Raw genomic sequence first — 72,089 nt, 5'->3', positions numbered from 1 at the left:
ATTTAGCACATTTAATATATAGAATACAGTACAAAATTAATAAATTATACAGAAGAAAACAAGACACTGCCAGGTCAGTGAAGGGTAAATAGTAAGAGGACTGAAAAAGAGGCAAAAGAGAACTAAAAATAAAAATCCCAAAGAAATCAGTCTCTATCCATGCCTCTCTAGTAATCCTCTATAGCATTTTAATCAAAAAGGGCTAAGTTCAAAATACATTTGAGGTAGTGTTAGAGATGCTATGGAAGCTAAGGCTGCGCAGAAAGACAACACATATCTGGGCAATTATTAATTCTTATAGAAGTAGTGTTTTATCCTTTAGTACTGTGAAACCTCACACAAAAGATACATAACCCACCTTTCCTTATCCAGCTCCATAAATGCACACCGTATTTTTGTTGCAAATCCTCAGCTGTATCCACTTGGGACAAGCAACTGCCTTGTGGTAAACAGTTCAGAGAAACAGCACTGAGGAACTGGATCTGATAATTGCTCCAAATTCATTGTTACCCACTTGATTTTATACAGTCATGGCCAAGTCTTCCATCTGTCTCTGTACTTCAACAATGATTTCAGGACACTTTGAGCTGAAACCAAACTGTGTTGGGGTTTTTGTGGTTTTTTTTTTGTGGTGGTGGATTTTTTTTTTTTTTTTTAGTGTCTGGGCTCTTACCATCACAGCCCTTGATTAAATGACAGCTTTTTGTTTTCATTGTCTTACCTTCTTTTCCCATTCAGTTCTTGACAGCTTTCCCTTTCAGCTGAAAACTGTTATCACTTCTTTATTCTAATCCTCTCCCTAGCTGCTTATATTATCACCCCTCTGTTTCAGAACTTGGATACTTACCCTTTAATCCATTAATTGGCTTTTTACCCTCAGATCTCTTTGCCTCCTCTGAGTGCAACCTGACTCTCTCAGTCACCACACACCCACTTTGTTCTCTGTCTGTCCCACCCTTGCACCTCCTGCCTCTGACTACATTTTGGTGCTACTTTCTCTTCTTTCCAGATAATCTTGTTCTTTATTTCCTTTCACAAAGGAGGGCTCTCTAGTTCAGTATCACTTTCAGTATTCCCTCTGTTTCCTCCCTGTGTTTATGTATTGCCTTTCTACGTTGCATTTAAACAAGGCTAGATGTATATAACAGGAATAATCTCTGCAGCAAATATCTATGCTGCCCTCAGAATAGGTCCATTTTCTTATCAGGGTTCAAAAGTGTTGGGCAACTTAATAAAATATGGGTTGTTACACAGCAAACATATTCACTTAAACAAGATTATCTTTTGATTGTGTTGGGTTTCTATTACTGTTTGTGTGCAGTGGAAGTGTACATTTCTTAACTTTTTTTTAAACCATGTACTCTTTGTGTGTAAAATCTGTTCGTATTAAAAGGAAATACTTTGTCTGGTGGCACTGTTTAGTCCATGAATAATATTGCTTTATTTTAAGAAGCCCTGCCTACTTTTTTCTTTAGTCAACATTTGAAAATATAGACTATATTGCAAAGAGGCTGGCTAGTCTTTTTGTTTTGTTCTCTTTGATGTTTTCTTTAAATAGTGTGTATGAATACACACATTTGATATTTAGAAAAATAGGGAAAATTATCCTGGTGCTAATGTACACAAAGCTATTACACCCAGTCATGGTTAATAGCACTAAATGGATTTAGAGTGAGGAGTCTAGACTGCAATCCTGTCAGCATCTGCCCCTTCCCCGGTAATTTATTTGGGGTATGCACCTGCAGGTGCTGAATTGGGACTGAATTCATACAGAATTTTTTACTTGGATAGCAGGCACTGAAATAGTAACATTTAAGAAGAGCATTAAATAAAAACGACTGTGTTACTATTAACTTTCCCTCCTTCATTGTCAATATTAAAACAATAGAATCCTGATTATCCAGGCTCTTCCCAAGAGGATCTCCTTCTCTAATTAACTCCCTAATCTATTGGCACCCTGATTACTAGACGTATCTTGTGCTGCCTGGTGTGTTTCATTGTTAGAAAGCTTTCATAAAATATTTCAGTTTTAGCTCATTCACTGGCTACCGTACCTTTAATATTTCATGCAAACATAGTGACACGCCTTGCCTTGCCTTGCCTTGCCTTGCCTCCAGGCTCTGGAGCACTAAAGCCTTTCTGAAAAGGCAGTAGATATGCAAAGTCTGTGAGAACAGCAGAACTATAAAGGTAACTGTGCAGAGATGAGAAGAATTCCCCTATTTGCCTGCTTTTCTGTTCCTATGTCCCATGCATGCAGTAAGTTGCAGCTGGAAATTACCTTTTCCTTCAGTTTTAAGGATATGCATATGTGTCTACAGGAATCTCCAAAGGTGAAAGGTTCTAACCCATTGTAGCACACAGCCAATGGAAATGGGAGTTTGGTTAGGACTAGTAAAGCAAAAATGTTTTCTTCAGAGTCTTGTATATTCAAGCTTGTTTATGTGAGACAGAGGTGTGTGTCTTAAATTCTTCCATCTCTAATAAAAGGAAAATATATCACCCTTCTCCCGTAATAACTTTTTTTCAAAGTCAGAATTCACTTGACTCAGGGAATCAAACTAGCATACCCAGGCAGATCTTTTGTTTCTTTTCACTTGGAAGAGCTCAAATCCTGTGGGAAACAGGGAAAAAAACCCAAACAGTTTGAAGACTTTTTATCAAAAATTCTGTACCTAAGTCTTGGCTATATACATTTTAAGTCTCCAACACCCGCCACTGTTTATTTGAGTAATGTTTTAATTTTGTTAAATGACAGATCCCTTATTCTTTGGGGTTTTTTTTCCAAATACTTTAGCATTGGGCTAAATTCCCTTCTTTCCATGGAGTATCAGCACATGCTGTTCTCTTATGAGAAGATGCTTTTTAGTTGTTCAAATTGAAGTCTGTCATCAATACATAGTCATGTAAAGACCTATGATGTGCCTCTTGTCCTACATCTAGAAATGTGTCTTGGTGTGGTAGCTTTCAAGCAGATGCACATCAGTGTGTAGACCCCTTTCAACATGTTCAGCCTGGATCTGTCATTCATGTGTCTGCAGTTCACAGATGGATGTGATGGCCTTTTTTTGGTCTGTAAAGTCTGTGTTTTGTATGCATAGAGCCTTGCACTAGCCCTGCTCATGTGTGGAGATAAAGGCATGGAAGGTGTTGTCACAAATCTCTTCAGGATCTCCCTCCAGTATTAACAGCAGCATATGCATTTTTAACATTAGCAGGAAGAGCACCCTAAGAACTGTGTACCAATCATGTAGTGCGAAAGAGACAAAAAAGATAGAAGGGTAAGAGAGATCACAGCAGTAAACATCCCCAGTAGGAAACCTTTATCCACTGCATGCAATGTATTAATTCAATTCATACTAACCTTAACATACCATCGGGGATGCTAAAAAGCGTTGTAAAGACACAAGTGTTTTTCATTAAATGAATTGATAATCTTTGCAATATGTAACCCTCCCCCCCACCAACCTCTGGCTGATCTCCATAACAGCCTGTATAATTCAAGACTGATTTGTAACTTAGTTATTCATAATGCTATTTATTTCTTGTTCACTCTTTCCTTCTTTTATAAATATTTCTGAATTTCATAGACTTCTCATAAAACACTGTAATGCTAATGCTAAGGGTAATTTTTAAAGGTGCTTCAACAATATCGATGTTTAATATGCAGCTGCTCTCCTAAGGGGCAAAAGGTTTCTTCTTGCCACTTCTTTCAGATTCTGTATTAAAAAAATCTTTTCTTTTTCCCTCAACTGTCAATATTTCAGAAAGTACCCTTTCATGTTTTCTATCATCCTGTTAAAAATAGTTGGCATCTTCTGTATCAGTGGCTAGGCATACAGCATGGTGCAAAATAATCTAAACACTCAAGGGTTTGTTTGCAGATTTTCTCTAATGAAAAAGGCTCAAGATATATAATGAGACAGCCCCTCTGATACAGTTAATCAGTATCCACACAAGTTGATCCCTCGAATGCATTGCACGATTCATAAGAAATTGCTTACTACATAAGAAATTAAGATTGAGTAATATTTGCTGATGTCTAATTTTTCAGCTAAGAAATCTAACACTTTCAAGGAAGAAGAGGGGTAAGAGGTCCTCACTTATGTTCCTCTGCTCTCTGCAAAATAGGATCATTTAAGACACAGCTGTATTGCAAAAAGATTTCTGAATGCCAAGTAGAAAGGGTTCTTTCATTCAGTCGGACGTCAGAGGATTATGGCACCATGCCTAATTTGTAAAAATATTTTGATTTCAAAACGTGTTTTATAGGTCATACTTTTACAATCACAGCTTAATTACTATGTCTAGTCTCAAAACAGGTCTATGGTAATAAGTGCCTCACTAAATCATTGTCTTCACTGTGTCTAAACTGTCAGGGTGGGGATTTTTACAGGTGCCTAATCAATATATAAATACAAATCCTGTTAAACCTCTCCATGGTGCTGGTGAGCACCTCTCCATGTGCTTTAGAAATCAGCCCAGGTCCTGATTTATTATGCATGGGAGTAGTTGAAAGGAAAGAAAGAACACCACATCCACAAGCGGACTTACAGAACACTAGGTCAGGACACCCAGCTAATGGGGAGGAAAGGTGCTCAGACCTGCAGGGAACAGCACAGGAATATCCTTTCTCAAGAGTAGTGGGTTTTGTCATACAGGATGTGCTGCCTTTAGCACCTATCCTGACAGGGTGGCTGTGGCAAGAGTGTTCAGCCAGAAATCATTGCATCACTCCATCATTGTGGCAAAGGTATAAAGCAAAAGAAAATTGGAGGTGTGGGGGAAGGCACCGCTAAACTTGGTTTTTTGAAGGAATGAAGTTTGGAAAAGGAAGAGTTAAAGTTACTGCTGCTGTAATATACATACCAGCCTCTTTTGGTCTTTTAAATCTTCACAGCTCTCTTACAACAGGTTCTCTTCATGTCTGGAAAAAGCAAATCTCTGGGCTCCTATGAGCAACTGAATTGGGATATGTATTTCATCTTAAAACAAAGAGCGAAGAGGAAGAAAAAAAAACCAAAGAAAAAGTTATTCAAAGGATTTTGGAAACAGGTGTTCTAAATCAACATTAATTGGATTTCAGTTAATTATTCCTTATACTTTAGGGATTATAGGAAAGGAATATAGGGGGAAAAAAGCAAGAACAACTTCTCTGACACACTAATTGCTCTAACATTATTTAAGCCAAGCAGTCCATCATTCCTTTCACACACAGTCCACAAAAACTGGTCTCCAGATGACTCTTAGAGAGGCTAGGGAATAGGGGTGAAGGAAAAAGGAAAGACACAATCTTTGGAAACCATCTTTACTTGGGAGAGTGGTTACAATTTTTTTTTGTCTGTTATGCATACCATCCTCTACCTGTAGTTACTAGGGTAGAGACAACAGCTCAAAAGCTGCGGGATCCTAACCTTGGACACCCCATTTCTAGTATGAATATCATGTGATTATCCTGATACTTTATCTCTGGCAGTATATGATCTATGCACACAATTTAGAAGGGCTGACAGAGAAAGACTGGGTGGAAGACAGGATTTTGGCTTTTGACTTTCTGTTCTTATTTTTCATGGGAATGAGGGGTCTACTTTTTGCCCAGCATTGACAGTGGTATAACAGCTGACATGAAAAATTGTATATGAAAAGTTTTAGTTCACCTCTGAGAACCAACTAATTACAAATTTAAAAGAAATGAGAGACAAGATAAAATGGGATTTTCAAAAGAATTTGAAAAAAAAATTGAGCAGTCTAAAGAAATTTTAAAATTTAACTGCAAGTAAGGTGCAGGTAGTTTTATTTTTTGGTTTTGTTTTTTTTGTTGGCGTTTGTTGTTTGTTTTGGTTTATTTGTCTGATTTTATTTGGGTTTAAACTTTATCTTTTCTCAAAATTTTGGCTGATCCCTCTTAGTTTTGAATTGATGAGGGTGGGAGCAGGTGTGACTCCTGCTAGCCTCCTCTCCCTGTCCTGCCTGATATTTGTGATAAAAGTAACAGATTTTCAAAGTTATTTTTAAACTTTAATATGAAATAATAATCAGAGCTTCTAGTAACAGCTAAGATAATGTTTTACATGTTTTTTGCCTTTAATATAAATCTTTGAAGAACTCCCCACCCCATATATTTGAAGTATACATGAAACTTGTCACTTTTGAACAGGAGATATAGTCAAATTATATGTGAAATTATTTACACAGCAAATTTTGGAAAGATTTTGGAAAGCCTAATGAAACTTGCTTGAAGGCAGTTAGAATTTGCATTCCAGCTTCCTGCATGTGTGACAAGTTGCTAAGTATCTCAGTTTAAAAAAAAATGGAAGGGGATTCCCTACCTTCAGTAGTTCTTATCCATAACTGAGGTATATTATTAAGGAGATATACCAATGCCCACTGTATGTGTCAGCATATTTCCCACCCCTACAAACAGATGGGAACATAATTACATCTACAGTAACTCATTTACTTGTCTTCTGTACATGTTTGCATAACGTCCTGACAGGAACTTTAAAGATCTGAGATTTTTAAAGAGCTTATGAAAATATTATTCTTAAATTAAAATGATCTGTTATCACCCAAATTTCTACCACACCAACATGAAATTTGTAAGAACAGATGCTTTTGTTGCTGCTATGAAAGCACAGCAGAAAGCAGTAGAGAAAAGAGTAATTTCATGTGTTGGTAGCTTTCAGAGAATTGGCCAGGTATGTGTATTGTGCTAGCTGCTCTTACTTATCTCCTTAACCCACAGCATTTAGATGGTATCATTTCTCAAACTGTGCAGATGATGGTACTACATTCTGTGGAAAGTATTTCTCTATCAAATGTCACTATTTTTAACAAAAAACAAAGTGCAAAAAAAGAAATAAATCTTTAAAGTTTTGTTTAATATCTTTAAAAAGACAGAATTAAACATATGAGGAGAAATTATGAAAATGTCTGTAAGCTATATATGCATCAGTACTTAATCATTGCTTTGTCAAATGTGGCAGTTTATAGTTTTAATCTTGGTCACCAATGTTTGAGTTTTGGTGAGGGGTTTTTTTGTTGTTGTTGTTTTTAATCTACCACATGCAAGCTTTATTCATACAGAATGAGCTTTTACTTTGCAAATGAATATGCAAACTTTTCCATCTTGTTAAGGGGAAAAAAAAAAAAAAAGACACTCTAAATTTCTGATTCAGGTTGTATTTTTTTCCCCAAATCAATTCCTTCAGTATCAGGTTGCAGGAAAGTATTTCTCAAATTAAATATTCAATTTGTAGTCCAGATGTGTTTTATGCACTTTTACACTGTACATGTCTCAGCACTAGTGGCATTTTAATGCTCAGAGTTCTGCAGGGTTGTTTTTTTTTTCCTACCTCGCTTTTTCCCTTTGCTCCCTCATGTGACCCTTCTGACCTTTGCTAAAATCTTCACCATGCTGTATAGGTGATAATTGACTGCTTTCTAAAAGACACTTTTTGTATCAGCTGAGACCTGCTTGTTTGAGATGTGAACACATTTTATGGACAGACTCAAAGCCTGGTTGTGCTCAGTCATATGTGCAAAAAAAAATACATTGTTAGTGGTCTGTAATCCCCTGCCCATGGTGGTTCTCTCCAGTTTATATGTGAGAAGAGATGTGCTTATTTAATCACAGAGCATATGCGGGGCCTAAGGGCCTGACCCAAAGCCCATTGAAATCAACTGGAATCCTACCGGAGGTTTTAATGGCCCTACATGTTTAGATAAAACGCCTGACTCATTTTTATGAAAACTAAACAAACAAACAAATAAAAAGCAACTTATTTTTTCTTTCCTCGCTCCTTTCCCATTTGTCTCAGGAGGAAAATCCCGACCTGTACTCTAAATACAATGTAAACAATTTAATAACCCCCACCTGACAACTATTCTGTTGAGAGAGCGTTGTAATAGAAAGCTGGAGCATGGCTTTATAGCACTGGGGTGGCTACAGTACCTTTTAGCACTATGAACATTTTCTAATAATACTTTGCAGGGAAAGGTTGATGTGTTTGCACAGAAAACAGTTTGTACACAGTATGGTCTTAGGACTACATGCTAAAAATATCTGTGTAGTCAGTGTAGTCTATTTGTGAAATATAGCAGGAGAAAATATTTATGAGCACCACAGGACACGAAGCTCAAAGTGCAGTCATTTCTAAATGAAAATTATGTGACAGTTCATCAGTATTTAATGCTAACATTGCTTGATCTAGACATAAAGAATTTAGCAGCCATTTATCATAACATACAGTACTGTTCATTTCCTGATTTGCTTAGAATACATTGATATTTTAATCTCAACAGGAGCCACAGGTCTAATTTTAGCTATTTAATGAAAGGAAAATCCAGCGAGAGAGGGATTTTTCACATGGCTATTAGAAGCCTACTCTCACAACTTGAATTGGTTGGTCTTTTTAATGCATGCTCCCAGCAGCCACTGCTTGGTCCCTGCGCCAGATGCAGGTGTTCCCTTGTGCTGTCAGCCAGGAATGATTAATGAGGATTTGCCCCTACTGAAAGCAGTCTTTGGAGCATTGTTCAGGGCATCTGTGGAACTGTCGGGGGAGACAAGGACACAAGTGAACAACCAATTATTTGGCCATCACTGAGGCAGCATGAAAAAGACATCAAATTGGACAGAGGACCAAAGCTTTTGTTTCATGATCATATTTTTAGGTGTTAATCGTAACAGAAGAATTCTACCTGTTTTGTTTTGCTTTTTTTTTTTTTTTTTTTTTTTTTTTTTTTTTTTTTTTTTTTTTGGAGGGAAGAGGAGAAGGGCTCAAGCACTGCTTTAAAGCTACGAAAGGATGTGCAAAAGAAACAGAGAAAAAACCAGATCACAGTCTTTTAAGAATGTTGAAGGGAGGAAAATACATAGAATGTCCCAGGTGTATAAAAAACCACCATTTTGCTTGGCTAACATTAGGGAATGAGGGCTAAGAATTCTGTGAGGAGAAGGAGGAGGATTTCTTATGCAGGGAGCTTCTTAATACCTGTCCAAATACTACGGTTCAGGAGCCAAGGCTTTAACATGTGGTAGTGCAGGGCTGTGTTACATTGGGATTCTGAAAAAGAAAATGTGAGGAAACAAAACTAGAAAACATTTGCAAGATTGGGTTCAGCATTCATCCTGCATCCCTCTTTCTGTCTCAAGGAAAACACACTTAGGTACAGAAGAGTGAAGGAAAAAAAGAGCAACAGAACTGAAAGTGCTCTGCCTAGGCTTAGACTTCAGCATTTTTATATTTACCAAGATTTGTGATTATAAGTACTCATTTTAAACTAGAGGGAAAGGATTTTCAGAACAATCCAATTACTGAATGAATTATTTGCAAAATACATATTATGTTCCATCCTGTCAAGCCTCTTCTTACCACAGTATTAAGAATAAAAAAGTTACTTACACAGCTTAATTCTAATGAGGAATATAATGTTTTAGTGACTAATAATAAATATAAAACAATTTCTACTGAGATATTGTAATTAATATTTACAGTGGCTAATTCCTAACCTCAGAAGTTTCTCTGTCCCCACACATTCATGCAAGAAAAGGAGTTTGGATTGTGAAACAATTGCCAATCATAATTTTAAACTGTTCCTTAATGAAGAAGAAATTTATATTTCTAAATTAGCAGTTTAGTTATATTTGAGTACCTGGATTTAAGTTTATTTCTGGGGACATTTTTGATTATTTATGGCTGTAATTTATCAAGGAGGACTCATGCCATTCATAAAATTATTTGAATCTCCATACATGAAGTCTAGTTTCCTTACCTAGCTGGTTTTTAGGAAGTTTTAGTAAGCAAAAAGCTTTTGCCTGCCTCACATTTAGAATGAGTTACCACAGGTAAAATTTTGACCTATGATACTCAGATTTTCAAAATTTGCCATCTCAGTGTCAAATGGCTGGGTCTGAAACCTGAACATTCAAATGCTGTTTCTATTTACTATAGGATAATAATTTCATTAGAAAATAAAAGTTTAAAATAATAATTAAAACTAAAGTATTTAATAGCCACTTAAAAAACCAGTGTAATACACATGCAAATAGAGCCTTTGTATTTAAAGGCTATCACAAATTTCTTTATACACCCAGATGAGAGTCTTGATCAGGAGGAAATCACTAAACAACCTAAGAATCCTTAGGATATTCCAGCATTTCTGATAATTGTGCAAAGTGTAGTCTATAATTTTATGTTGAGAATGGCCTCCATACAGCCCTTGAACTGCAGTACTGGTTTGTCTTTTTCCAGGAGTACAGCATCTGTTACTCTCTGCAAAGAGCACTGACACTGGAAACAGAGCTTTGTCCCCTCCTTCTTTTGGTGTACATGCGTTTGAAACATGTGCTGGAACATACAGTGACTTTATGAGTAGCTATAATTTCAGTGTGCAGACACACTCACCTCTCTTTCCTTCTCGTTGAAGAGACAATGGCATCAGCAACGTGCCCCCGTGTCTGACATCACTCATTGGAAGAACTGTCTCTTAGACTCTTCCAGGGCATGGTGGAAGTGATGGAAGTAAAGTATTTCCAGGAACTAAAGGAATGATTATAGCATCTCTAGAGAGGATATTTGCTTGTGACTGTCAAAGTGCTCAACTGAGAACTTTCCTAATCCTAGGTAAGTAAATAGGAAACTTCCTGCTGCTGTAGACCGTGCTAAAGACTGCCCCTTATCCTACCAGGTATAAACTTTGCCACAGGTGTTCAAGGGTTGCTCTGTTGGATTACTTCAGACTCTTCTACTTGGAGTTGTCAGTTGCAGAGAATAGAAACACCTGATAAATCTTGAAGATGAAATTTCTGAGTAACATAAAGCAGAGCACAGCCAGCAGCGTACAGGATTGGAATGTCCTCCAGGATGTGGGCATTCTCTCCAAATCTCCCAGTGGGTGAGCACCTTTGGGATGGGGCTCCTGTGAGCCCCCATGGGTGCTCCCACGGGTAAAAAAGTCAGGACAATACTTTAAAGACAGGACTGAATTCTTTTAGTGGAAGTTCTTTGGCCTGAAAATAGGGATAGGATTTTCCAGGGAGTGCATGGGAACACCCCTTTTTACATACCATTTCCTCCAGTACAGTGAAATCTCTTCCATCCATTACATTCCCCTGCAATCTGCATGCTTTTCAAAAATAATTATGTTTCTTCCAGTGCTTGTGCTCAGGTCGATACATGGTGTATTTTGATGTTTTCCCAGTAAACTCCTATGTATGTATTTTCATGATACTTCAATAAAAACATTAAAATTTAAATTCAAAGCAAACCAAAAACAATGGGCAAGAACATATGGAAAGAGATAAACTTATTAACATCTTTATTATGAGTATTGTTTGTTAAAAAATAAGCTTTAATTTGGCTTTTTTACTTCAGATTTATTTCACAAAACTATAAAAAAATTCTGAAGCTGTCATTCATGTTTTTTACAAGGATCTCTACTACTCTGCAGACTTCATAAGACTATGAAGTACTGGATTAGTATGAGGTTAGTACCAGTGAGATGATTTTCTTCCATGTTCTCATGGATCTCTGCAGTTCTTTTGATGAAAAAAAAATATATTTTTCTCTAAACACCATAGCTACTGTAATAAACTCTTAGGGAAAAAACAAGCAGAGAAAAATCATTAAAGCTCAAATAAGTATTTTTTAAACTTTCCCATCCAATATTTAGCTTCCATTTCATGCTGGAAAGAATGAGGATTGTTAGAAACATGATTGTGAGTGAGTGTTCTTTTCTTTTATTTATGCTAAGTAAAATCTAACAGCAACATGCTCAATGATTCAGGAGTGATAGGAGTTGTCTTTTGTAGAGCTTTTGACCATCAGGATTTCTCCCTTTGTCTGTCCCTTCTCTTGCTAGCTTAACACAGCCTGATGAATCTGGTCACCACGGCCAGTGTGTCTCTGCTGGTGGTGAGCGTGATGAAACTCCTAAGACTTTTGTGACTGTTTTTGCCTCCAGACCTGAAATGAAGGGAGGCTGCAGACAACTGGGGCAATGTCATTAGAAACTCATCAGCACTGGTTGTTAATGAACCATTTGATAAAGCAGAAGGAATTCTCTCTGCTGTTTGCACTAACCAGAACAACAAAAACTACAACGAAAGGGACAATGGTAAAGGTTTGGATGCAAAAATGCTCCCCCTTGCAGGAGCAGTGTGAATCAGCTGGAGTTTCGTTTGTTATCAGGCACATGACCTGGTATAGGGATAGGCAGGGTGGGCAGGGATTTTGCAGATGACATTTCTATATTGATTTTATAAAATAGTGCTGGTCTGTGCTTAGTTTGGGCTGCAAAAACTGCAGTGTGAACTACTTAAGTTCTGGCTCTTTGGCAACAGAGAATTGTGAGGCTAAATAAGACTTCAGTTCCTTTACCCTCAATAGCTGATTTTTGCAGCTGAAATCCCAGAGCTAACAGTTCAGTAAGTTTGTGCTCACACACAGGTATGTATTCACTTATAAAATCTATTTTGTCCAAAAAGCCATCTTATATCCATAGAAAACTTACTATGGATTTTATAAACATCGTTGGTTTGTTCAGCTTTTATTTCTCTTCTGTGCTAAGAGCAGGTTACACTTAGGCGATGTGTGAGGGCTTTTCTTCTCTTATAGTCCCCAAATGGTTTTTTCACCAGCATACTTCCCCACCATTTCTTGATTTGACTTTCTTCTTTCTAGTCCCTCATGTCATGCAGGGTTTTTTTAACTCTTAATACTACCTTGTGCACATATTCTTTTCCCTTTTCCTCCCTCCACCTCTTCACATCCTTCATTTGTGCATTCCCCTTGCATCCTATTTCAACCCATAGACTTTTTCCTGTCTTTTTTTCCCCTACACCTTTTTTTTGTCTTCCATTCAACTGGGGAAATAATATTCTTCACACCTAAGGAAGCAGTTCTTCACTAATGATGATGAAGTTTCAGCATGTATATTCACATGTAAGCTGGAAATAACAACATGGTTAAGGGCCACTAACTATTTTTCTAGAGAGAGGATTTCCAAATTAAGAGGCTTTCCTAAACATTCTTTGTAATGTAAAATAATTTAGCTTAAAATTACTCAGTATCAGAATATGAATTACGCAAAATATTTTTCAGTATTTGAATGACTTATGAAGCCTCACCTTATATAAATCTTGTTACCATTTTTTTTTGCATTTGTATGAACTGCCAAGGTTTACAACTTGTGTGTATTCTTTTCAGTATTAAGTTCTTGACTGCTTCAGCCTATTTTATTGTCCTTTGCAGTCCTATGTTAATGGTAAGCTTAGCAACACCAGTTGCAAATATTTGTTTGAATGCTACCCATCATATGATCCTTGCTTGAACCACATTTTAGTCTAGTCTTGAAAGCTTTAAAAATGCAGACAATGCTCCAAATTGATATTAGAAGTAAAAAATAGATTATCAGATTATTTTGACCAAATAAAAGATGCAATCCTTTGCTGGAAAGGCAGAGAAACAGCATCTAAGCTGGGATGTAGATGAATAAAAGAAGTGGTGCTCTGTAAGAATAAACAGCAAAAAAATAGTGCAGAAAGAATATTTCTTATGAACTACCAGAGCCTAGCATTTTCATAAACTATAGTCTTTATGGAAAATCTTGAATATTAATGAAAAGATGATTGTAAGAATACCAATATAAAAATATTCGAGATAATTTCTGAGGTTTGTATTACCACATTCCTCCTGTCAACCAATAGGAAGTCAAAGGATATTTTAAAAGAAGTTTATTAAAATCAATTGCATTTGAAAAGACTATCTACATTTCAGGGGTTGCTTCAGGTTCTTCCCCTATGGATATAGCTTATCTTTGTTTTCAGAATTGCTGAAGCCAAAAGTACAGTCTGTAAGTTTGAATGAACTTTCTTCACCTAATTTCAAATCTGCTTGAACTTAGTGACTTTGTATATTTGATTTAAGCTTCTTGGAGATTGCATTCAATAAAGGAGAAGAGTACAGGTGAAGGGAGAAGAGACAGAAATATCCAAGGAAAAAAGAAAAAGCTTGATATATGCCACATGTGAATTACTTGCTTCTTTTTTAGTATCTTCTGTGTTTTGCAGCATAGAAGTTTTCTGTGCAGAAAAAAAACCCCATAAATCAAGTGCCCATTTTTTCTCTTAATAGAATCATGCACAATCTGTTTTTTTTTCCTTCATCAGCTGCAGCCTTAGCAGACAACTAGATCTTATGATTTATTTTTCCAGCCTTGCAAGATATTCTTCCAAAAGTGAATCATGGTATGCCAGAAGACACATGAAATGGAGTGATCTATGTTGTTCTTCTCTTATTGTCTACTAGAAAGTCTGTCCATTCCTGATTTTAATCACACCCACTTAGTGGTCAAGCTAATTCACCCTGCCAACCAGATGATCTAGTTTGGTGTCCACTGCTGTTATTAGAGACTGGAGGTCAAACCTTTTATCTCTTTTTGCCAAACTCAGTGGGACACAGTTTCTTGCTGGGAGTCTTTCGAATGAAGCGATAAATCTTATTCCTAATATCCCAATAGGTAGTAACATGTCTTTCTACAGGCATATCTTCAGAAATTTCCCAGGCTCTGTGAATAAATAACAACTTTTGAAAATCCTGTGGGGATTTTGTTTATTTTTATAACTGTCATAAAATTATCTCCACTTACTCAAAGCCTAATTGTGGATTGTCAGCAGAGAGTCTTCCAAGATTTTGTCTTCATTTTCATGTTCATAAAAAAAGAATGTAATTGAACCATGCTAACAATTTTATGCCTGCTTCTGTGTACAGGTAGTTTTTTGTGGCATAATCAGTCTACATTGCTCATAATAGCTTGGTAATATGCCAGAACCCACTAAAATACAATGCATATGGATTTGGAGAATGCCGCACTATGGAGAGCTTGCTTTGCCTAACAATTCTTGGATGGTAAAGAGCAGTGATTTTCTACCTAGGTTCTGAATCAATGGACACAGACAGAGATTTGTGGTCAATGACTCTGTCCAGATGCAGCCTGGTAATGAGTGGTGTCACTCAGGTCTCTGTCTTGGGACTGATGCTCTTTAATATCTTCATCAGTGACAGAGAGAATGAGATCAAGTGCACCCTCAGCAAATCTGCAGATGACGCAAATCTGAGTGGTGCAGTTGACACCTGAAGAATGGGATGCCATCCAGGGGGACCTGGACAAACTCGAGAAGTGGGCCCATGAGAACCTTGTGAGGTTCAACAAGTCCAAGTGCAAGATGCTGCACCTATGTTGGGGCAATACCAGACATGGGCACAGACTGGGAGAGGAGCTTATGGAGAGCAGCCCTGCAGAGAAGGCCTTGAGGGTTCTGGTGGACATGAACCAGCAATGTGCACTCATGGGCAGGGAGCCAACTTGGGCTGTATCTTGGGCTGTATCAAAAGAGGGGTGTCCAGCAGGGTGAAGGAGGTGATTCTCTCCCTCTGCGTTGCCCTCATGAGACCCCACATGAAATGCTGCATCCAGCTCTGGTGTCCCCTCATAAGAAACACATGGACCTATTAGAGCAGGTCCAGAGGAAGCCACAAAGATGATGAGAGGTGAGGAGTACCTCTCCTGTGAGGACAGGCTGAGACAGCTGGGGTTGTTCAGCATTGAGAAGAGAATCTTCTCTCTCTTCCAGGGACACCTCACTGGAACCTTTCAGTACTTAAAGGGGGCTTATAAAAAGAGAGAGAGAGGGACTTTTAACATGGGCAGATAGTGATAGGAGAAGGGGGAAGAGTTTTAAATGGAAAGAGAGATTTAGGTTCAGTGTTAGGAAGAAATTCTTTACTCTGAGTGTTGCGAGGCACTGAAAGAGATTACACAGAGAACTGTGAATGCCCTATCCCTGGAAGTGTTCAAGGCCATGTTAGACAGGACTTTGAGCAACCTGATCTAGTGGGTGGCATCACTGCCCATGCAGGGAGTTTTGCACTAGATGATCTTTCAGGTCCGTTCCAATCCAAACCACTCTATGATTCCAGGATTTGAAATCCTGTAGAGAACAGTACATGACTTCTGAAATGGCTGCAAAAGGTGACTTGAAGGAAGCTTTTATGTTACACCACAGTTTATGTGAAATCTGGCATTTATGGGTCAAAACCAATAAATCTGTGTACAACTGTAAAATGGCTTATGCTTTGCTTTGTCTCTAAGCATTAATTTAAGATCCAAGGTTTACACTGCCTAGAGCCTATGTGGATACCGTGAAAACTTGCTTCATTTTTTTTTTCTGTTATTGAGCTGACAGCCAGATTAAATGTTGATTGTAAAGTTCTTTCCCTCTCCTTACTGCTGCACTTACTGCATCATGGCCAAATAACGGTTATACATGGTTGTATAACAGAGGTACCTTTATAACATAACTTATTAGAATATATTCATGTTATATAAAAAATTGAAAACTTATAATGTAAATTTATTATACTAAAAAGGCATTGCAAAAGTAAAGATGTTTTAAAAGAATGGATTAATTGTGAAATTGTCATAGCATTAGAAATCTTGTAATCCCCATGCAGGGCCCAGTCGGGCTTGTCTACCCACATAATGCTTATTGTACCCTGCAGACTTCATACAATCTAATTAATTGCTTTAAATTTTAGTTGTTTTAGCAGTCCTCAGCTTTGGTTTTTCTGACGCACTGGTTACTGTGCAGTTAGTACTAAGGATCATCCCTCAGTTTTTGAGGGATTTTTTGGTTGTTTTGTTTTTTTGTTAGTTGATTGGTTTGGGGTTTTGTGGGTTTTTTATTTTTGTTTTTATTTGGGTTGTTTTTTGGGTTTTTGTGGTTTTTTTTTCTTTGTTTGTTTGGTTGGGGTTTTTTTGCTAAAAGTGTCTCATCTCCCATAGGTCTCTATAACTACCTGGAAGTGTCACCTTCCCATTCTCCACACAGATCTGTACCTTGATCTAGTTCATTTACCCTTTCCAGGGTCTCCACTGCTTCCACCAACACTACAAGAGAAGAACCAGTTCAGGAATTACATTTCACTGCTCTGTCCACATTGACTAATCAATGAAGATGAGTCTTTCACATTCAGAGCAAGATCCTTGGAATATCTTTTGAAGAATAAAGAAGCAATGAACTTGGGTTGCTATCACAATTCTTGTAGCTCAAACTGGCCATTGAGTTTGCCTGTACTCCCTGAAAAGGAGGAATTTTTTAATGCTTTTTCTTTCAGCAAAGTTAGTGGTGGATTAGTTGGTGACATATCCTTTCCAAATATAAGAAGGTAGCTCAGATTCTGTTTCTCCTCTGATAGGGAACCAGCCAGCCTGGTGGACAACAAGAAACACATTGCAGCTGTTGCAGCTCTAGTACCACATTTTTTGAACTGAGTCCAGAAAGATTTTTTTTTTTTGCCTCAACTCTGTTCCATAATTGAAAAGTAAACCCAAAAATTTTTATCTCTCCTTCTTTTCTATAAGTCTTCAAAAGAGTCTGCAGTGCAATGTGTAGAACACCCACAGCACTGTATCCTAAACAGCAATTAGCTCTGAGAAAGAACTGTAACCATGAAGTACACATTTTAGAGCATCAAGGAATACAAATGCTTTTTTCCTAAATTACTCTTTATAATGATGTAATTGCTTAATTTTGATTTTGCCATAGCATGTGCTGAAAACATCCAACTACGCTGCTGTATTGTGCATTGATTTTCTTATTTGAATTCCTGTTGAGACAAATATTAGAACATATTTAATAAAAATACACATTTATTCAAAGTATATGTTCATATAAATACTAAAAGCAAGTGTCCTCAAACTTCTATATTATAGACTGTAAAGGACTTAAAAGAATGCTTTGTGGAATATATACTTTCTTTTTCCCCATCATCTAAACGAATTTGCTTTAATTATTTTTTAAATTAAGTTCATAGAGGTATGTAATGACTTTTAAAGGTGACTTTTTGACAATGGAAGTGCAGGATAGAGTGTAATTCCTTGGGTACATTTTTCCTGCATTGGTTTATAGTGAGAAAGGAGAAATGTCCCAGCTGTGTTGCAGACATATTTTCTGACCTTGGTCAAACTGCTTAAATTGTCTGAGTGAAGTCCTACCCCTACTAAAGTCAAGAGGATTTTTGCCATTTATTTGAATGGGGCAAAGACATCACATTTGAATTCTGAATTGTTAATAAGATTGGGATAACATGTATCTAACTCTCAAAGCTCTTGTGAAGCTAATTAATCAGCAGAGTACTTTGGGATCCTCAGAAGTATAATAGAAGCTGCAAGTACTATTATTTATTTGTCATGTAATTGGAAACCAGCAAGGTAAAAAGTCATTGATAAAAATCCATATCACAAGGTCATTTCTTTCAATGTTGCAAATCTCTTCTTCAATCAAGAGCTTTGTAACTGATGAAAAGTACTGCCTAATCATAACATTATCAAGTCAATTTAATTGGTGCTCTGGCAGCACATGAGATCATAATGAAATCATTTTTGCTAGTTACAGGCTTAAAAATATTTTTATAGCAGCCTTCATCCTAGTGCAAACTTTAAAGGCCTTGCAGACAGGATTAAGGTTTTCTGCCTCTGTTATACAACTGCCTTTGTGTGGTAGATACCAGCTGTTTTAATCATGTCTAAAAAATTACTGGTAAGCATGATATTACTGTGTTTATTCTTATCCTTTATACCTTTATACCGTAGTTTGTGCCTTTAAAATTAATGTTCAGACATGTCAAGGTAAAGAAATAGCACTTTTGGATTATAAGGGTTCTGATTTTTTCACGGTGGAACACTGGGTAGCTGTTGCTGAACCACAGGTTTTTAATATGCCCCGTGTCTTTGAAACTCCCATTTTTGGGAAAAGAAAGGTCTACATGATTTTGCACAATACTCTGTTTCACTTTGTCAGAAACTTAAAGCCCCAAAACTGATACTGCCTTCACCAGATTAAGGTTTGGAGTAAGAATGGTTGGTTAGGTTTCTATCAGCATGCCCTGTTATATCAAGTGGATTGCTTAGTTTACTGTGGCATAAGCTTCTGTATTGCAACAGATGGAAATAATGTCATTTGTCTTTTCTTTGCCCCATCTCCGTCATAGCTGGAGTGACTGAGAGCTGGTTTGCCAGTACCAGGGTCCTCCTGTCTGCCATCACTCTCCTCCTTGAAGAGCTGGATGCCGTGGCCACGAGTCCCTGCAGTGAGCTCCTGCCACTGACCACATGCCACCTGCCACGGCTTGTGGCCAGTGAAGGGCAGGCTGGGAGTTTGAGCTCTCTTGCCACTTGCTGCTTTAGCAAGCATCTGACTTAAAAGCTCATTTTAAAATGCATCCTTCAGAAAAAGCAGCAAATGCAAAGTGGCCAAAAGGTTAAATGTTGTGACTCAATAAGTGATGGTGTTTATTAGGAAGAGAGTTTAAATCAGCACCTTTCCTGCCTAGTTTCTCATTTCCATCTCCTTCCCTCCCTCCCTTCTCTCTGGACTCCTCTTCCTCTTTGATATTGACCAAGCTGCACAGCCCATTTTTAATTCGGTTGTGCCTGAATGCGTCTTGGGTACAGAAAAGCTGAAATTTCTTTCCCTCTCTGATGGAAAGCAAGGAATTTTGGCCTCCCTCAACCCAGCTGTGGCACTGAGCACTGGCTAAGAAAGACTGTTTTCCACTGCGGTTTATCCAGGGAAAGGTGAGAAAGAATGACTGGTAAAAGAGACAAACTCCTGTGGGAGTTTTACAGGTCCAGATGTTTTGTCTTTATAGGCAATTTCTCATATGTTAAGCGGGAAAAAATGTTACAAGAACCAAGAACCCTGATAGATAAGGCCAAGGACTATAGGAAGTAAAACAATGAAAGACAGCATTTTCTTCCATTTTCCCTTGTTTAGCATCTCAGCCACATCCTTACTCATACTGAAGTGTATTCTGTATGGACACCACTCTGACAGTGGGGAAAAAATACTAAAGTGAGTGTAAAAAGTAGCTTTTCAGATGCAATGGTTTAAAGGATTCTACCCGGTAACCTTTGTAAAGCAATGGGTATGGTGCTTAGTTTAATTGCCTTGTTCCCTAAGCACCAGCAACATTTCAGTCTTACCACAGAGGTCCGCTACTGCCTTTAGACTCTAAGTTTAGCACAGCCAGTGCCTCAGTTTGCTCATAAATACAAATAAAACCAAGAATTCCATCCCCTCTCTCCCCAAAATGTGCCAGGTTTTCAGGAAGCAGAGAACAAATCACCCCTACAACTGGGGCAGATCTTTGCTTTAGATGTTCTGGATAATCTGAGAAAGGTTATATACTTACAGAACTAGTGTCAACATTTATTTTTTGAATATTATGAAGAAAATATTATTACCAGTACTTATGAACTTCACCTGAAGGCACTCTAAACGACCTTCATGTGTTTGCAGGGGACTGCATTTCCATATCTCCCAAAGTACCTCAGCTGCCTTTCTGAGTGCCTGCAACTGCTGTGTGCACTTCTGACAAGCCTTTCTGCTTCTCTCATTCTTTGCATTGATAAATTTAGCATAATTTTAGTCTGAAGCTTATTTAAAGTAGAGCTCATTGTCCCATAATACGTATTACCTGGGATAAAGTCAGATTCCATCTCAAGTTTAGGCTTTAGATTTGCAAGTTCTTAACTTCAAATCTCAATGTACGTCTGTTAAAAGTTTAGATTTGATGACACTCTACCCCAGTTAATATTGTGATGAGTTTGGATTTTCTGTTTACCTCAATCCACCTCAAAGGTAAGAGGTTTATCTTGTTAGTACTCTTTCTGGTTAACCCTGCAAACGAAGTACCAAGTTCATTGTAGATGCAGCTTGAGAAGCTATGATTCTTGCTGGGTGATCTGGTGGAGATGAGATGTGGTGCTGTGCTTGCAAGTGTATTTGGAAATGAAGTGAAAGTCTGATTATTTTAACAGAGGAAAAATAATAAAAGAAGACAAATTTAAATCTTAGGTGTAGATAGAACAACTAAGTGTATTTTGTTTCTCCACATTTTTGGTTTTTCAGATGTATTTCTTTTTAAACTTTGTTTGCTGCAGGATTTAATTAGAACAGCTCAAAAATCAAATTTTGATGGGTCTAGTAGGCACCTAATTTTTTTGGTGTGCTTGGAAAAGGAATGCAGAAAAACTCTATGTGCACATATTGCACTTAATTTGCTGGCTTAATATTTGCACTAGTCAACAGGGTTCTTCAAGTTTCTGCAGGTTTCTAATCACAACAGGATGGGAAGAATGATTTAAGTTGTCTGCCTTACAAATTTGAGGAAATAGCATGAAAATATTTTAACAGTATTCCATTTCAGCTTACTACCCATGTACAGACCTTTATAGAGGATGACAATATTAGCCAACAGTAAAGACAACGGTCTGAGAAAAACCCTTTTTATTTCAGACAAAGAGAGGGAGAGAGCATTGTGTAGAGGAGTGAAATTTCAGGGCAGCAGCTCCACTGAGGGCTTGTTAAATCTTTCATTTGGGCCATTCACCTGCTGCTTATAAGCAATGAAAATGGTAGACAGCAGATGTGAAGGCTAGGAGGGGCTATAATGATGTGAAAAACAAGTTCGGTGACTATGTAAAATCAAGAGAAGGACTGAGACTTACTTTTTGTATTTGAACTCCACCCTTCCCATGTTATTATGATCCCAAACACTTTAAAAACTTCCATTCAAAACACAATTTATAAAATTATGAAAAATAAAATTAATAATTAAGAATTCCCCGGTTTTTTGAAAAAAAGGTGGTCTTGAACATGACGATTCTTGATCCCTGCATAATTCTCATTAACATTCACCAAGACTGGAATATGACCCTCTGATTATGTGAGGTTTAGAATACATAAAATTTCCCTAATACAGATGAAGAAAAAGTCTGTTTTGACCACCAGGATGTAGGTTGGATTTTCCTATATTTCCTCACCCCCAAATCATACACCTTGCTGATGTTGTCTCCCATAGAAATGTTTGTGTTTTAATCAGACAATAAAAGAGTTTGAGATCTGCTAAATTAGGAACAAAAGAAAAGGCTTTGTGCTCTGCTGCCTATAGTCTAACCATTGTGGTTGTAGTAATGTGCTGTGAGAAGCCATTGGCATGCTAAAAATACACTACTTTAACAATAATCCATGCATAAAAGAGCCTGAAAGGAGATATGACATATACCTAATGAATTCTGAACTTTTTCCATGCTTAATTTATAGGATTTGAAAATTGCCAACCCATCTTAATATGTCATAATGTTTAAAGTTTAACAAACAAACAAACACAACCCCCCTAAATTAATTCAGCAATAGTAGCAGGAATTGAACGTTCTATGCACTAAATGACTGGGGGTTTGTTTCTTTTTTATTAAAAAAAAACCCCAAAACAAAAAAAAACAAACTAGATTTTATACATACATATATATATATATTTAAAACAGATGCATGGTTGTAAATACAGGGTAGTTGTAATATTCCAAGCACATATTTAAGGGCTTCCTCCCTTTTCCAAATCTCACTCAAGTGGAACATACACTCATTTCTGTAACAAAAATTCTTTCTACTCTATTGGCAAAATGAATAGCATCAACTCAAAATATTTAAAAATTTAGTCACATCCACATCTCGCAGCCTATAAGGAGCTTTCACGCTTTTGGGCTCGCTTTAGATCTTTAATACCCTTTCCTTTTGTGTCAAGGAGCTCACGAGGCGTAAAGAAGCACTGATAAACCCACTTAGATCCCTTCCTGGGCCGTCACCTCTCCCTGCCAAGCGGCTTTAGGTGGTAACTGATCTGTGACAGGCTGCCAGTCAAACAGAGCATTTCTGAAAGCTGACACAAAAGACTGAGCGCCGGAGAAAGGAGAGGGAAATAAGAAAAGAAACCAAACTGTATCAGCGGCTCTCCGCTGGCCGGCCCCCTCCCGCAGCCAGGTTCATGGCAGGGGCAGCCGCAGCCCCGCGATAGCGATCGGCGGCCGCGCCGGGCGGGGCTGCGCCGCTGCGGGCCCTCAATAGCGGCCCGAGGCAGAGTGACAGCCGGACCCGGAGTGACACCGGCACGCTGTCAGCGCCGCCGCTTCCCGTGGGAGCGGGGGGGAGAGGGAGACGGGGGGGAGAGGGAGACGGGGGGGCAGTGGCAGGGGCAGGGGAAGGAGGGAGAGAGGGAGGGAGGAAGGGGCCGCCCGGAGACTCCCTCTGGCCGCGCTCCCGGGGGCGCTGGGGAGAGGCCCAGGCCCGCCGCCTTCTCCTGGCCGTCTGTCCCGGCAGCGCAGGGACAGACATCTCCAGCCGTGCATTATGGGGTGCTGCCGGAATGGGGGCTACTCTCTGCCTCCGGGGCGTCGGCTCTGAGACACCTTCCAGCACCGTCCAGAACCTCAAGGGGGGATACAAGGGGGGAACTACAAGGGAGCTGGAGAGGGCATGTAGAAAAGGCATGGGGTAAAGGCTTTAAACTGAAAAAAAAGGGAGTTAAATATTAGGAAGAAATTCTTTACTGTGAGGGTGATGAACAGGTTGCCCAGAGAAGCTGTGGATGCCCCATCCCTGGGAGTGTTCCAGGCCACTTGGATGGAACTCTGAGCAACCTGGTGTAAGTAGAAGATTTACATGACAGGGGTCTTGGTGGTAGGTGATCTTTAAGATCCCTTCCAAACCAAACAGTTCTGTGGCTCTATGATTGTATAATTCTGTGATTAGAGAAGGGCAGTGTAACGCAATAGCAGACAGAGTGTGACCCCTGGAAAATGTGCCTTTCAAATTCTCTTCTGTGTTTTTGTACACTTACTGCATGTGTCTTGTAGTGATACGAATGAAAAAAAAATTGACCAGACAAAACCCCACCCTTAATGTGGACCTTAAAGTTTTATTGCTTGTTTCATCAGGGAGAAATTTCTTTTTTCTTTTGAAAAGTGTTACTGACTTGGTGTAACTTGCTCAAAATTGTACTGCTGGCTCTCTTACAACAATGATTGGAAAAACTTGGAAAGCCTTCAGGTCTCTGGAGCAACTCCCTCCAGCATTTCTTATGTAATAGCTCCTGTACTGGGGGTCTGCTAGTTGCAGCAGAAAAGTCACAAACTCTGGGTTATTCTTGGGTTTGAGGGTCTGTGATGACCATCTAAACCAAACAGAATGGAGTGCTGCTTTGTAGGAGAAGGGAGTAACAGGTGACCTTTTCCCTGATAAGTAACAGCTATATCCAGTAAAGATAAGTGTGATAAAAGGAGTGGGTTAGCTGGTGAGGGGATCATCATGGAGGATCATGAATGAGAGGATCATGAAGAAGAAGGATCCTGGGGAGAGAAAATCAGTGCTGTGAGGTCAGTCTGGGCCTGCAGTCAGAGCCTGTTGTTGGAACCTGTAGCCATAGTCCGGCAAGGTAAAAGCCTGCAGTCGGAGTCTGCGAACTAATACCTGCAGTCATAGTTTAGCCGGAAATAACCAGCAGTCAGAGGCTGCAAGGGAAACCTACAGCAGGAGCTTGCTGCAGCCAGAGTCAGTGAATAGTTGGAGCCAGTATGGCTGAGCTGTAAAGAGGAATAAACCAGGACCCTTTTCATGCTGTGAAAAACAAGAAGTCTGTGTCTCAGCTCATCCCTACCCTCTAACAAGAGGACTGCTGCAACACTGCTTGCCTTGGATTAGTTCCCACAACTTGAATGTGCCAGCATGGCCACAGGAGTGGTTGGTGAAGCAGAGAGGGTTCCTTGCTGCCCTGGTGCCCCACCTGGGTTAAGTTAATGCAAGTTAATGAGCTGCTGTACTGGTGAGTTCCGACCTCACATCACCCATTAGTCCAGAGAGCAGGATCAGGCATTTCTGGACACAAGATCTCCTGTATTTTTTCCCCATCCCTGGAATGTTTCTTTCCACATTTTTATGAGGTGGAGAGTCTGGTGGAGGAAAAAATTAAATCAAATTGCAGCATTACACCATCCAAGATCCCAGAGTATTTTAAGATCATGTGCTGGAAATGTAAGAAGTGACTTTACACTGCCTATCACTCCATTTAGTATCCAGTTTATCATCCAACTTAGTAACTTCTTTGAGCAAATCATCTATTAGCAACAAGAAATATATGCTTTTTTCTAATTTAAGATCCTTCAACTTGGACTAAGTTGTGCAAACATGTACCAAGAACAGATTCAACAAATTTTGATTCTTTTTAATCTAAAGTAATTTCTCTTAGTCTGTCATGAATGGAGAATTATTGTAATTATTCTACACTCAAGAGGAATTTAGTCCTTAGAGAAGCACAAAGTCTCAGCACACTAAGCCTTGCTTTATGCTGATGCCTTTATAAGAGGGGGATAGTCCCACTGGCAGCAGTTTTCCAGTGTAGCTGAGGTAGATGAGAGCAGAGGAAGCATTCAACAGCCTCTGCAATGAGAAGACATGTGGAAAGCCCTCTTCAGCTCATCTCCCATTTTGAACTGTTCTCTCGAGGTGGTCCCATCAAACCACAATCCTTCCTTTTTCAAAATTCTGTTGTTATCTCGTGGGGGGATCTGGTAAGGAGGGGAATACATTCTCCACTTAGAACGGAAAACAATTTTCATTGCTTATGTCTTAATGGCTATTTATTTGGGGGGGGGGGGGGGCAGGAGAGCAACTCATCTAATTGATTAATTGTAAAGGTCTGCAGCCTTATTTTAGTTTTTTTCACTCTTTACAAACATTCTCTCTTTTTTTTTTTTTCTTGTCTCAAACATGAAGACAAAAAATTAATGCTTAAAAAAATGCAGCAAAAGCAAATGAGAGCTGCTGGTTTTGACTGGGAAAACCATTCTTTGTTCAAAATCTTCTCAAATTAGTATTGAAAATGGTATTTAAAAATTTTGTTATCACATTTTTAAACTTAGCACATTAGGCAGATTGATTTTTAAAACATATTAAGAGGTTGAGGTGAATCCTAAAGGGAAATCTATGAAGTTATTTGTGGAGCTTATTGAGCTTATACACTTTTTCTGACATTATTTACCTTTTTCTCCTCCTGGCCTGAGGCTTTTGGAAAGGCTGAAGGCAGCTGATTTCAGATAGTTTCTGTGTGCATAAAGGGAATTCTTAATTACCAGATTAAACTGCTCAAAGCACAAAAATAATCTTCAACACTGAGGAGGCTGAAATATTATCTGCAGATAAAAAGTTCCAGATTTTTGTCATGTCATGGATGTTTTGAGATTTTGGCTCAAAAATTATAGGAGTAATCTTGCTACTACACAAAATAGTTGTAGTATCATTAACTACTTTTCTCTTTTATTTGAGCAACCTTGTCTTACAGAGCAGGCCTGAGCAACAGCTTCATGGAAGGTAGGAAAACATTTCTCTCCCATTTAGTTTATTTCAATAGATAAGCATCAAAGTTAAATTCTAAATGTAAGCTAAAAAAGGTTTTTTTTCCTGAAATAAATTATATACATTAAATAGGCTTAAATGTCATTTAAAACTGCAGTTAAAAATATGAAGAATTTAGGCATTGGAAAATATTTGCTTACTGGCAACGTCTTATTTTTTTCTGACTGCATCTACATTTAATAGTGAGCATGTAGATAGACTACAATTCTTCTACAATTTCCAAAACAGGTTTATTTTTGAACTTTGCACACAGCATATGTAGGGGAGAAAAGTCAAATCTGGTAGAAAATAATTAAGGTGCATCTGAAACATACAATTTTGTGTCCAACAGTTGTGGTTTGGTTCTCAAGCTTTGTCACATGTTTGTCCAGTTACAGATAATTCAGGTTTCATTATTTGAAAGATTCTGGAGAGGTTAAATGTACTTTTCTGTTTTTGAGAAAAGAGAGTGCTTTCTTTAAAATGCATTCACTACTAGCTCCTGTCAGTCTGCACCACAAGGAGCTAAATTAATTTTTTAAGCCTGAGAATATTATGATGGATATTTGTAAGCAATTTTGCTGTTTGACAGTGAACCTGGCATAGTCTGAGGTAGAAACCTACTAATACCTTTTTTTTTAATGTGAGATTTTGTGAGGGTTTATAGACATCATAGTCTCCACTAAATTCACATTAAGTCACACATCCTCTAAGTCTTGAGGCTAAGCTGTAGCCCATGGGGAACAGAACAGAATTCTTATCGCAGATCACATGAACTCTAGTAGAACTAAAAACATTCAAGGACACCTGCATTAGTTTATATCACATTAATATTTCATATATACGTTCTACCCCTGGAAACAGGCCTGACTATCAATGTCTCAGGTAGAAAACTTAAAAATTCCTAATTTTAGAATACTGTAATTTAAAAGAAGAAGAACATAAAGAAGTATTAGTGATTTATAAAACTACATCCTTGGAGATATTCAGATCTTGACAATACAAAATCCTGAGCAACCTGATCTCTGGTTCTGTGTTGAATTAGGGGTTGAACCAGTTGACTTCCTATTCCTTCCCAAATAAAAGTATTTTAGTGTGCTGTACTTTGGAGAAGCTACTTGTGGGGGGTAAAATCTAAAATAATGGCGGCAAGTCTTATCCATTTGTGACAAAAGTTGATTATGCTGTCTGGGGCTTTTTCATCCATCACAACATCACCTGCATGAAACCAAAACAATTTCTGTGTGCTTTTAAAGCGTGGGGGAGACATTTGGGGTCACCTAATCTGATTGATCCCCTTCACCTACTTGTTTCTGGTATACCAGTTGTCCCCAGCATTACCAAGCATTATCCATCAAACTTATGTTGATGTCTTTCTAGTACCTGGTTAGAGCTGAATAGAGTATTTTCATAACTGAATGTCAAAACCTCATCTTACCTGAAATATCACTGGTTGTCTCATATACGTCTTACACCACCCTGCTTTTGTGTCCATACAGTTTCTATAGACTGTAGCTCTTATGTGACCACCCACAAGGAAGGGTTTCTGGTTTGGCTGGTATGATTGGAAAGGCGGTTGCATGCTATGCAAATCTGAGAGGCATCACCAGTTTGCTGGTGACAGGAGTCTGTTTTACATAGCAGGACAACTTGCATGGAAGCAATGGATCTGGCTGGGTCAACACAATACCTGTCTTGTGCAGGGGAGTTTCCATGATTTTTTTTTCCTTGTGTAGTTGAGATGTAAATTTGAAAATTTAGACTTAATTTTATTTTCCTCTTCTGTCAATATTGTTTCAGAACTCAGTATGCTCTGCATTTCCCTTAAGAACATCTATTTGCAAACCTAAGCTATTTGCAAGCCTAAGCTCAGCTAAATTATATATATATATATATATATATATATATATGTGTGTTTATATATATAATTTGCAAATGTAAACTCATCATAATTAAAGTTTTGGTTGGGAAGATATTACATCTTTGATTCGGCTTAAACATTGTCTTCTGTTTTTAATTTAAAATATTTAAAACTGTTTAAAACTAGCATTTACACCTTGAAAATCAGGTTGCAAACTAAGGCTGTCCAGAAGTTTACTGAGTTTTGGAGAATAGTCATAGATAATTAGAAGGCAAAGATAAAAAGGAGAAAAAAACCCCCACTCATCTCTAATGTTTTCAGCAACTCTTCATGCCAGAAAATCTAACATGGGGGAAATAGCATCTAGGCTGAATTGGAAAGGCTAGAATGCTGTTCTGTCGGGGGTGGGCCCTTCATACTTCTGAAGTTATGTTTTTATTTAAAACCTGAATTGGATTTCTAGGCATGTACAGTACACGCCAATTTAAAATTATTGAAGTTCTTCATAGTGTTAAGAGTGCTTCAGTTTGAAAGAGTGAGGCTTTCCTGCAAATGCCAAGTAAATTGCTCTGCAAGTCCAGAATCTTTGATCACCTCTGAACTGAAGTGCTTACAAACGATGTTGCTGTGTTCTAATAATTTTACAACTCTGTCTGATTCGTATGCCTAGAACCCCAATCATTTCCAAATTGAAGAGATCTCATTATTTTGACGTTCTATGTGCAGTATAAAATGATTTAAGATTATTCTGCAGCTTTTCATTTTTTATTGTAGAAAATGAAACTTTTTTTTTTTTTCATTTTTAAAGACCATCTCTTTCCTCTGCAAGCTGGGAGACATTATGAGCTAATTCAAACATTTCATGTTTAAAATGGAAATTGAACCAAATTCTCTCCAAATAGCAATGATGATGGCTGGGGGAAAAAGAAGGAAAAAAAAATCCCTGCCTGAAAAGCCGAGAAAATACAAAGTAAGAGGCTGTCAGTGATCCTTGCTGGGAAAAGTGTGAAGAACAAGAAACATATTGTCACTGTTCAGATGCGGTCAAGGTGAAGTGGGGAGACTGAATGAAAGTTACAACAATGTGACAAAAGAGAGACACAGATCCATTTAGTTTTGGAAGGAAGAGAGCAGGAGGCACAGAAGGCTAGTTCACGTGTTGCTTCTAAGCTGATTTTTGCTGTCATTTTATCATACAATTTCAGAGGGAAATGATGTATGCCCTTTTGTATCTCCTGACTTTGTCTTTTAAGAATAACACTTTGTTTCTTTCTCACTAGAGACCTTGTTCCTCTTTAGCACATGGCAGTCATATATTGTTTATAAGTCACATAGCTTTCTTAAGAAAAGTCTCATCACTATTTCTTGGTAGCAGTAGAGATTTTTTTTTTGTTTGTTTAATTATTTTTCCCAAGCATATGCACTGGATGGTCTTTGTTCCCAGTGTCTCCTAATTGATGAAAAAACAAGCACAAAAAGGAGGTGTTCTGGGGGAGGAAGCATACCAACCTGTTGGAGATCTCTATGACTGCAGCCTACCTTGCTATTAGTTGCACACAAAAATCACCCTGCTTACTTTCCACCTGGAAACCTTTACCTGTTCCTCTGATCCTGCTCTGGGAGCTAGAATGGGAGCTCTCCAAAGAAAAGGGAAGAAAATAAATCTAAAAAACATTCTGATCTAGATGGAGTGGAGTTATACTAACATACAAAAAGGGGATTAGGGAGCCCACCTGCCATTGCAGATACTTCAGCAGCAAGGCAGAAATTGGTGTGGAGGCAGGATGAAAAACTGGCACGTAAGAGCAGAGGGTTTTTAGGAGTTTCACAGTTGTTTTAGTAAGGAGGTAGCCTATAAATATCTGGAAAATCCGGGGATTTGCAAAACAGATGTTGAAACAGAAAAAGAGGCATGGTCCATCACAACATCATCACTTCCAATCATTAGAGAGAAACAAAATGTAATCTTTGGTGTCATACCTTCCACTAATAAAACAAGTCCACGTTTTTTGTAGTTGTCCTTGTTAAGAGCTCTGAGGCACCTCAGGAGATGAATACAGCTGCTGTGGGTTTGGGTCCTGGTTTAGAACCCTCTGTTCCTGACAGTATTGTGATGGGGCTTGTGAGCCTTTTCTGCTGCACCTCTTTTCTATAGAGCACATGTTTGTGTCTGTGTAGTGAAGAGTTTATATGACCTCAAAAAGCACGGTGTGTTTACAGCAGGAGGGACAGGAAGATGAGCTCCCCTCAGACATCTGTGCTTTTGGAGGCGTAGCTTCAAGCAGAGGGAAAGTGTGATTTCATAGCATTCTGAAGCCAGTATCATCAGTTAAAACCTGTCTTACCTGTGTGGAAACCAAGTCTAGAAAAGCTGTGGTTATTTAGGACATTGTGCTCTCCAACGTTTCCAGTGAATTATTCATCTTAAATATATTTATAAATAAAGCTTGCAAAGCTAAAAATGTAATTTGGAAATCTGTTAAAAATAATCAGGCTCAAAAACTCCTCCTGGACTTTTTGTGGCAGGTACCTGAACCTATAGGGAGAGTGATTTGTTTCTTTGCTGCTGTACTAGGAAACACTTAGTGAAACTGGTATTTCCCTTGTTCCTCTCTGTTTAAGGTTTTCCATTTTTTATTTTTTTGCAGTTTTCTTTCTTTATCAACACTCCTCGTATATCTAGCTTTTTTAATCCCCTTTTTCTTAGCTTTTCCCTGAACTCATGTTCCTTTTCACCTTCTTATTACCTGTATTTTTACTGGTTTTCCATTTCTTGTTGAATACTTTCCATCTTTCCTGCAGAGACTCCCTACTGAAATCCCTTCACAAACCCATGTTATCCTTCTTGCAGTGTCTCACTTCTGGCTGAAATCTAGAGATGTTGCAGAAGTTCCTCTGTGCACAAGAAAAGTTGCCAGGATTTATCTACCTGTGGTTCAAGTGTAGGGTCTTTGCATTTCAGCTTTCTGATTACCTGAGATTTTGGTGAACAATCTCTCTGTCTACCAAGCAATGCTCAAACTACAGGGTATATAAATAGTATTAATGTAATTTTCATATTTGCACAATCAGTAGTCTCACTCAGCAATTAGTATTTCACTAATAATATCCTAACAAGCATAATTTCCCAAATTATAGAAAACTCAATCAGAAATTATGCTTTATGGTATGTAGTGGTCTGCTGGAGGATATCAAATACTTAAGAGAATAAACATTATTTTGGTTAATTTGAGGATTAGTACTTCTACCAAGTTTCAATTTACCTGGGTACAAAAAAAAGTAAGTCAAAAATAATTAGGTGATTTTTTGTTGTTGTAGTAGATTTGTTTTGGTTTTGTTTTTTGGGGGGGTTTTGGGGTGTTTTTTGTATTTTGTGGGTGTTTTTTTGTTTGTTTGTTTTTTTTTTTTTTTTTAACAGGATGTTTTTGTGTTTCTTACTGTTATGCAGCTTGGTGCTACATAACTCCAAAAGTTTAATTAATATTTTTGGTTGATTTTTAAGGTAATATTTATTGATGTCCTTCTAGCATATTCTGAATTTTGAGATATACTCTTCTAAAAGTTAATAGGTAAATTGCTCTATTAGAAGCATTGGTGCATTAGGACCAATACAAGCTGGTGCATTTGGTCCTTCAGCTCCCAGGAATCTGAAAGACAAGGGCACCAGACCATGCTGTTTTGGGCTGGTTCCTCCAACCTGCAGTCCTTCAGCTTCAAAAGCAAATGAGACACCAATTACCATTAATCACTGTTGAGTACTCACATACTGAAACATACTATTTCCAGATATTACACACCAGCAAAAACCCCATTATATGTGTTATGTTGCCCAGAGAGGAACTCTTAGTCCTGGTTTACTGTCCAGAGTTGTTACAGATACACTTATAAGAAGTCTTCGTACAGGATCTATAAATCAAAAATTACCTTTTACCTAAGCCAAATTTTAAAGCAATGTAAACACCTTAAAGTAAAGGTCTGTGTATTGTTGGTAATGCACATCACTGCTTGCTGTGTTATGTACAGAATGTTCCATATACCACCCATGCTGAAACTGGTTATTAAATATGCTGGCTCAGTTTACTGGCAGCTCTAATACACTTCTGTAACGAGGCACTACTTGTAACATCAAAGCAGGGGAGACATTAGCTCTTTTCCCCTATAGCCTCTGACCTGAAAGCTTTGCTTTTTATCTCTGTATAAAAGGAAAATATTCTTTTCAAAGAAGCCTGGCTAGAATGTGGATATTTTTTCCATTGTAGAATAAGAGCCTGTGAAAGTAATCTACAATTTTTCATCTTTTTTCTGAGTATTGTTTCTTTTTGGACATCATGCCTCTTTGAGAGTTAAAACTCCTGCTTTCAAGTAATAGTGACTGGGAAGTGCTTTCAAAATCCTAAGGTACTTCTGTTTTCTGTAACCCTGTCAGCCTGAAGAAAGGTGATGGAACATTTCTATTTTTGAAAGAGCGATATATTGTATAAGAGAAAAAAAATAAACTTTGAAAAATAGTTTATACTCAAAATAATGGGTAAGATTCAAATCCAATTAATTGTACACAGAGTTTGTAAGGGAGCCAACATTTGGCGAATCAAAACTACATTTTACCTTGCAGATGTTTCCACTTATTTTTTAAAAATTAAAAAAAATATAGCAAGTGACTTCCTCAAGTGTATGTGAACTTTTAAATGGATTGGATCATCTTCTCTTCTGACCTTTATGTATCAGGGTTTTTTTGTGTAATCTAGCTTGTCTTATTTCAATTCAACATTTTAGGATTCTTGACCTTTTGGCTTTTAGATTCTTGAGTTGTCTGAGAGAGGGGGTGGTCTTCAGAAACAGCTAAGTATACAACGCCAAGATTTTTTTCTGGTGTGTGTCCTGCCCAATTACTTTTGAGTATCTGATCATTGTTCAGAGGCAATCTCAAGGAAAGGAGTTCTGACTTAAACAAATATAGATGCTGTAAACAGAAAAAGGAAGACCAAGCATAAATTAACATACCATATCATAAATTGTCGGTATTTTACTGCTTATAAAGATATTTCAATCCTGAATTTTAGATTATCTTCCAAATAATTTCCTAAACTTATGAGCACTGATTGTATTACATGTACTATGGAGTGCCATACTAGCATGATCTGGACTCCAAGGTTTCTAATATAGTCTGAAAATTCTTTTTCTACCTGTGTTTATTGCAATGACTTTTTCTTTGAATTCGAATGGGAAAAAGAAGAATCATCTTTGTTCTTTTCCACAATTCCTGGGTTCTGAGATGGCATGAAGCATTGTTCAGTCTATGACACTTAACTCACAGTGATATTAAGTCAGTGATTAATTCAATGAAAACTCATTGATTTTTGGATGCTTTAAGTGGGCCTTATAAATATGAATATTTCTTGAGGTGAGTGTTTTAAAATTTAGCCTAAGATTAACTGCTTTTCCACACACTTCCTAAAAATTGCTTAGACAGAGGAAGGGTGACACAGTCCAATTCTGATGTAATGGCATAATAAAAAAATAATCTTCTCAATTTTCTCTTTTTTCATATGAATAAATAAATTTCAATCTTTCTTCTGCTGGAAAAAAAAAGATGATTCACTTGTTTGGATTTTTAATAAAGGTACATAATTTTATGATACTCACAGAAGTGCAGACTAGTATATACTTTTAGGCATAAGTACTTTTATTTACAAAATAAGACAAAACAGCATTAGTGTAGATTTAAAAAATGTCTAATTAATTTTTGGTTTTAATATATTGTTTTTCTTCTTTGGTTTTTGATTGTAGTAGAGAAAAGTTTTTCCTGCAAAGTTAATTTTCCTAATAAGAAGCACATATGTGTTCTTGAGGTATAATATTTTATCATGTGCTAATAGGAATTGTGTCCCTAAAATAGGAATTTTGTAAGCAGAAATGTAAGAAAGAGAAGAGAACAGAGTTTATGGGTTGTTTTTGTTTTTGTTTTTGTTTTTCCCAGATTGTAATATTTAATAATTTGGAAATATCAAAATGTAAATATAAGTAAATTGTGTATTAAACTTGTATAGCTAGTTAGAATAATCTGAAACCATCTGCCAAAAATGAGTATCTTAGCTTGCATTCAACTAATATACCAGCTTATGGTTACTTATGTTTTACTCCTGTTTGCTACAGGTGAAGTGGGTGAATATCAGACAGCTCATTATAGAGACATGCATACTGCATTCCCAAAGTAGGATGACAGAACAAGTCATGGTATGTATTGTAATTTCAGTTCTACAATACATCTTCAAGCTGTCTGAGGTAAAATGCTTACTAAGCACTGCACTGGGGCTGTCAGATTTCTTCATGGGGTGGTAATTAAATTGAGGCAGTTCTACCGTTTATTTTGTGGAACTAAGCCAGAATTATCTGTATCCTAAAAATATTCTACTGTAGACTGCTTGTTGTAGCAGGAGAACAGTTTTTTGCATATAAATTCTCTTTTATGGAAAACATCCTATTTCTCCCTGTTTTTTCTCACCTCCATAGGTTGTGGGGGAGGAAAGCTGTTTTGTCACTGGACTAGTTTAAGTCTGAAGGAAACTGGCCATCAGAGATGATATCTTGCTTAAGACTGCAGACATTTGGGCTGGATTCCAGTTGTGACTAATAGGGATAAAGGATTGATAGCCCTTGTGGCCAAAGGTGGCTTTAAAGTTTCCTGCCTGATTTACAATGTTCTTAGCCCTAGTATAATTTAGAATAGCCAGGGGCCCAGTCAGCATTGGCTGGCCACTGCCTCAAAAATAAAGCTTAATGCACCTGAGGATGCAATGTGATAAACGAATAGGAAGTTTCTTCTGGTCATTTCTGGAGACCAGCTTCATTATTAAAACACATGGGAGCTGCTGTGCTGGGTGAGACCGAGCGTTCTGGTAGCTCAGTGGTGTGTCTCTGCCAGCACTCTGGCATTCTGCTCTGAAAGCCAGAGCTGTTCCAAAGTTACCTTGGCTCAGAAATAGTGCTCAGGATGTAGTGTCTTCTCAATACTGTCATTCATGTTCTTCCTGAGAGAAAGCAGTGAGAATTGCAGATAATCATACTGCTCTATAAGTCCACCATGTGGCTGTATCATTAAAGTTATGTTGTCTTCTTAACTGCTTGCTTTCTAGGGAATCTGACTTTCTGAAATTTGTAAGTTACCTAAAAACTGTGGTGGGATAGGCAGCACAATTTTAACTAGTTGAATATCAAAATCATATAACTGCAAGTTCGATTCCAAAGGTATTTTTCAAAATTGGAAAGGGTGAGGCTGATGTGTAAAGGAGGCTCTCATAGAATAAGTTTCCTATGATGCACAAATAAGTTTATTTTATAATTCAACATCCTTTAGAGAATGGTTTGGATTGAGTTCAGCTGATTTAATCGGACAGTGAGAACAAAAACTGGAGAGGAAATAGCATACAGATGTAAAAGAGTTTTCAAGTGTAGAGTGTGGAAGAACTGTTAGTAGACTCTCTGGAAATAAATGAAATCTGAAAAGCTATAGTTTAATTTTTTCTTCTTTTTTTTTTTTTTTAAGAAATGGTGGTGAATATGCATGCATGATGAGAAATGCTGAAATCCGCTGTTTACTTGAAAAAAATGTGTCAAAATGGTTGTCCTTTCCCAAACTGCAATAAATTAATATATAGAAGTATTTAAATCAGTGTCCAATAAATAGCTATAATAAAAAGATAAGGATTACATAGGAAAGAAGTTGGAAAGGGTGGGCTTTGTTCGTGGGCTCCTAACTGCTCAGACTCTACCTATAGTCAGAAGAAACATAAAGGTATGGATTCCTGTGGGGGAATTCAGAATAAGAATCTGAACTAACTTGGCTCTCGCTTTAAAGCACAATTTGTCATCAGAGGATATTGTGACAGAAGACAGTGCAACTGTTTCATTAAGAACATTTCTTCTACCATTCTCTCATTATGAAAAAGCTTTTTGTTGTTGAAAGCTGTGATTTGCCGTTTAAAAAAAGTGTAGAAATCTGGCTCAGATATCTTGTACATCACAAATATTACTTTTTGAAGATATAGTTTTCCTTATTAATTCATATTTTCTCCATGATTATTGAATTTAGAAACACATTATCACTTTGCTTATTTGTATTTTCTTTTACCTTTGGTAAACCATGCTATGTACATGTCCGCATGCTTTGATTTTACTGCTCTTTTTTTCCAGTTCCCTTGTCATATTTGCTTCATTCTGTTTGATCTACTATATACTTAATAAACAACAGTTTTCACTTAGAATAATCTTTATGCTTGTTTGAATTTTAAATAGCATATTGTGATGATATTAGTGATGTTACACTAAGTCCTTCATCCTGCAAAGGCAGATTCATGCTTCTCACTTTGCACAATCTGAACAGTCCCACTGGAGTTCAAGAGTTACACGCAAGAGCATAAAGCTTGGTGTCCTAATTGCCTTTAGTAGACTCATTTCCAGTATCACAAAGCCCCATTTTAGGGACTGCTGCTTAGATCTGAAAATGTACATTTCACTGGAAATGATTGTAAAAGTATGTCCTCAGCTGGAACCTGGAGAACAGAATTTTAATCTGGAGTAAATTAAGCCTGTATCTTGAGGGATACATCTTGACCAGCAGCATTTTATGACATTCTGATAATCTTTTATACTCCTGAAACATAAAAATAGCTTTATTTTTTTACTAATGTTTTCACAGTTGCAGTTCATAGCAGAAAGCATGAGGCAGTAAAAGCAGTGCATTTCGTTTTGTCCCCCCACTCTTCTACTCAGAGGAAAGTAGCTAGGATAACAGGCAGTAATTAGCTTTCAGCCAAATTGTGTATGAAATTTTAGCCTGTAGACTCATTGCTCCTATGTCAGCCTGAAGATTAAGGGCTTCTTAACTACATAGTGGCACAACAGCTGAGCAAGCTGTGAAGGAGCCACTGGGGTTTGTTGTATAATAACTGGTCTGTGGATCACTGGCAGAGTTTGGATTTCTGTGAACAATCCAGACAAACAGAAGTCTACCTTCTTGTCTCTGTTTCAGTAGATCACCGTATATCACTGGGGATTTCAATGTAGATGACACAATTTCTGCAGCGCTGGAAACATAATATTCATTGACATGGTAGATCCACAGACCCCAATAAAGTTAATGTTTAGCCATCCTGCTTTTGGCAGAATGCTGCAGCTTACTAATTAATTTGGTTGCTGTTTGTCCTTTTTTTCTTTCCACTGTGGATATAATCAATGGCTGTCAGGTGTTCTACAGTGAGGAAGACAGCTGTGAAAATGTACTCTGAAGTTGTGTTGAGATTATCCTTCAAGTTTCATTATTAGCATGAAAATAGCAAAAACATTATTAGTAAAAATATTCTAATGCATTTTTGAATAAAGAGCTTCTAAGCAGTGAACTGTATTCTCTTCCTTTGGAGGGATCCTAAATAGAGCCAAGCAAATGTAATTCAATGTCAGATAAGTTTGCTTTCTTGACTTGGGACAGCCAAAACTTTCTTGAGCTGTACCAGACTGCCATCTTGGCTTTCCGTCACAGGACCATCCAGGATGCCAATCTTCAATAACCCTTTCTCGCCGTTGCCTTGTGTTACTTATTTCTTCTGGCAAATCTAGCATTTGCATCTGATTTGAAATAATTAATTTCTGTTTCTAACCAGTCTGTGAGTTTTGCTAGTTGTTTTTTCTTTGCTTGGAAATAAAATTAGGTCAATTCCATTTTGCTTCATATAACATGTAAATAAATTAGATGGTGTAGACATTACTGCTCTAACCTAGAAGACTGATCATCTGGAGACCTCAACATTCCCTCAGATTGGAGAAAGGATGGTTCCCAGCAAGTCCACTTTCTCAGTTAGTATGAAAGAGTACTTTTTGATATATAGGTGAGGGTTTTTTCTGTATTTCTTAAAGGCATTGTCTGTAGGATCCTGAGTTGAGGGAGGAAGAGGAGAACAAACAGAACTATAGCTCATGTCGGTTTTTTTTGCACTTAGAGTGTTGGAAAGAAGCAAAGATGGGTGGATTCAGAGGGTAGAATTGGTACAATCTTCTTGAAAATGTCGTCCTCCCACATTAATTTTAAAAATATTGATGAATTTAGATAATGTTTCAAAGAACCAGCTTTAACAAATACTGTCAATGCAAACAGTGGTGATAAGAGCTCAGTGGTTTAACAGGCTAGGAGAAATGTTTTGAGGAGTAAGGGACGTACTATGATGGTGTCATGGTGGATAATCCTTTATTCATATCACAAATTTGACTTCAGGAGAACAGAAGTCCATACTTTTGTATGTTTTAAACCAAAGAGACAGCAAGGAATAGTCTGTGATAATCTCAAGATTTAATGTCTTCTCTGAATCACTGCTGATATTAGGTTGTGTGATATCTTTAGTGTCTCTGTGCCCCTTGTGCTATTTGCCCAGTAAGGCTGATCCAGAAGGGGGATTATAAATACTCCAGGCACCACTGCATTTTAAAATTTCTTAAATGAAATCAGAGGGTGTTTTTTCCTAATAGTTACTTTCCAGGCAGAAATCAATTAGCCTAATAGCGTTGCTCTTCTTCAAAATGGAATTGTACTGGACTGGTTTGATGTCTTATAATTGCACACTGTATGGTTCTTTGACTCTTATCTCTCCCTCTGTCTGTGAATTTGAAACCATCAGGAAGATGTCACATTGGTATGAGTATTCTTCAGTGATAACAACAGTAATTGTTGTAGGGAGAGTTCTTAATCTTGGGTCAGTCAAATCCCTTTTAAAGACAGCAGGTGCTCTCCAGAACAAGCATTAACAAGAAGAGATTATGAGGTAACCTGTTGTTCTTTATATCTCAGCATCTCTTGACAAAGCTTACCATCAGGCACTGTGTTCAGAAGCTAGTCAGTACAGGAAAAGAAATCAAACATAACTCAGGAAGGAACTAACGTTTTCAGTACTAAGGAGTGGATCCATTTTAAAGGGTGAATACCAAGAACTGTTACGGGGAAATTTATATTTGGATAAGATAATTATATGGTTAAATTATAAAAGCCGGAAATAAATTGGCAGGGCTAAAAAAATAGAGTTGCAGGTAACTGTGGTATAATGCAACCAGAAAAAAATTTCTGCCTTTCCAGAAATCCAAATCTGAAACCGCATCTTTGCCAGATTTGCATTGTGTTGAAATTCCTTGTACATAGTACCCCTCATCTTCTTCCCAGCTGTAGCAAACATGGTGAAAGCAAGTTAGTAATTCATATTGTCAGACTCTGGCACTGCTAACAGTATGACTTCATGCAGACATGCTGGTGATGTGGGCTGCTTAGCATATACAGGGTGAATTCTTGAAGCTGAACATGCTCAGGGTGTAACAGCTCTCACAAGTATGATCACAGTGGAGCAGAACTGCCTGTTATTTTCAGCCCTCAAAATTTATGAACTTCTGGATTCAAATGCCAACTACATTTTGTTCAAATAAGATTTTGTTTTCTAATTCTGTCCATTTCCATCAAGATTATGATGCAAAATTAGCTGTGTAAAGCAGGTCTATGGCAATCTTTGGGAGGTCAGGAATTAAGTGTAGGATAAATCATTGCATTCAGATGATAAAACCACTTTCAAACCAGTTCAAGGAAACTTTTTAAAAAGGTATTTAGATCCAAAGGTGTAGTTAGCACTTTCTAAGAACACACTAATCTCAGGGAGTGTTAGGGACTTAACCCTTCTTCACTCTACTTTGAAAAAAAAAAATCAGCTAGGCACCTATCTCTGACTCTAAGTTCCTCAAATACTTTTTAAAAAATCTAGCCTTTGATAACTCAAATCCCCTTGACTTTCTGTAAGGCTTTTCATCCTGAATTCTAGATCCTCATAGGTTTTGAGTGTCTAACTCTCTTAAATTAAAATGTGAGTTAAAGGCCCAGGTACTTTTGAAAAGCTGAACCTTGGTGCTCAAGTCACTTCTGAAAAGAATGTTAGACTGCTAATTCCCTCAGGTGCTTGAGAAATATTTTCCTGTCATCTCTGAGAAACTCTTCTAGAGAAATTTTCTTTGTTAATCACTGGCTTTGTCCCAAACTTTGTATAACAACTTTGTGTAATATTTATTATGGAGAATTTTTTTTTCCCCAAAAGAATGATAAAACTATTTTATATAATGAAAACTTATGACAAAAGTATATATTTATGCTTTCAGGAGGCAAATGTATTTTGTAATGGAATTTAAATAAATGGAATTTTTATGATGAAAAAAGGCAACAGTAAAAGCAGTGATTATGTTTTTCATAGTTCATTTGCCTCCCTTGCCCTGAAGATCTTGTACAGAAGTAAAATGAGATCCCTGGTGAAGCCTAGAATGTCATCGACGCTGAAGAAGGACCCAGAGACCCATTGGTGTTTAATGACCCTTACTAGCCTCCACGAAAGAAACCGGTATGATCCACTAAAGGAGACATACGGTTCTTTGGAATGATAAAGAAACACTGTTTTCTTCATGGGTAAACATCATAGTCATGCATTTCTAAACACTGCCTGGTTTTAGATGACTGCTTTTAAAATGGCCATCCAAATTTGGTGAGGAATTGCATTCCTTTTTCATTAGTACTTGACCAACAGCAGTGGTACTTTTCCAATACTGCAATCATGCAGTTTTAATGCTCTTATTATTCCGCAGCATCATATCAAACCAAACAAAACACAACAGATAAGAGAGCTGAACTACACAATAAAGAGCAACTGGACTGCTTTATAGGACATGGGCACACTGTATAATGCAATCATGTGATGATGTCCCAGAGTTATAGGCAAGTATTGGAATATTGGGATATTTCAGTATTCATTTTTTCATGAAATTCAGTATATACTTTACTGCAGTTAAACATAGGGCAGTGGCAAGGGAAGGGCAAGAAGAAGAAAGGAGAGATCAGGGTGAAACACAATATTTAAAGGCAAAATAAAAAAATTATTTCACAATGAAATAAATAGTGGAGATTCAGCTAGGACAATATAGGAGAAAAAGGAAATATTTTACTGCAGTCATATCACAGAATGAACAGGGTCAGAACCTGTTGCGTGGGTAGAGTCTGGTTGCAGACAGCAATCAAGTGCTGAATATATCTAAAACTCTCAGTAGATACCCCAGTGTAGACAAATTTTGATCTTGTGATATTGATATATTAGCTTGTGTATTTAAAAGAGGTGCTGTACCTGTGGTGAAACAAGTGCAGTTATGTTAGTTTCAATTTTTCTAAAGGGTGTGCTCAATTTCTAAACTTGAACCATCCAGAGGAGAAAATATATTAAAGCTATTCAATTTTTTTTCTTGATCAGACTTTTTAGTGACTATCTTCACAGCTGCTATTAAAAACAGTGGTTCTGCTAGCTTATAATTTTTTTCCTCCTTTAGTATACTTCTCAATGCTCCTTACAAGAGATGGAACTGAATCTGGCTTTTTTTTTTTTTTTTAAATTTGTGAAATGTGACAATTTATGTAAACTAAGATTCCTCTTGAAAATCAATTCATCAGTTTTAAGTAATATACTTGTCATATGGGAATATTAATATGAAAGAAAAATGACATGGATAAATAAGAAATTGAACTAACTGCCTGTTTAGAGATATCAAAAAGCACAGTGAAGAACACTCTGAAATATTTGTTGTGAGATCCTACCACTCTACAGTCATCAGAGATGCAAATGTTCAAAATTATTTTTATCTGAAGTTATCCCCAGTGATTAAGAAAAACTGTAATGTATGTAGACTTCTACATTGCATATACCATGTCATAGCCTTTATACTGCTGGGTAGAATCCTCTAACAGAAGTGCATGGTCCAGCTCTAATTTTGAAATACTGTAGTAGGAAGAATGAAAAAGGTGAATTGGCCTCCCACACTGGGAATGCAGGAGGGAGAAAAATGGCAGGTAGGAATGGTCAGAAATTCAGACTTTCCTATGATGGGGCTGATGAAATGCAAGGCAGGGACAGTGCCCTGTAAAGGAGCCAAGTCATTCATTCTTCCTGGCAAGGCAAGAGTAAAGCAAAAGAAACTGTGATTCTCTGAGCCCCAATAAGACCTTTTTGCCCTATTCTGCTAATGTAAAGGGCTTTAGGATGGATTTGCATTAACTCTTGAGATACTTTGCACTATTAGAGAGTTTAAACCTGACATTTCTAGTCAGTATTCATTCACTAGGCTGCTCCCTAGTAGTATGAATGCCTTCTCTTGAACCATCAAAGAGCTGTGTTTCAACAGCCCATCAGGTTAGTAATCAAATTTGAGTGTTGTTTGTCCAAAGTATTCAGGAGGAATCAATTGACCAACTTGCTTCTTTTCTGAATTGTTATCCTTTAAATGTTAGTGTTGACAACCATAAAAAACCACACTGTTTTGATAGGGTCATGCCAGTTTCAGTATTCTGCCTGGTGAAGGCTGGGGGAAAGTGCAGAAGCATTTAAAGGACACTAATGCAATTTCCCTTTAAGAAAATTAGTATTCATTTGTTTTACTTTTTGTTGCATTAGTTATGAGGTGGCTGAGGTGACTAAATGAATATGAAAAAAGCTGTACATAAAACAAAATCAATTAAGAGTTGTCCAAAGAATGTAAATATATTTGATACTGGATTCTAGTTTGGAAGAAACTCAAATTTGAATAAGAGGTCTATTTTTCATTGAGTATGCCCTGCACAGACATAAAAAATGCCAGTAAAACAGATGGCATAATGATTTTGGTAGCTTGACAGACTTACCCCACTGCTTCATTTCTCTCTGTGTTGACTTTGTCCCTTACTTTCCAAAGTTGGATAAATGTATTAACGTGTAGTTTACCACTCAGGTCAGGGGATCTTTCTCATTTGACCTTGAAAACAAATGTTCTGTCTGCTCTGCATGGATAATTCATAAGATTTAGTGGCTCCTCTCTGTATGTTTGGAATTTAGAAATGTTGCTTCCCCAACTGTCTCGTTGTCTTCTGCACCAGTTAGGTAATGCACTGCAGCTGAAAGCTGGTTACACATTTGTGGGGCCTGACTCTTGTCACATGGTGGTTTCTGGTTCTTTAGCATGGAAGCACAGAATGCTGCTAACACCATGAAAGTGTCCCATTTTCCGGGGTAGCAGGACATGTTTGTATGTCCTTTGGACACATCAGTTGAAAAAAAATGTTTGGTACAGTTTAGACAAAAAGAAAACAGGTAATGGATGAGAAACAATCACTTCTACAGGATTTTTCAGTAATCAATGAAGTTTATGTATGTGTTTGTGTAGAATCTTAGCTGAGAGAAAATAGAGGGCAAAGATAATAACATATCCTGAATTCCTAACTGTTGGAAGTTTGTGTTAGCTGAATTACTAGACAGTGATATCTAGTAAGCAACAGTACTTCAGTATAGATACGATGATACAGTATAGATGAATCAACTAGAAGATGATACACCTCAGGTGAATAGTGTATAATTTTAGGGGGCATATTTCTGAAGATATTTCTGCTTCATACTTTCATGAGCTGCTGAATTCATGCGGGCTACAGGGTTTATAGAACAAGAACTGATCCTGCTTCATAGAGCTTGCAGTTAAGAGTAAGGTAATCAAAGATTTGAATACTATCAGGATACACCCCTCCACATCAGGAGGCAGGGAGACAGTATTGATCTGCTGGGTAAGCAGCAATCACATCTCATCAGCAGCTTAGTCATTATTGAGTCTCTAGTCATCATAGTAAAATAAAGATTTAATGTGGGACTATGTCTGGGCATATATTCACAAAAACTAAAGTTGTTCAGCTCCACTTTGCAGGACTATAGTTTCTGTCTAGACAGAGAATATTTGTTACAGTACATGGATGGGAACACTCCTAATATATTTTTCTCAGACCAAATGAACTACAATGACATTTTTAAGGACAACTCATATTCTTGAAAGCACAGATACAAAAAAAGCCCCCTCCAACTGGCCTAAGATATCATTTCCATAAAATTGGGCACTTAGCATAACTTTCTGTTATTATTTCTTTTTCTTCTATCCCTGGTGCAAGTCCTTGTACTGCTAAATGGTGGTCCTCAACAACTGACCCAAACTAAAAATATGGCAAGAAAATAGCATAGGATTTCAGCTCCGTAATTCTCCAATCAGTCCCTTGTGTCACTGTGAACAGGGTTGTGCCAACAGAGGGGAAAAAGGTAAGAGATTCAAAAATGAGAGCTATCACCTCTTAGGAGCAGCACTAATTTTTTTCTAGCTGAAGGTGTGCCTGGAATTGTGGTAGTAGAAAGGCTGTCCCCAGAAATAAGAAAAATATTGATAACAGTGTATTCCACCCAACCTTCGTTGGTATTGATGGTATTGATCTTGATCTTATTGAATATTTGCCATTTCTATAAAGTCCTTGGCACACTAGCACCAGTAGTTGATTAGATATTTTTAAGAGATTCTAAAGAATTTAATGCTTTTTCTTATATTGGGTCTCTGTCTATTAAAAGATATACTGAGTACTATTCATAATTATGCTCATAAGAGAACAGTAGTAAGATAGCAGCTGAGATTTAATTAATTTTTGGGAGAGAGAACAATTTTTAGTTGACAGCAGAGTTAAGAAAGATGTGCTTGACTGGAAAAATGTAAGACCAGGAATGCAGTGTTGTCCTTATGCTGGTGGCAAAGAGCAGCATACTGTTCTGCAGAGATTTGGGATATATTCTGTCCCACCCAGGCTACTAGGCCTACAAAAGCAGCAACCCCAGTGTTCATGGGCAGCAGGGACAAATTGTGCTCCTTGCATTTGCTCCCACTGCTGAAGAGGTACCTTTATCTGAGCCTTTTCTCTCTCTTTCTGGTCCCTGTGCTGAAGCTACTTGAAAGGGCAGGCACTCTGTGTGCTCCACGATTTTGGCATGACTTTAGAGTTCTTTGTGCCTTGGAGTTAAATGGCCCTTTTATGCTCAGTCACCAAAGACGTGCCCATAGAGAGGGAAAGAGAGATCACCCGTGGGATCTCCTGCCTTTGCTGGTGAACCAACATCAACCAGCTCCTGCATCTGAGTGCACAGGGCAGGTACACTGGCACCCTGGTGCACTGCCAGCATGCAGATACCGGCCTCCAACAAATGCACCAGACCCACAGCCAGACCACAGGGGCTGCACAGCTCTTCTAAGCTGAATTCGAGAGTGCTTTTTATTTCATCTCTATGGGCTTGGAGAATAGGGTATTCAAATTCTTGAATTGCATGGCAGTGTTAAGGTTTGTGCACTGTTCCCCACCACGCCCTTTCCAAAGTATGAATCCAAACCAAGGGTGTAGTAGTTTTGGCAATTTCTCCCACTCTTCCCTTTCTCTTCCTACTCCCCTCCCAGATGACACAGAGTGACTATAGGGGGCAATACAACCTCACCATACACATACAGCCTCTGTACATCGGTTATATGCCACATTAATGGGTGGAAACGTTTACGAATCAGTTTTTACTTCTTGCTTTTGAATAACTTGTGTCATGACAGAGGTGAACTATATTGTTACCTGGCCTCCACAAAATTGGAGGTTTTAACTTCAGATAAGCTTTCACTGGTTAGATGTTTTTTGTTTGAAAGTGGAAGTTAATAAATAGTGATTTTATTTCATACCACTAATTCAAATTAAAATCTAAAACAAAATGAACCATAAATGCCAAACTAAGGTAATCTTGAAATTCATTTGACATTGATCTAAGCACAACTGCTCCAAGTCTGTATGTATCTCATATTCATGTAATTCAATCTATATGCCTGTCAATATTTCTGCTGCAGTTTAATTTCTTCAGATCAGCTTCTTTCTCATTTAATGCAGACTTACAGAAGTTAGTCCAGTTTAAAGGACTTAAATTATATTCTTATATTTTCCAGGATTTCTGTATAAAAAATAACATACTAAAATTCCCAAAAGAAAATCTAATTGCCATAACAACAAAAATATACATATATTAATTTGGTCCCATTTTTCCTACACTGATTGATGTGCGCTTCACAGTAAGCAAGCAAAGAATAGTAACAAAGATGATTTCCAGCTCTTATTGTTCAATGGTGTAAAATTGTGTACCTGAGCTTTTCTTACTCAACCTTCCTGCTTTCTATAAAGGAATAGTTCAAACATGCAGAGCTGAACTTCTGTTAACGTGATTAGAAAAGCTGTTGTTACAGACTATTTTCTATTATTTTAATTTTGTGTCATTATAATTTTTGACAGTTACTGTTTACCAGAGTTTCCCTGAAGCAAAAATGATTTAATGTTCAACACACACATTAAAATGTGTTCTATTTTCATATGTTAAAGCTGATAGAATTATAATTTAAGCAGAAATCTGTGCTTAACAGTGCAGCACATAGAATCTCTGAACACAGATGAAACTGAAAATTCTATCTGAAGGGAAAACAAAGGCAGCAGTTATGTGCCTTAATAATTACAGTTAGAACAATGTGATATTTTTGTAATGAAATTCAAAACCCGGGTGAAGATAATGTGCTTTGGGTTTTGTTGTAGAAGCAAGGCATAGTTTGAAACCTGGGCTTTCATACTTGGTGACTTTATATTGGCTTTATATTGGCTCATAACCAAACCCATAATTTTCACTAAAAGTTCCTTTTCAATTTCTTCATCCATTCAATCTCAGACCTGACAGTAAGTCTCAAATTCTAGAGAAAAATCCACTGACTTCACTGAATGCTGAAAATTCTTAGTTTCTAATCCTCTAATGTGAACACTTCAGGTTTACTCAATAGCTTACTGACCTTTACTTAGCCATGTACACATTTCAGTGGGAATTTTCAATGCTTTTTCACTAAAAATCGTGTTCAACAATATTTCCTGATCATTAAGACCTGTGTACCTAAAGCATAGACCAAGAACATCTTCTACAAGACCAGAATACAAATCTATGCCTTTTCACAGCCTCTTTCTTTCTGTCATTTGTCAGATTCATACGAAATCCAGTTTTAATAACTCCTGGTATTGGATATTTCTGGTGAGTGTGACCAGTCGTTATGTACGGTGGTATTAGGATTTGATCCTTCCTTTCCACTCGTTGTCCAAGAAGAATGCTCAAAGCTAAGCTAGAAAATAATCCATTGAGATTGATGGTCCATGTCTATCCACAAAACTAAAACCCAAAAATCCCCCAAAACTGCAAAACTGATTTTTTGACTTTGAAGGAAGGAGTGAATAGTTGCTCTTCTGAGTACTTGTAGGGGGAAAAATAATTAAAACCAACAAAAAATATCAAACAAAAACTATATTTACATGCTCACCATGGAAAAAGTTACGCAATAGTTATACAGAATTTCACCTTGTTATTTATTATATATTGTGCTAAATATATTAGAGCCAGAGCAGCACTAGCAAAATTTGTAGTCTTTTTCAAGGGAAGTGCTGAGTAATTTAGTAGACTCATGTGAAAATGAAAAATAAGTTAATTCATGTAGCAGAATATACATCAGAATAGAAGAGACACTTGCAGGAAGATATGATATAGATCAGTGATGGAAAATTTCTGATATGGTCTCTAGTTAAAACAGGACAAAAAAGAGATCCTGGGAATTAAGACCACTGAACTCCACCTTGCTTCTGGGGAAAGTGATTTGGAGTCTAATTAAGGATAGAATAGTTCAGTGTATGGATGAGTATAACCTAATAGAGTCAAACCTGCACAATGTTGGTAGAAGGAAAGCATGCTTCTCTAACCTGCTAGAGTGCCTTGAAAAAGTTAATAAATTAGAAGATAAGGGTGACCTGGTGAACATAATTTACTTGGATTTTCAAAAAATTCCTGATATGATCCTTCATAAAAGACTATTAAGGGAAAAGTATAACTGAGGTAAGGGGCAAAATCTTACAGAGGACTAAAACCAGAGTAAATTATAGAGAAAAACTTGCACTGTAACTCTTCTCTTATAAGTGTAAAGAGGTTAATAGTAGGATGCTCTAAGGGTTCACACCGGAGCCAGTGTTACTTAATATTATTTTTAACGATTTGGAAATTATATCTGCTAAAACTGGCATTAACATTAGCTAGTCAAGTCAAGAAGACTGTGAGACTATGAGAGATTGGTTAGATTGACAACACATATATTTTACCTTGGATAAGTATAAATTTCGGTACCCTTTTTGTGGGTTATTTTCAATTCCAGCACCGTATTTTACATCTTTTTTTTCTAGTGAGAATAATTTATCTGCTCTCTGAGTTAGGATACAATAGGTATCTCTGTAGCAGCTATGGTGAATGAATTGCTCTCTCTAGGTAAAGGAGTAGGCAGTTACACAAGAATGAGGAATTCCCATTTGTCAGGTCACTCGACCTTTTCCTCAGGGCAGTCAGGCTGCATGGCCAGAACAAGAGCTGTGTTTATCATAAAAGATAAAAATCCTCCTTCATAAATACTTAAAAGTAAACCTCATTCTTGTTAAATGTTGCTAGAGTGTCTGTGGTTTTGAGGCACTCTTAATCATGACACTGGCACTGCTGCGTACTGTCATCTGCAGCCCAGAAGATTGTAACCCACCACTAGTGTTCTTTGGGAGTTCTTGCCTGTTCCCAGCACTCTCAATTCTGTCTCTTCTTCACAAAGTGTCAGTAGGAACAACGTTCAGTCCTGCATCTCCTTCTGGTATGGATATCTCTGCTGGCTGTCACCTGCTTCTAAAGTAGTTGGGGTTCAATTTGGTCAGGGTTTTATAGTTTGCTTTACTTTTCCCCTGCTGTCTTTTCTACACTGCATTGAATTTTGAATCTATATGATTGTTTAAAACACCATCCACTAAAGGACTAAAGTAGCATATGGGAGGACTGTGGCCTTATATTAAGTATATTAAATGTGAGATACTCAGTTTACAGTGTGCTGCAGATTTTACATCCACTCTGCCTAAACTGAAGTCCATTCATTTTTTTATTAAATAGTTAAATAGTGAGAGTTAACAGATTATATCTCCTTCAAACTAAAATGGGTTCATCTAGTTTTAGAATAAGCACAATGAAGACATTTTGTGTTGCTTTCTATGATGCTTCTTAAAAAATCTTTTTAACCATTTTTACTGAGGCAAAAAGGCAATCTTCGTAAATGCAACATTTTGGACTATGAGTAAACACAGTGAGGAAAAAAGATTATTTCTTGGCAAAAGAAATGTGTGGAAATTACAGCACTACAAGTAGCATTTATCTTGATCAATAACTCATGCTTTTAATTTTTTTCCTGAAAAATATTAATAGAGTTCTTTAAATAAAATGACCCAATGCTTTTTTTTTCACTTTTGTTGTTGAAGTCCTGTTTGTATTTACATCCAGTCATTTAATGCCCATTAAAGAAGTAATGCTATGTTAATGTAAGGGAAAAAAATCAATGCTACTCAGATCAGTAGCTGTGGGGAAACAGTGCAGCAGCTGGTTTGCAAACAGCAAGCCCACATAGATCAATGAAATTACAAGCTAAATCTGCTGATGCTCACAAACTGCTTCAGCATTGTGATGTCTAACCTTTCTCAAGTTCAAGATCTCTGGCAAGCCAGCAATAGCTAAATGAAGAAAAAAAAAAAAAAAGAAAAGAAAGGCAAAAGGAAAAAAAAAAAGCAAGCACAGAAGAAACAAAGAAAGGACATAATGGGCTGGTGGAGAATTTTAGCATGATATATAGTATTCCACTTTTGAAGTTATCAGTGTAACTGCAGGTTTGTAACAGATATGAAAGCCACTGTAATCTCCCAGTGAGCAAAGCTGCCATCTACACACTCTGGAGATTTTCTTCTTTAAGAATGTTCAAATCTGTCACATATTACCTTGAACTGTAACACTGGAGGGCTAGAGAGCACTTCAGCAGTGTTGTTGTTAATGTGAATTCTAGAAAATAATTTATCAATGAGCAAAAGTACGGTTTCTGCCATGTGCTATGTCTTTTATTTTATGTTATGCTTTTAGATTTTAAAATGGTTTGAATTTTGTTAACTCGTAAATTAAACATGCAGAATATTTGACTTGTTGAATCCAAGATTCATTTGCATATTTTATGCTATTTGTATGGTAAGGGAAGAAGCCCCTTTTACCCCAAGGAAAACAGCACTGGGCTTTATCAGTATCATGTGAATAACATGCCTGTCAAGTGATTATTTTCAGGGCAGTCCTCACCCCATTTGTGCCACTTTTTTAAACACAGAAGCATTTTTCAGGCATTAATCAGCAAGAAGATAGGGGGAACCAGTCTCTGAAGATTGCTATAAAATGGAACACATTTTATAAAGGGAAATAGGTTCATTCCAAGAGCAGAATAAAAGACATCTTGCGCTTTCTTCAAATATTGACAGATGTATTTTGTAGGGAACAAAATGTATACTTGGCAAATATATAATTCTTATTGTTTACTGATGTCCTATTGCTTTACAAATATTAATTAAATATCACACTTTGTATCTGTTTTGTAGGTTGTAAATTAAAAAATATGTAGAGGTTGGAAATATATTTTTGGTCTTCCAACCAAGGAGTAGCAAAACAGAAATTGGAAATCTTTTTGCCTGTCTTCTGTTATTATAGGCTTGCATTATTTTACACACCAAGTACATTGAAGGATCAAATCAACAGTGAGGTGAAGTGTGATTATTTCTTTTACTGTCATTTGTTTCTGCTGAAATGACCATTTCTGGATTTGACCTAAAAGTTATTTTTCTTGTCTACCTTTCTCAGATACTTAAAAATGGAGCAAATGAAGGAATATTTTAGTTTTGAATTGTCACATTTCTGCTTCTCTTTTGCTTATAAATATAGATACAGCCGTTCTCCTTCCACTATTGATCATTATGTCAATTCATTACTTATGGTGCTGCTCAGCAGTGCTGATGGCCAGATATCTCCTGCTGGATGTGTAGGGAAGACTGTTTGTGACAATAGTTACTGACAAGGTGAGAACTGACTGTATACACTAACGCTGCTGATGGTGTGCCGGCACTGGTGGAAATCTCTCCTACTTCACATATTGGCTAGGAATGAGAGAGAGATGTCCAGCAGAGGCTAGGAGCTTTTTCTTCCAAGCCTGATCAAAGATCCACAATGATTGTAAGATAACACCATCATTTCCTCAAAGGGTCATAGATCATCAGCCCCTAGGTGTGCTCACATGCAGGATAGGACTTCTGAAAACTTTGTCTTCAGATTCTATTCAGGCCGCTTTCTTTATTTAGAGCTTATTGAGAAAACTCTTGTAAAAGTGTTGAAGCTGCTGAGACACTCCTGAGCTAAAGAGAAGAATCCTGTTGATAACTGCATGACCAGCATTTCTGCAAAAGTCTTTTTCCTTCAAAGCAAAATATGAATTTGTGATGAAGACTGTGGTCATTATCTGTAAATGAACAAGCTTCTTTAAGGAAAGCTGTTCCCATGAGGAACATGAGAAAAAGTAAGTATGTGAAGAAAAGCAGTTTATCCTGTCTGTGTTCCTCACTCGGGTTTGCTTTGTCCATCTGGAGAACCAAACTAGCCATTATTTTGTTGGTCTCTTTCTGTGCATTGTAGTTTGGCAATCGAAGTATAAGTCTTGCACATCATAAAGAGTGCATCATTGCAGTGGAGGAACAAAAAGGATAATTGTGGGGGGTGCAATTGCTTTGTTCAGAGTTTTTTATTGTAACAAAAACATCCCCATGCTTGGAGAACCCCAGCAATAATTCCTCTTGACTGCAATAAGTACTTTTGAGGAAGAGAACGCTGATGAACTGCAGGCTTCCCTGCTGCTAAATTCATCTAACAACCCACTCATGATGTTTTCTGCTTTAAAGACCGATAGGGTCTTTATAGATTGGTTGGATGCTCTTCTTTTCAATATAGCTCAGATCCTGAAACTTTTCTGTTGATTTGAAAAGCTGGATGGAGTTTGGTTACTAGGCACCATCAGTTGTGAACTTTATTCAGTTGCACTATCACACTGGCCATGGAGTTACATCCTCCAATTTTACAGAAATTTGTAATCGTGGATCTGCCCAATCACCCTGAATGTAAAAGACCTGTGGGGTTTGGAGTTTGGCTTTATTCCTACTTCTGCACAGCGTGGTGAGACTTCTGCTCTGGAAGGATAGAAATCAAAATCCTGAAATTAGCATCCTGAAGTATCTCAAAATCTTGAATATGGGCTCAGACCCAATCTTAATTTTGAGGCTTATGCTTCATTAATGACAATGAATTAGTTGTCATTTCTGATGATGATCAAAATGAGAAGAAAGAAATTAAAATCTGTTTTAAAATTTTCTTTAAAAAGAAAGAATGTCTCCTTTGATAAATAGGAATATGGTTGGGCAATTTTTTATTTGATCTCTGTTATCATCAGCAATGTGTATGTACTGAATTGAATCTGGATGAATAAGTGCTATGACAAAAAAAAGCTATACTTTTATTCTATCAGAACATTGCTGGAAAGTACAAGCAGAAACCATGAAAAATGCTGTTTCAATGAGACAGCTAGGCCTCTAACCTCGAAGAGGATATACCCTGGGTGCTCATTTGAAAAGAATAAAATGTTTTACATCCACTCATTCATTGCACAGAAAAAGTACTTTTTGAGAAATATATTGGTAAAATTCATACTACTTCAATGGAATTACATATTGAGGTATTAATTGTATTTGTATGTGCACGGCAAGATTTTATTTTAGTAAAATACAGTTTTACTGATAATTTTTGGCTTAAATGCACCCAGAATGGCATCATTCAAGAGACAAGCAAAGCTGCACCAGCTTTTAGAGCCCAAGGATCATTTTTTCCTAAACCCTAGAGAACATCTTTCTGCCCTTTGTGTATGCCATGTGTGCAGCTTCTGCCAGGTTCTTCTCATGCTGTTCCGGTTTCCCATCATATTGTGACCCAGCAAAGCCAGGAATACCTCACAAGCCTCTTCTTTTTAAGCACTGGCAGATTGGTGAGGGGAGAGCATGGCCTTGCACTTGATGTGCAACTAAACCTCTAGGATAACTTCTCCAGCTATTCTCATTCAAAAGTTACTTCTGAAATTTGGCGTATCCATTATATGCCGTGAGATGATCTGTGTCCCCTAACGTGCATCTCTTTCTGGTTTGCTTCACTCCTGGCAAAAAGCTCTTAGAAGAACTTTTATTTTCACCTGAATGACCTTAAGGTCTGTAATGGCTAATCCTAGACACTTGGCACTGGTTTTGGCTGGGATAGTGTCAATTTTCTTCACAGTAGCTTGTATGGGCTGTTTTGGATTTTTACCAGAAGCAGCGTTGTTAATGCAGGGATGTTTTCATTACTGCTGAGCAATGCTTGAGCATGGAGTCAAGGCATTTTCTGCTTCTCACCCCAATCCAACAGTAAGTAGACTGGGGGTCACAAAAAGTTGGGAGGGGACGCAGCTGGGACAGCTGACCCCCACTGACCAAAAAGACATTCCACTCTATAAGACATCATGCTCAGCATATAAAGCTGAGGGAAGAAGAAGGAAGGGGGTGACATTGAGGGTGATGGTGCTTGTCATCCCAAGTCATCACTGGGTGTAATGGAGCCCCGATTTCCTGGGAATGGCTGAACACACTCCTGCCCATGGGAAGCAGTGAATTAATTCCCTTTTTTTGCTCTGCTTGTGTGCATGGCTTTTTCTTTACTCATCAAACTGTTTTCAGCTCAAAACAAGGGTTTTCTTACTTTTATTCTTCTGATTGTCTCCCCCTCCCTGCTGTGGTGGGAGTGAGTGACTGCATGGGACTTACTTGACAGCTGTGGTTAAACCACAACACACCTTTTCCAGAGCAGGATTTTCCACTTACAAAGAGCTGGTTTTCCATTCTGTTTCTTTGTTAGTGTTCTGCACTTGAAGGCATTGGTTTCTGGTCTTCCTCTGGCTCAGCAATCTTGAGCCTACAGTGAATAGGAAAAACACTACAGAAAGGAACAAAGCTGTACTTCCCATCACGAGCAAAGATTTTTTCGGCAGCAAGGGTAACTTCCAATAAGAGAAACTCATATATAAATACACAAGGGTATAAAAACACTGCCTATACCACATTGACAACAACTGAAAAGTAGCATAAGAGATGAGATAAATATACGTTGCATATTTCTACTACTAGGACTCCTTTCTCTGTGTCTGTGTCTGTCTTGCTATGCACACTCTGTCTCCCTGAAACTGGAAATTAATGTGTTGGATGGGCTGTCTTTGACATTCGTTTTCATCATTCCTATGCTTAGTAATCCAAACCTACTTTCCGATAATGAAGTTCATATTAGAAGGAGACAGTGGACTTTTGTACATTAGACAGTTTAATTTGTGTGTGAGACTAGTACTGCTTTATTTTATGTTTGTTGTAGCAGCACTGCTAAATCTGTGCTGGTTAGTGGCCTTGTCAACATTTCCATTACAAATTTCAGTTCAGTACAAATTCCATTACAAATTTCAGGGCTTACAAAGCAACTGTTGCTTTTCATCAGTTGGTGCTGCTTGATACAGGCTTAGCCAGCAAGGAAATGATTTTACAAATTTTGTGTTTAGGTTGTTTTAGCAATTTAGCTCTTTGATTGCAGATGCCTCAAAAATGCAAAAAATGTGGGAAAATGGGAAACAAGTGAGAGTTTTTTTGAAAAGCTTGGTCTTGAAAGTGGTTTAATTGTTCTTCAGCCTGCCAGTTTCTGTGCAGTGGATGTGTTTTATTCTATTAAAAGGCAGTTACTTTAGGATAAAAATAGATGCTCTAGACTGGAGGCTTTGGGTGTCTCAGCAATGACAATTTCACTGACAATTGTTCCCCCATTGCAAAGATGTCCATGCATACCTGATGAGACACAGACCTGGACCTATTCAGATGCCAAATCTGTCCGACTTTCTTAATTTTATATGTGTGAAAGTTGGCCTTAATACTCAACAAAGGACATCCCTGAGCATCTGCTTTCTCTATCAAATCTTCAGCACTGTTTTTTTTCCCCCTAACTTTGCTTCAACCTTCAAAAATGGTGGCAGACTCCCAGCTCTAACCCAACAGATAGAACATGTTCATCTTTATTTTACCCTCAGCACTAACTCCTCTTTCTTGCAGACGGTTTCATGGAATAATGTTGCCATTATTTCTGCTCAAGGTACATTACAAGCTGTTGCCTTGCTGCTGGCATCTTATTTGGGCTTCAGGATGGCAAAGGTTGTCATATAGGGCAGCTGGCCAAGTCAGTGCTCCAGGAAAGAAGCCAAGGCTGTCTTCTTTCTAGTGTTGCCACTTTCTTTCCTCCCTGAAAGATCCCTCTCTTCCTCTCAAACAGATACAGAAAGACTATTAGAGAATTAATCATACCTCAGGTGTCTTGGGGAATATTCTTGATTTTCCAGTCACTAATGTGTGAAAATCTTACACTGGAATAATGCCATATGTCAACCTGTGGCAATATCAGGGAAATATTGACAGCATTTCATTAATGAAATGTTGAGCTTTAATGACCTGTAGGCTGAAAATTGAGGCTACATAGATTTAAATAGTCTCTCAGCTATCATTTGATCTTGGGTTCCCGCATGAACAAAAATGTTGTCCCTGTGGTCATCAAAACAAAGTATTATTGCGATACGGTAACAAAATCTTGCCCAAAGACTAAAACTGAAAAACCCCTCACACTGCTATGATAGAAGGACTTTTAAATTTTATAGTGGCTTTTTTTTTTTCTTTTGTAGCTCTGTGATAGTGTTCCCAATAGAATCTCCCTAAATAAACTGAGTGTGTGGGTGCATGCCAATGAATTTAAATTCTTTATTGTGAATTTCTCCATTGATTATGTCATATGTTTCTTTACACTAAATTCATGGCAGAGTAACCAGTATAATCTAAAAATTACTATTACAAAAGTATTGGTTTTCAAAGACTGTTACTGACAAATTTTACCTGCGTGTCTTCAAAATGTGAGAAAAAGAAGCCATGAAAAGCCAGAAAAAAAAGTGCAAATTAAGCAACACAGCAGAAATATTAATTAAAAGAGGTTAATTGGGTTGGGGCAGGGTGGTGGGAAATGTTCTAATCCTCTGCATTACCTTGTGATGTTTTAGTGCTTGATCATTCTCGAGGCCAGGAAAAGAAGGGATTGGAAATTACAGTATGGAGGAGGAAAAAAGTGTAATCAACATTTTCATTTCTTATTATTTTGCACAATCCAGTGGGAGGGAGAGTGCTTGGGTAGCCTGCTTTAAAAAGAGGAAAGTGCACATAGCACCAGAATCTCTCCAGAGAATGCCAGTCCTGTCTTGTGCAGTAAATTCTTGTGGCCAACCCCATAGGGTATTTGGAATTGTGAAATAGTTAGCATAGCTAGCCCTCAACAGATAAATAAGTTTAGAGATGTTCTTTCTTATTTTTGACCTTTCCTTTGAAATTAATTTCCCTTATTTGCAACTCTTAAGTGTTTTATCCGCTCTTTGTGAAAAAACAGTAAACTCAATCTTTTATTCTCCAATTCTTTTTATTAGTGACCTGATAAACATGAAATTTTCCCTTAGGAGCAACAAACAATACTAGAGTGTGCATGATTATTTGTAGACTCCTGTCTCCCACACAATTTGTGAGTTTGCAATAACCTGCTGTGTCTTTTTTCCCCTAAACTACAAAATCCTCAATGTTGAAAGAAAACATTTAGTTCAAGAGTTTTCTAAAAACTGCCTCTCTGCAAATAATAGCTAACAACATGTGGACAGTATGAAACACATGATTTTAATAATCTGTCACTGAGATTCAAATCTTGATTGAGACATCCTTAATCTAAAATTGTATGAAAAAATCTATGTAGAATTTGCTGAAACATAATGATTTGCAGGCAACTATAAGAAATAATTAACCCTCTCAAAAATCATCCTCTTTTCCTTCAAAAGTATTTTTGTATTTTCATTTACATCAATGTTTATGGACCCATAAGGCCAAATTTTTAAATGTAAAAAGAAATATTCTTCGTTTCCTTACTTGCAAATTTCTGGTTGAATTTTTAAAATAAAAAGGCCAGATTGGATGTGGTGGATCTGAACAACCTGATCTAGTTGAAGGTGTCCCTGCCCACAGGAGGGAAGTGGAAGTTGATGATCTTCAAGGTATTATTACAACCCAAACCATTCTACAATCCCATGATTCCATAAAGGTTTCTCTGCCAGCTATTAGTATTGCTGACACATGTCTTTCTTGTTTCAGTTTTTAAAAGTCCCTGGGTAACAGCTGGGATGTTCACTGTCTGGACAGTAGGGCATTTGCAAGAGATTTTATGCAGTGTTTTTCTGGGCAAGCAGTTGTGGGTTTTGTTGTTATTGGTTGGGGGTTTTTGGAGGGGAGGAGTGGGTTGATTTTTTCAGTTTTGGTGGAAGTGAGACTGTAAAATGATATTTCACTGCAGAGATAATTGTGGGTGAATAAAATGTTTGGAATCAATTACACATTACTTAGAAAAGCAAAGTCCCAAACTAAAACATCCAGATTAACAATCTAACAGGAGCCTGACTCACAGCCCCTCACAAGAGCTGCCCTGCTATTTCTCAAGATGTACATGTATATGGAATTCAGCAGAGACTGACAACTTAGATTTTGTTTTCCTTTTCATCTCAAATCTGTTCAGTTTCTCTTAACCTTCCAATTATGCCAATTGGTGTTTTCTCAGCTATGGTTTCAGGAGAGGTCAGCACATTCTCAAGGATTTTGGTTGCCATGGATAAGTGTATTTCTTTGATTTTTCTAGGACATTCTATATTAATAATCAGGGTATTTTTTTTACTATTTTATGCATATATAATTTTGCCACCTATTCATTCCTTTAATTTTTGACAGGAGAAGTTTTGTAGAGTGTGGGACCACTTTAAACACTGTCAAACTTCTGCCAAACTTTAAAGGTCAAAATCAACTGTGACACCTACAGTTCAAATGTAAGTAGTTGTAGATTTACTGTGATTTTATGCCAATCTCCAAGTATCTTAGGAGTGACATGATATCCAACCTTATAGGATTCCAGGAGGAGTACAGGTGGATGTGAAGATAAACAGTAAAATATACTAGCTAACATGCTGCACCTTTTTTGCAAGTCATCAGTCTCCTACGCTGTGCAAGGAACAAGAGTGCATTCAGTATTTTATTTAAAATAGATAACCTGCCAGTCTCTGACATGGCCATCTAGTACAAAGTTGATGTATTTAGTTAAAGCTTAGCTCATTCTGTATGTTCTTGGATCATTAAACTGAAGGACTTGTACAGTCGAGATTTTTAATGAAGCATGTTTGAATAATTATGCTAATTTACAAAGCACTAGAATCAAATCAAGTGATCAAAGTTTTCATGATTACTATCGTGTTTTTGTAACTTCCCCCATCACTGATTTCTGGATAGACTCTAACCCTGGCTGCATTTTTTTTTTTTTTTGGTCATTTATTTAGAAATTGCCACTAATCAATGTAGAAAGTTAAAAAAATACGCTAGAAAAGAAACGCTTTTTTTTGTATTATGTCTCTATAGTGGACTTTGTATGAGTTTGAAAGTAATATAGCTCCAACAGACACCAGCCTAAATACAGTCTATAATCAATACTGTATTCTGCCTTGACAGAAAGCTGAATTTTTATCTGTTAAACGTGTGAGCTTGGGGCAGCTCTGTGTCTGAAGTGGTTTAAATCTGAAATGTGATGTGCTGCAAAGAAAGTTGATTGACATCTTTGTTTATTGAAAAGTATTACATGAACAACAAAACACGGCCAGATACAGAACACTCCATTGCAAAGTGCAGCTGTGTTATTTTTCAATCCTATGTGTTCTGCCCCTTTGATGCCTGTCTGATATAATAAAACTGCAAGGATCTTCTTTGATTCAATAGTAAAAAAAATTTGGACAAGGGCAAGATATGGAGATATATATTGGTTGCAGGGGTTTGGTGAATATCTTTCCAAAAAAAAAAAGGGGGGGGGGTTAGGTTTAATGTTTCTGAAACTGAAAATAAATTAGTATACGTTTAATAAGCAAGTTGTCTGAGTCTGCTTGAAATATTTTAAAGTATGCATTGTAAGAGGGAGAAAAGAACAATGATGACTAATCTTAAAGCATTAAATATGCAGAATACAGAATTAAGTTACATTTAAATTTCATGTTAGAATAATTATGCTGTTCATTGACATTTTCCCATGTTTTATTAAATCTTTATTATGTCAAGGTAAATAGAGGTTAATTCTGCTGTTATCTCTTCCAGTAAAGTATTATCTTTAATCTTGCATTAATAAAACAGTAGTAAGTTGCACAATGTGGGTAATCACCATAGACTAATTTAGACCATTCTAAAATCTTGCCTTTACAGTACAGAGCAGTTTAAAATAGATGTTACCAGGAAACATGGAACATAATTTAACTTAAAGAAAAAAAATGATTTTCTCTAGGAAATTTATAGCTACATTTCCTTAATACGTTGACGTATTGGCAATATACACTACAAACTTCCAGCTCTGCCCTTCCTTTCTAGTGTTACTTTATCTTTAGTTACTCATAAGCTCCTTTGACTTGCCTCTGACACAGCACAAACTGTTAAGTAGAAGTCTTTGTTTTCAGCACTTTTCTGTAGAGTCCTCTCTTCGAGCATTTTTCTCGCAAAGTCCCCAGTCCTTGATTCCTGTGCATCTCTCTTCAGTCACAGATACCTAAAGATACCAAACTACTGTGCACTGTAGTGAGGGCAACAGACACTCACTGCAACATTGCTTATGTCTGCCTGCACACTACTGTTGACCCACAAAGTCCCAGCTGGCTCATCATTCACCCCTAGGCAGAGCTTCAGGCATCTCTGCTGCTTTCACATACAGGCAAACTCTTCCTCCTTTCCATCCTAGCCCATCCTTTCTGGAGATCGGGTATCCACCAGATCTTATTGCAGCACTGCAGTTGTGGAAGCTATCCCACAACATCCATGTGATCCCAGTAAGTTCTTAGCCCTGCAACTGCATCCACACCTCAGATTTCTTCTCTTTGTTCCTCATTCCATGTGCTAATGCATGCTTAGATGCACTTTACAAAAATTCTTAGAAAGTCCTGTCTGTTTGAAAAAACAGATTTCACAACTCAGAGTCTGTGCATGCACATGTTTTTTTCCTCTTTTGGGGAGGGGTTTATTCAACTTAAAGGGATGATATACCTCTTATTGCACTTTACCCTGTATGCCGTGGTGGTTTTGTGGTTTATTTATACTACTATAATTTATTTTGTTATTATTAGCTTTAATTTTTGTTTTTATCAAACCGCAAAATTCCCCATTGAGTTTCATCAGGTTTGCATAGCAAATCAATCCTCACATCCTTCCTGCACACAGCATTTTCATTTTGCCAGCTTCTGTATAAAGCCCTCCTCACACCCACAAGTAAGTAGATGGTCAGTTACATTTTCTCATGAACTCTATTTTATTATCTGGAGTGTCCGTAAAGTTATTATTTTAAAAGCATGAATGTCAATAGATCTGTAAAAGGCATTTTCCAAGCAGCTTCAGTACTGATAGAAAAGAAAGAACTAATTTTGAAAGTGCACTTGAGATCCATGCAAAGAGTGGGATAATTCTGCAGTTGCATGTTAGTACAGCAGTATGGTCAGAGCACTAGAAGATATTTGCTGCTGCATGCAGGACTAGTTTTCAAGAATTTCTTTCAGAGTGTCTTTTCAAGATAAAACCCAGTTGAGAAGCACCGTGTTGTCTAACCAAAGTTACTCAACTAAGCATTTAGAGATGTCCAGAGGATCAAATTACAAACTAAATAGGGGGTTTTTTTGCAAAATAGTATTACAGTGGCTTTTTTTTTCTGCCCTACCTGTCTACTGTGAATCATTATAGGGTGGTAACATGCACTCTTATTTAGATATTTCATGTGGAAATTCTTTGCAATAGAAAATGAAAGTATACAAGGCTTGTAAGAACTCAGGCTTATTCACAGACTTGGAGTGTAGACATTGCATGTTGAATCTTTTACTATAAGTCATCTTTGTCTGAAATGAGCCCTTTTAATACATGAACTCCTACCATTCTATTGAGCTGCATCATAGCATTTAAAGACAAAAAGAAGGCAAGGGAACATAGAGCTTTTTGAAAGAATCAAGTTGGAGTTTACTTGTTTTGCCTTGGCTTCTCTGGCATACAGGAAGTGCTCACACCTGAAATTCAAATGCAAGCCTCTGAGATGGGGGTCAACTGAAAGGGAAACAAATATTTGCATAAATCTCCTAGAGGTGTTTTATATGGTACCACCTTTTCTTTTTCCTTAACTGCGGGATGACCTGAAGCAAGATTTTTCATGTCAGACATGTTTTGGGCAAGGAGCCGTTTTCTTTGGTGTTTTACAAGCTCTGGTGCCAGTGAGGTGGTACATAGAGTCTCAGTAAGTATTGAAAGCCCTCTTTAAAGTGGAAATATTCAAAGCGTGCAGGAGTCTCTAAGCATCTGTTCCAGGGACACATTAATGCATTTGAAAGGATATTAAAGCTTAGCACAGAGGAAAAAAAAAAAGAAAGTCCTAGTGGCAAGATGTAAAACTGCTTAACAGAATTACATCCAGAACTTTATGTATTTGATCTGAAGAAAAATAAATCATCTTACAGTTGCTCACATTAAAGCTGCATGTCTATTTGGGAGCTTTTAGGATCTTGGACAGGTTTCATTTCTCTGGTTCACCTAAGCTCTCTGTGTATTTGTGCAACTTCTGAACCTCAGAGCATGATTTCTGGTGACCCCATGCACTGTTTGAGGATTTGCCTAATGTGCAAATTTAAGACAATCATTATGTATAGTAAAAAATTATTATCCACCTTTACCCCAGTACTCAGTTGCTAATAGCGGTCATGGCTTGATTAAGAATCCTTCTCAGTTTAATGCTTCCAATTAACTTGCATGGTTTTGCGGCTGACTTGATGGCCCAGATAAAGCCTGGGCTCTTCTGAGAGAGATACCAAGCTTCTTTTCAGGACTATGGGGTAAGGAAAGCCTTGAGCCATGGTTCAGCTCTAACTACTGGTGGATTAGGAATGTCATTCAGACTTGAGTAATTCTAGACTCTTTATAAGAGTTAGATTAGGATATAGAAAAGTGGAGCACTGAGACAGAGTGAGGGCATCTTGCAACAAATGCTGTAGCTTGAGACTTGTTCTGGGTCCAAGTGGTAGATGAAGGGCTGGTAAGCTCTGAAGAAGGCAGAGGCCGTGAGGAGCATGTCCTTCTGTTGGCCACTGGTCTGTTGGTGACAGAGGCAGGCATGATATTGAAACCTGTCCTCTGAGTTAAAGTTGACTTGGTGTGAAAATTAAAAAGAAAAAAAAAAAAAGGAAAAAGATTGTGGAAAAGAGAACCTTGTACAAAGAATATACAAAGCAAAATTGTGTCCTTGGCCTTGTGTTGTCCTGAGCCTCATGATTTAGAGATAACAGTGAAGACAGTGACTAGGGGACAGATGTACTAAAAAACACCTAAGGTATTTTTTTCCTTAAGCCAAGGAAACACAGATAGTTTGAAATGGCAATCTCTTGTACTACATGAAATAAATATTACAAATGGAAAGGAAAGAGCAAACTGATTACCCTAATATTAAGAACATCAGGAGGAATTTATAAATATCTTTGCATGTTCAGCACCCAGTCCTGCACAGGGCATGTTAATTCTTGTCACAGAATTTGAAATTTATTTAATCATAACGGAGCCTTTGAGATGTTTCACACCTGCAAGTGCATCAAGTGGCTAAATTTTATGGTCAGTCTCCATGATATGACCTACATATCTCATTACAACACCATGTTCAGTACAGGTGCTTCCTACAAGAACATTTGCATGAATAAAAACATGATTACTCTCATGTATAGTGAATGTTAAAAAGTGTGCTACATATAGATGTGATATCTAACAGGGGTTGTCATTTATATTTATTCTTAATCTGGAGTAGTATTTAATATCAATGGTTAAAGGACACTTCAACATTTCCACACTTAGATATCCCCTTTTTTAAGGATGGCTTGATGGTATTTATGCATAAGCAGAATACTTTCATTAAATAGGAAAAAAAAATCTTTAGATGGATGAAAACAGGTTTTAAAACCTCTTTTATTTTTTAGACAATGAAAAACCTATATCTACCTAAATGCTTTGGAGTGTTAACCATTTATGAATGCTTAATGTTGACTGCTTTAATGATGATTGTTCAGAACCCATACAAATGTTTTGGCACCAAGTAATATCTTGTTTGTTTGTGTGAATTTAGTCTGAAGGCTGCCACAACATCTAATAAAACTCTTTCCACTCAGAGAGGCATATAGACAGGAATAAGGGGCTGCTAAAACACATAGCATCCAAAAAGAAATTCACCACAGCCAGTAATGAACACACATGTCCTTTATTCAAATTCTGGTAAGTTTGTAGTGCTGTTTATAAAAGTGTGATTCAATGCCTTTCACATATATTGTAGCATATAGGTACATTTCAAGATGAAATGTACTATAACTGGTCTTACTGCTTATACATCTTCCTTAAAAATATTCCAAAAAATAACTCAGAAGAGAGTAGAGCAGATCAAAGTGTTGAGATCTGTGTATATATGCACATCAGGACTTTAACAGTTTCATATTTTCCATGCTTATAGTGAAGAAAGCTAGTGTTTTCTCCAAAGTCACCAGTGTCATTTTTCGGGCTAATCAGCAAGGTTTTAATGAAAAACCTTTGTCCTCCTAGTGGCTTGAGTTCAAGTCAATCCAACCTCTCCATGTAAGCCTTATGCCAGTGACATAAAACTCCACCTAAATAAATCTGAAGTCAGACAGCAAGGTGTAGATGGCAACAAGAATGTGTTGGTTTGTTTTTTTTACAGCAAACAATTTTACACGCACATATCTGCGTGTAGGTGCATCCTCACTTAGATATGTGCACATATATCTATATATTAAACAAAATTATGTGCTTCTAACATGTGTTAATATTTAAGATGTTTTCACAGTAAATGGAAGCAACAGCGGCTCTTTGTTATTCAGCAATTGAGATTAATGCAGTGTTCTTCTACATTTGGAATACAGAAGAACTGTAACAATTAGATAGGTGGGAAATTCAGGAATCTCCAGACTGTAGACTAACAACTTGGTGTAGTACACAGAATTGTACACGTATGTGCTATCTTTTTTTTTTTTTTTTTTTTTTTTTTTTTTTTTTTTTTTTTTCAGTGAGGCAAAGACACTGCAGTCCCCAAAGGAGTTATTTTTTCCTGGTATGTTCAACTATTTTTAGCATTACGCAGTGGTGCACCAAAAAGGAGAATTATTTTATCTCTGTGGGGGCCTGTGAATTTCATGCCATGTGGGCTTCTGTGAATAGAGTTCAAAATGTTTTAGAAAAACAGGTTAATTTTTACAGTAAGAGGTTGAAATGTTCAACTGCCCTACTGTGGCAGTGTGAAGCATCCCACAGATAACGGCGGGGGTCTGAACTCCTAAGAGCTACACAGAATATAATACTATTTACCGTTTTAATTGTGGGCAAGAACTCTATTCCTTTTTTGGAATTTGTAGTTCCCCTAAAGTAGAAATAGGGTAATACTTCAAAATCTGCTTAACATATTTAATACCCTTAATTTGATGTTTTTTACTTTCAGATTTGTTTGTATTCAAAATAGCATTAATTGGCAGCTGAAGTTGAATCATAGCATCTGGGTTCTAGTCTATTCATGACATCAGTATATTTTTACTGCTTGTAAACATGCCCTCAGATCATCACAAAATGCCACAGAATTTGAATAACTAGAAAAAGCAGAGAGAATTTATGCTGCCATTGCTCCAAACACTACATGCAGCGTGTGCTGATGCGGATTGAGTTAGAGAAAAACTGGCCCAGAGAAAAGGCAAGAGCAGGACTTCTTTCAGTGCTGTTCGTCCTCTTCCACCTTCAGTCTGAAATTCAGACTACTAAAGAAGAAAAGAGAAAAGACATTGCAGTTACAACTGCTATGTAGACTGTGAAGGAAGAAAGAGGGTTGTAGACTCAGAAAGGGAAAGACTCCATTCAGAAAACTGGAAAGAACTCTCTCTGCTGTTTTCAGAGGATTTTACTGAATGCTACAGGTTTACTACAAGCTTCTGTCAACTGTTTAGTTACTCTGACAATGAATGACATTTAATCCTGTGAGGGTCATACCCTGTGGACTGAAAGATACTATTCTTAAAGTGCAGTCTAATAAACTTATTGTTTTGTGTTGTAGGCACTTTTTTTTCCCCCAATATCCTTTCTTCAATTTATGAAGAATATTTGCATTGAAAACGTCAAGGCAAATATATACATATATTCAGATCTACACATGTACTAAGCAGAGGTCCTGGCTGGCAATTTAAAGAGGAGCCAGGAAAGCCAGAAACCCCATAAGTCATAGAGTCCAAAATCCTTGATGGAAAGAGGGAAAGTCTTAGCACCACAGCAGTCTGATACTTCAGGACAGAGCAAAGTCCTTGAGACGTCAAAATGTGCAATTACAACCTGGTTTCTAGCAGGCAAGAAGCCAGTGACAAATATTGCACATGCAATGACTACTTTTTATGCTGACAAAATGCAGGACATATTTGTAACTAAATGAGACATTTGATTCTGAAATGTCGTGAAAAACTGAAAAGTTCTTTCTTGGTCAAATATTAGTCTGAGGGCTTTTTTGAAACTCCATTTGGGTCCATAATCAGTGTATACTTCCACAGTATTCTCTTGGTTCTGACTTTTACAGGTGGATGTAATTTGGTGATAGCCATGAAGAGTCTCTTAAGGACTACTTCTGAAAGCCTACTAGATACCCCAAAATGTGAAAACTCAAAATGCTAAAAAGCAAGTCTTTAGGAAACACTATCAAAGTGTTTCCTAAAGGATGTGACATGATGCAAAATAAGCAAAAGTCCTGTCTAAATAATTGTAAAATTTAAGATCAAATATGTTGTAGCCAGATGTCAGCTGGGAAGGGGAAGACTTTATTGGTAACCAGTATAAATTTGCATGTCTCTTGATCATGGTATAAAGAGAGTACTAGAGACCATGGCCTAGAACTCCAATATCATACAAAAGCCTGAAATTTTTCCTTGTGCCTGAAATTTTTCTTTGTGGTGCTAGTTTCTGTCTTTGGAACACTGCCAGTTATTAGACATCATAATAATAATAGCAATAGTAATAATAATAATAATAATAATGATAATAATACCGCCATTTTTATAAGGTCACTTTTAGAAACCTTTTTGAAATATCATACTTCTATCTGCAACTGAACACTTAAGAGAAATAGACATTGTATTCATTGCCAGTAATTCCTTAAAAATTATAACCTTTAAAACATATTTTGAAATAGAGATGTGTGAAAATATCCATATAAAATCATTACCATTTTATTTTTCCATTTCTTGTCTAGGGTAAATGTTATCATGCTGAATGGAATCAGCCCCTATGATTCCCTTCCAAAATCTTCCAAAAGTTTCCAAAATCAGCTTTTGATTGTACTCCCTCTCTATTTGTGGAAAGGGTGCTCACTAGGAAAGGTATTCAATGATTAATTTTATGTGTAGTTTCCTTCATTCAATAAAAATTTGTTTAAATTCTCTGTAAAAGTGTATTTTAAAAATATTTGTAAAAAAAAGAGCATCTTTTGGACTTGGAACTCACCATCATTTTCACAAATCCATCAGGAGCTGTTAATATTTGATGAACATGTGGTGACAACATTAGTATAAAATCCCTTTGAGATTTGCTGGGAAAAAAAGAGATCTCTGGATTCAAGTAAAACTTAACTGCTTTGCTAGCCCAGCATGAGGAATTCCTGATTCCCCACTTGTCTGCTGTGTTTAAATATTAAAACTCAAATATGCTTACATAAAAGCTTATTGATTGGAAGAATCACTTGCTTTTTGTGCATTAGTTAATCAAACTGCAGTTTTGAAATCTGTCCAGGAACCCACAGTGGAACCTTTCCTAATCCATCTGTTTAAGTCTCAAATGGTTTCACTGCTCCAGTCACTTACCAGCACTGCTGGAATGTTAGTGCTTTATGATTAAAGGATATTGTTGTTCTTTTCATCCATCATCCTGGAGTTTGCTATTAATAATACCACCTTCCCTTCCCTTCCCTTCCCTTCCCTTCCCTTCCCTTCCCTTCCCTTCCCTTCCCTTCCCTTCCCTTCCCTTCCCTTCCCTTCCCTTCCCTTCCCTTCCCTTCCCTTCCCTTCCCTTCCCTTCCCTTCCCTTCCCTTCCCTTCCCTTCCCTTCCCTTCCCTTCCCTTCCCTTCCCTTCCCTTCCCTTCCCTTCCCTTCCCTTCCCTTCCCTTCCCTTCCCTTCCCTTCCCTTCCCTTCCCTTCCCTTCCCTTCCCTTCCCTTCCCTTCCCTTCCCTTCCCTTCCCTTCCCTTCCCTTCCCTTCCCTTCCCTTCCCTTCCCTTCCCTTCCCTTCCCTTCCCTTCCCTTCCCTTCCCTTCCCTTCCCTTCCCTTCCCTTCCCTTCCCTTCCCTTCCCTTCCCTTCCCTTCCCTTCCCTTCCCTTCCCTTCCCTTCCCTTCCCTTCCCTTTCCTTTCCTTTCCTTTCCTTTCCTTTCCTTTCCTTTCCTTTCCTTTCCTTTCCTTTCCTTTCCTTTCCTTTCCTTTCCTTTCCTTTCCTTCCTCTGCTGTTTCCGTTAAAAGCTGCTTAGATTTTCTGTTCTTCTCTGTTTTCCCTTATTCAGATTTACAGCAATGAAGGTAGATGGACAAAAAAAGTAAATTGCATCAGTGCTTTCTGGAAATATGTACTGCCTTGCAGTATTTAAAAAATGAATGGGGGAAAGACAAAAGAAAATTAAGCTAAATGTGAGATAAGAAAAGGTGGAATTGTAATTGGAGACATCAAACTATACAGAACTCTCTATGACTCCAGAAACATGCATGAATTATTACTTCCTACTCATAGTAATGTCTAAATGCATTTTTTCAGCATGTGCTTATGATTAAATTATATTATTGGGAAAAATCTGAGATTTAATTTCTATTCAGGGATACTATAATATGTGAAAAATGGCCCATTGTACTTCTTTAACATAGTTAAACTGTATTTGGATCTAACTGTTGATCAAATAAAATGAGGAGCCTTCTTGTTTTTTCTATCTCTCTCCAAAGGCAACGGAACTTAAATTAAGAAAACAATAAGGATTTTATTTTCTTCCTTTATAGGTGGATAAGAGTCATGGATGTTAAAGGAGACATTAATCAGGCTGTTGTGAGAGATCTGATACCAGCTTTGGTCAAGGGGGTCAAGTGTCATCCTGAGAGTCCTCCTCTCTGGGACAGGAATCCAGCGGAGTGAAGCCCTGAGAACATGCCGCGACACTTCATATTCAATCCACAGACCTATAAAGAGATGAAAAATGAGCCTTGTCCAAAGCTCTTACCTCAGCACCCAATGGCAAAAATAAAATGTGAGCTTGGGACCAGGTCTCTTTGAAGCTGATTTTTTCTGTTTTTTTTTTTTTTTAAACTCTCCAACAGGCCTCTGGTGGTTACAGGTATTGATCGTCAGAAAGTAATCTGTTCAGGTTTGGGGGCATGCCAGACTGAATCCTGGAGTACGTTCCTTCCTCTCCAAGGACACGTTAAGCTTTTTATACTGTCCACCCTGGCATGCTTGTCAGCTGTCTGTCTTCTTTGTCTACTACTTTCTCTGTTTGTGGAAAGCGTATAATGAAACATCCCTTATACAAACATTTTACATTACTCCTCTAGAATTTTCTGCCTGTGCTGAAGGTTTTTTTACCCCATTTTTTAACCCTCATTTTTCTTCTATAATCATTATTTGATTCCCTCTGGCTGCCTCCTACTTATTTGTAGTAGTACCATTCATCCATTGAGACTTTTCCATCTGTCACACAGTTTTGCTTTCTCTCCCCAGAAGCTTTCTTCTCCTACTGTGCCATGCTTGATTTTTTGGGTTTAGTTGCATGTTTTTATGCTCTTTTTAGTATTTTAAAAGATGCTACAGCATTCAGAACAAATACAAGAAGAGAAAAAAAAAAACTCAACACAGCAAAGAACAGCTCAGATCCAACACTGTGCAGAGAAACAGGATGAGGGGGCTGAGATTCTTGGTGAATTAAGGAATCAACACATATAGCCAGGGCAGAACAAGTGGCCAGGCCTTTCTCTCTCTGAATTTTTTTCTTTGCCTTCAAAATCTTTCCAGTTTTGTGCTAGATAAATAGGTGATGTCAGGAAATGTTGCATTCCCTCTGCTATACTGACTCCCTTTGGTATATTGATTATAAAGACTATCTGAGGAAAACCAAACATACTGAGGTACGATACTGTGACTACTTTAAGCAAAGAATGTTTTAAAATGTCAAACAGTCCCTTACTAAAACAAGATCGTGGTCATATCCTACATTTAAAATTAAATGAGCAATTTTTGTTTGCAGAGGTTAGATATTAAAGAAATGCAGCACTTGTTAGTGTTTCCCAGGTGAAATGCAGGAAGGGCTAAAGCCAGCAGCATAACCCCTCAGAATTATTATTTTTCCTCTGTGTATCTTCAACCCCTGTTAAAGCAAATCTTAGTTTTTGATGTGAGCAAGAATAGAAAATTTAAAAGCAGCTCTACAGATCACTTGCAATTGAATCAAATCTCAAATCTTTAGTCTTGGAGAATTCACAAAAATTACCTGCTTCCGATAATACATTTTTAATATCTCTTCATTAATTTTCTCTACTTTTCCTCTTCTACATCTCATTGTATCTTCTTATGTTCTTTCAAAAGTTCCTGCAAGTTTATAATTGTTACTACGATTAGTAAAAAGTATGTGTTGTGTTTTCAAAAATCTTTTTCTTTTCAGTGCAAATGCTTCCATTGCTTATAAAATTGCTTCTCTGCCTGTATAGAAAGTGCTGGTAGTCTCCAAGCAAACAGAAAAGCTGTGAGTGTGTACTTGTTTGAATGTAAATCCCCAGAAAGTTTTCTTTGCTACCAGGTACTTCACTGCACTGTTCTGAGAATGAAGTGGGTGGAAAAAAATTTGGAATCTTCACTATGTACTTGTATGGGCAAATGTCTGAAAATGTGATGTATTCAGTGTCATCATGTGAAAGTAAGGGTCATTGAGATCCAGCTTTTACTTTACCTGAACCTTAAGGTGGTTTGCCGAGGAAAAGACATGGTTCCTTTTCTGGAATAAATGATGAAAATAAAATTTAAGAAAATGAGTGAGAAGGCAAAAGGGGAAGGAATGTGAGAGAGACAAACAGCTTCTGCAGTCCCTCCTGGCCATTGAAAAGTTTTCTGTGTTTCTTCTCAAGAATAAAGGATAAAAAATAATGTGGGTGAAAGTGGGGTTTTTTGCATTTGTGTGTGTAATCACAAATTTGATTGTCCTGCTGTACGATCAGTGTGCATCTGTGTAATTCAAGTCTGTCCTGCCTGTTCTGGAAGACCCTCAGAGGGTGAAATTTCACTGCTGCACAGGGAAGCTAGTCCAGTGCTTTATTAAAACCACTTTTTCTTTCAGAAACTTAGGTTTATTCCCTTTTTTTTTTTTTAACCCAGAATGGATTAAGCAAATATATAATTATCTTCTACACTCCCTTTGTAGTTCAAATGCCTCCTTCCATTTTCTTTGGTTTAAGGTTGAACAGGTGCAGTTCCTTTGGGCTTTCCTCACAGGCCTGATGGTTTACATTTGACTCCAGTTGGTCCACTTCTTTCCAATATAGGGGCTCAGAAGTACATGCAAACCTTCAGATGACACTTCCTGGGCTGCACATGTAGATTATTTCAGATGTTGGTAGGTTTTTTTCATGTAGCCTCATCACATTCTTTGACTCTTTTTTGAGGTAATTCTTAAATTTCTGTTCATTTGTTTGTGTATACTGCAAAATGAAGTAAATTTGGGTGGCAGTATGATGAGAGAAGTAGGGCAGGATCCTTACAGCCATGAAACCCAAAACCAACCCAGTTGGTGGATATGATAAACCAAAGAAATGGCCTACATGATCTTCTGAGTTAGTTTTTGGTAGTCCTGTGAGGAGCAGGGGGTTGGATTCTATGATCCTTGTGGGTCCCTTCCAAGTCAGGATATTCCGTTCTGTTCTGTGGACACAAGGGGATTCTAACACCAGTGGAAATATTTAAATGTGTAGGAACACATTCTCACAACCTCATAGGATCAGGAGCTTGATGTGACAGGCTTGCTATTGGCCCTCTTCTGAAATGTTTTATTCCCATCTGTGTATACTTAGTGAGATGGAGTGGACAAAGATGTAGAGAGGGATTGTGGCTTAGCCTAGGGAATCTGTAGCACAGGATGAAGGAATTTCACTATGCACTGGACTTCTACAGTCTTGGCAAGAATAGAAAAAAAAAACCTAATACTGCACCCAAATAGCTGAACAATTTAAAAAACACTTAATGCAGCATTTAACAATACTAAATCTACACCAATGTTGAAAAGTGACCCAAGTGATGAAACTAGTCTTCAGAGAAAAGTCTGGGCGCAAAAAGGACTCTATGTATCTTCAAGTGTATGATCAAGGAGGCTGCCTTTCATGAGAGGCAGTTATTTCCAAGTTACTATTTTTCAGTAGGATTGTGTAGAATCCTTTGTGTGCAGCACTAACCTGAAAATCTAGATCTGTCTTTGTGGCCAATACTTTTTGTCTTTTTCTTTTACAATGAACTGGAGTGGCTCTACCATTAAATGAAGATTTTCTTTTAAAAGCTGCTGCTTGTTTTTCCCTCCCTTCCTGCTTCATGCCATCACTTTTAAGATTTCAGAGCCATAGACCGGAGTGCTTGTGTTAAATGAATATATTTGACAGGAGTTAAGTCTTTTGGGCATTGCAATAGGTTTTCCTCATCTTGGCATGAGAAGACTGAGAGTGTTCTTTGACACCAGCAGCAGAGGATGTGAGCACAGCAACTTTCAGGGCATCAGAAGTGTCAGCATAAGGAAAAATCAGCAAAAGTAGACAGTGTTGAGGTAATTTTCCCACACCGTGC

At 37.5% G+C, this 72,089-nt stretch overlaps 1 long non-coding RNA gene across 1 annotated transcript; it reads left to right on the top strand.

Moving 5' to 3' along the window:
* Nucleotides 1–20,440: 20,440 nt before the first annotated feature.
* LOC136287110 (uncharacterized) lies at nt 20,441–70,543 on the top strand. The gene is made up of 4 exons (XR_010720067.1): nt 20,441–20,707; nt 34,305–34,385; nt 57,910–58,004; nt 68,279–70,543. It is a non-coding gene; the product is annotated as an uncharacterized lncRNA (long non-coding RNA).
* The last annotated feature ends 1,546 nt before the right edge of the window (nt 70,544–72,089 follow it).

Source organism: Chamaea fasciata, unplaced genomic scaffold, assembly GCF_029207755.1.
Source record: "Chamaea fasciata isolate MVZ Bird 193981 ecotype frontalis unplaced genomic scaffold, bChaFas1.0.hap1 SCAF_3, whole genome shotgun sequence".
Lineage (NCBI taxonomy): Eukaryota > Metazoa > Chordata > Aves > Passeriformes > Sylviidae > Chamaea > Chamaea fasciata.
This window is presented reverse-complemented; position numbering and strand designations above follow the sequence as displayed.